The sequence below is a fragment of the Astyanax mexicanus genome, chromosome 7, assembly GCF_023375975.1.
Source record: "Astyanax mexicanus isolate ESR-SI-001 chromosome 7, AstMex3_surface, whole genome shotgun sequence".
Taxonomy (NCBI): domain Eukaryota; kingdom Metazoa; phylum Chordata; class Actinopteri; order Characiformes; family Acestrorhamphidae; genus Astyanax; species Astyanax mexicanus.
The window spans coordinates 32,201,867-32,267,666 of NC_064414.1; the positions used below are offsets into that span (position 1 = coordinate 32,201,867).

At 37.6% G+C, this 65,800-nt stretch overlaps 2 protein-coding genes across 2 annotated transcripts; both read left to right on the forward strand.

The window, feature by feature from the left end:
- Window positions 1-15,922: 15,922 nt before the first annotated feature.
- pyroxd2 (pyridine nucleotide-disulphide oxidoreductase domain 2) lies at window positions 15,923-31,834 on the forward strand. The gene is made up of 16 exons (XM_007240377.4): window positions 15,923-16,083; window positions 16,427-16,446; window positions 18,058-18,151; window positions 18,819-18,892; window positions 20,748-20,903; window positions 21,592-21,745; window positions 22,165-22,226; window positions 22,390-22,487; window positions 23,958-24,099; window positions 24,179-24,313; window positions 26,120-26,192; window positions 26,322-26,478; window positions 29,045-29,199; window positions 30,493-30,599; window positions 30,896-31,016; window positions 31,278-31,834. The coding sequence occupies exons 1-16, from the start codon at window positions 15,957-15,959 to the stop codon at window positions 31,346-31,348; spliced, it is 1,746 nt and encodes a 581-aa protein (XP_007240439.3). The 5' UTR covers window positions 15,923-15,956; the 3' UTR covers window positions 31,349-31,834.
- A 1,415-nt stretch (window positions 31,835-33,249) lies between these two features.
- On the forward strand, window positions 33,250-60,267 carry zgc:123010 (RRM_SF domain-containing protein). The gene is made up of 16 exons (XM_007240379.4): window positions 33,250-33,468; window positions 43,043-43,116; window positions 43,209-43,289; window positions 45,181-45,237; window positions 45,343-45,579; window positions 45,760-45,885; window positions 50,705-50,750; window positions 50,931-51,021; window positions 51,146-51,287; window positions 51,405-51,509; window positions 54,594-54,672; window positions 54,863-54,896; window positions 55,013-55,090; window positions 55,199-55,301; window positions 56,011-56,114; window positions 56,240-60,267. The coding sequence occupies exons 1-16, from the start codon at window positions 33,411-33,413 to the stop codon at window positions 56,373-56,375; spliced, it is 1,551 nt and encodes a 516-aa protein (XP_007240441.3). The 5' UTR covers window positions 33,250-33,410; the 3' UTR covers window positions 56,376-60,267.
- The last annotated feature ends 5,533 nt before the right edge of the window (window positions 60,268-65,800 follow it).

Below are 65,800 nucleotides of genomic sequence, written 5' to 3' on the forward strand. Positions count from 1 at the left end.
CTAACTTGGCTTAAAATAATTATTTTATTTTATTAATATATTTTTGAAACTCAGTTTACTAAACAATATGGCTGATCAAACAGAGCTTGTTACAACACTAAAGGGTTGGTGCCGTGGTGAAGGCTTAGATGAGGCTCACGCACTTTTAGTTATCGTCCCTGAAGACACAGACATATCAGAAGTAGAAGGCGCACTGCAGACTGTTAAATGTCTAGGACGTGTGCGTGTCAGAGGAAGAACTTTTAATGCAAAGCTGAGCAGCCTCCTGGTCTTATGTGAGTGTAGAGAATGCCTGACTGCAGCGCATGTGCCTGCCGAAGTTCAGTCTGCACGGGGTTGTGAGAGGTGGCCTATCATCACAATGAGTAAAACTCCAAGCAGTGCTACACCGTTCAACCAGAAGCTGTTAAATTTGCTGAAAGACGAAGATACAACAGTAGAAGACCTTCGCACAGTTTTCCCTCAACCTAACTGCCCTACCAGCCCCACAGAGTCTATCTTGCGTGCCGTTGCTGATCTGTTAGACAAGACAAGACCTCAACACGAGAGTAGTAGTTACCGCAGACTGCGACTCTTTTCAGGAGTGCTGCCTACTCCTGCAGGTGAAGAACAACTGGAGCACTGGCTAGAACAAGCAAGACTTATGATTGAGGAAAGTGACTGCTCTGCCAGAGAGAAAAGGCGTAGACTGATGGAAAGTCTTAAAGGACCAGCACTCGAAATAGTCAACACTGTTCGAGCTACTACTCCTAACATTAGTCCAGAGGAGTGCCTGGAAGCACTCGAAAGTGCATTTGGAACAGCTGAGTCAGGGGATGACTTGTATTTCGCCTTTCGCTTGATGCAGCAGCAACCAGGTGAAAAGATGTCTGATTTCCTCAGACGCTTGGAACATTCACTGGTGAAAGTGGTCCAGCGAGGTGGCCTTCCTGCTAGCTATGCTGATAAAGCCAGAGTAGAGCAGTTGTTACGAGGTGCTGTAGACTCTGACCTCATGCTGTTACACCTCCGTCTCAGAGAGAGAAAGACAGATCCACCGTCTTTCCTAGAGCTTTTGAAAGAGATCAGAATGGAAGAAGAATATGAAGCTTCCAAACAAAAACTTCATACTTCAGTACAAAGAGTGCAAGTAAAACAAGAAAATGATATGAAACAAACTGAAATTCAGAACCTGAAGAGTGAAATAAAAGAACTGAAGTCTATGGTGTCTGCAGTAGTGACGAAGCCTGCTCTGACCATGGAGAGGAGTGCTGCCAAAGCACTAGTAAACGGAACACATCACCATGAGAAACCCCATGACCCTGAGTTTGTGGCTTTGCAAAAACAAGTGAAACGACTACAACAGAAGCTTGGTAATAGAACAGTTGAGCCTGGTTCTTTAGCTTCAGTCTCAAGAGTAGAAGCCTCAAAACCAGCACCCTATTTTCCCCAAGAATCACCCAAAAGCACAGAGCAGTATTTCTGTTATCGTTGTGGTGAAGACGGCCATTTTGTAGCAAAATGTAAAAATTCAGAGAATCAGGCAAAAGTGATCAGAAAGCTTATTCAGGCTCTGAGGTTGGTCAAAGGCAAGCATTGTACCAATGAAGCTACAAGTGACGTTAACTGTGCTGTGAAAAAAAGTGCTGTTTCCAGAGACAAGTCTTCTATCATTCCTGAAGGTCTAGTCGGTCCACCTAGCATTATGCCCCTGAAGGTGAATGGACACCCCTGTAATGCGCTGCTTGACAGTGGTTCACAAGTAACCATCATCTTTGAGCCCTGGTACCAAAAGTTCTTACCAGATGTTCCTGTTCATTCTGTTTCTGGTCTAGCTCTCTGGGGTTTAAGCGAGTCCAACCTCAGTTATCCCTACCATGGTTATGTTGTGGTGGACCTGGAGTATCCAGTAGAGGTCTTGGGAAGTAAAAAGACTGTAACTGTCCTTGCTCTTATCTGCCCAAGCCCCAAAACGTCAGATCAGACCCCTGTCATTGTAGGGACCAATGCTAGCCATGTTCGACAACTTGTGAAGCAGTGCAGAGAAAATGGCATTGATATTGCCCACACACTTGGCATAGAGCTGTGTGACAAGGATGAGCAGAGAAGCTCTGATGATTCCACAGTTTCTGTAAAAGAGGAAGAGGATGTAGTCGGCTATGTAAAATGGCAAGGCCCAGGTCCTTTGATTCTTCCCCCTGAATGTGACTCTGTTGCTACGTGCAAAGTTGAGCTGAAGCACCAAGTGGATCAAGAAATTCTGATGGTGGATGACTCTCTTACAGCTCCGCTTCCAGCAGGTGTGTTGTTACAGCCCATGGTGGTCCCAAGTCGTGCTCTAGACCTGACCAGCTTCCGAGTCTCAGTCAAGAATGATTCTTTGAAAGAAACGGCCATACCAGTAGGTACAGTAATCGGACACGTGCACCTTACTGAATCAGTCGCAACCATTCCGTCTGATAAAATTGTTTCACCTGAATTTGATGCCAGTCTGATCAACTTTGGAAATTCGGCTGTTTCAGAGGAATGGAAGGATCGACTTCGTAGAAAACTGTCTGAACGAGCCAGTGTTTTCTCTCTACATGAGTGGGATGTTGGACTAGCCAAAGGAGTTGAACATAACATTCGGCTGTCAGATTCCCGTCCTTTTCGTGAACGATCCCGCCGTCTTGCTCCTGCAGACATAGAAGATGTAAGAAAACATCTCCAAAGTCTCCTGCAGGCTGGTATTATCAAAGAGTCCCGTAGCCCCTATGCCTCTCCAATTGTGGTCGTGAGGAAGAAAAATGGCACAGTCAGAATGTGTATTGATTACAGACTGCTTAACAGTAGAACTGTTCCCGACCAGTACACTACACCATGCATTGAAGATGCTCTGAATGCTTTGTCAGGGAGTAAGTGGTTCTCCGTACTTGACCTACGAAGTGGCTATTACCAGATAGTCATGGCAGAGGACGACAAGGAAAAAACAGCCTTTATCTGTCCGCTAGGATTCTACCAGATGGAAAGAATGCCGCAAGGGATCATGGGAGCCCCAGCTACCTTCCAAAGATTGATGGAGAAGGCTGTTGGAGACATGAACTTACTGGAAGTTCTTGTATACTTAGACGATTTGATTGTGTTTGGACGGTCTCTTGAAGAGCATGAAGAGAGGCTGCTAAAAGTCCTTGATCGACTACAAGAAGTTGGACTGAAGATCTCCCTTGACAAGTGTCAAATCTGTTTGCCAAAAGTAAAATACTTGGGGCATATTGTATCGGCTGATGGTGTCTCACCTGATCCAGCAAAAATTGAGGCAGTCACCAGTTGGCCCCAGCCCACTAACTTGAAGACTCTGCAATCTTTCCTAGGCTTCTGTGGCTATTACAGAAGATTTGTTGCTAATTATTCTGCTATCGTCAGGCCCTTGACGGAGCTCACAAAAGGTTATGCCCCTACCCAGAAAGGCAAAAAGAACAAAGACCGGGACAAAGTGTACTGGAAAGATTCGGAACCATTTGGTGATAGATGGGACCAGTCTTGCACTGATGCATTCCAGCAGATCATTGACTGTCTGACGCACGCACCTGTGTTGGCCTTTGCGGATCCCCAAAAGCCATACACCCTGCATGTGGATGCTAGTTTAAAGGGACTGGGTGCTGTGCTTTATCAAGAATACTCTGAAGGCTTGAGACCAGTTGCCTATGCCAGCAGAAAGTTGAAGCCATCTGAGAAAAACTATCCAATTCACCAGCTGGAGTTTCTGGCCTTGAAATGGGCTGTTGTCGATAAGCTACATGATTACCTGTATGGTGCAAAGTTCACAGTTCGCACCGACAATAACCCTCTGACCTACGTACTCACGACTGCTAAACTCAATGCTGTTGGGCACAGGTGGCTGGCTGCTTTATCAACGTACGACTTTGACATTCAGTACCGGCCAGGCAAACACAACATAGACGCTGACCTACTCTCAAGAAACCTGTCTCATGAAAGCCATGGGGATTGGGAAACCATAACACAGTCTGGTGTGAAATCTATTTGCCAGCGGGTGAGTGTTTCTGACATTGCTGAGCTTCCCACAAGATGTGTGGACCAGTTAACTGTGTCTCCTGACTGTGTGCCAGATATCTATGCTTTCCCGACTCAGTTGGAATTGACTTCACTGAGACAGATGTCAAGAGCAGAGATTAAAGAAGCTCAAGAAACTGATGCTGTAATAGGACCAGTTATGCGATCCATAAAATGTGGAAAATGGCCAGAAAGCATTGATTCCAGCTCAGAGCTTGCCCGCATGAAGCGAGAGATGGGAAAGTTGGTCATGAAAAATGGATTACTCCACCGAGTGAGACAACGACTTTCTGGGGAGGAAGTTGTTCAGCTCGTATTGCCACAGGAGTTCCGGGAGGAAGTGCTAAGAGCTATGCATGACAACATGGGACACCTTGGGCTGGACAGAACCATCGACTCACTTAGGAGCAGATTCTTCTGGCCAAAAATGTCAAAAGACGCAGAGGAATACATAAAGAACTGTGGACAGTGTGTCACACGAAAATCACCCTGTCAGAGAGCTTCTCCCCTACATCAGATTGTGAGTAGTGGGCCAATGGATCTCGTGTGCATTGATTTCCTGTCTATCGAACCAGACTCTAAAGGCATGAACAGCGTGTTAGTGATAACTGACCACTTCACACGCTATGCACAAGCATTTGCAACAAAAAGCCAGAAAGCTCAGGTAGTTGCCAGGACTCTAGTGGACAAGTATTTTGTGCACTACGGCCTGCCAGCTCGGATCCACTCGGATCAGGGAAGAGATTTTGAGAGCCGCTTGATCAAAGAACTCTTAAACCTGATGGGAATCCGTAAGTCGAGAACCAGTCCGTATCATCCACAAGGTGATCCTCAACCGGAGCGGTTCAACAGGACTTTACTGTCCATGCTGGGTACCCTAAGTCAAGAGCAGAAGCGACATTGGAGCCAGCATGTGGGACACCTGGTTCATGCCTATAACAGCACAAAGTGTGATGTCACTGGGTACTCCCCTTATTTTCTTATGTTCGGGCGAGAGGCAAGACTTCCAGTTGACTTGTGCTTCGGGACATCCCCAGATGGCATAGATGGTGACAGTCATTCCCGTTATGTCGCAAAGCTAAAGGAAGACTTACAACAAGCCTTCAAGCTTGCCTCTGATGCGTCAGATAAAAGACACAAAAGAAACAAGAAAAACTATGATCAGCAAGTAAGATTCCATCTACTGGAAGTTGGCGACAGAGTACTGCTAAAAAACTTGGGACTGAGAGGGAAACACAAGCTGGCGTGCAAGTGGAACCCAAACCCCTATGTTGTGGTCGATAAAATGCCAAATCTTCCAGTCTACAGGATCAAGTCTGAAAATGGTAAAGGTGGAGTGAAAACTATTCACAGGGATCATCTGCTACCCATCGGACAGAGTGTAAGAATCCCAAGAGTTGGCCAAGACAACCAACCAGTGGGTAAACCCAGAACCAGAGCTGAGACTTGCCATAAGGAAGAGGAAGACTCATCCAGAGTGCAAGAAACTTTAGAGTCAGAGCACACTACAGATTCAGAGTTGGATGCTGAATACTGTCCTGTTCCAAGACGTCATAGTCTTCCCAGGCTAAGCACAACTGTACCAGCAGACACTGTGCAACCTGAAAATGACACTTCTCCTAGTGTGGAAGCAAGTACTGTTGATGACTGCTCATCAGATGATGACAACTCTGAGCAAGAGTTTCAAAGAATGAGTGAGCTAGAGTCTGAACATGATGAAGATGTTCTTAATCCTAGTGATGTAACAGTCCAAGAGCCTGACCCAGAAGGAGAAGCTGACATGAACCTAGTTGAAGAAACAGACCAAGCTGACACTAGACCAAAGAGAGTGATCAAGCCTATTGTCAAACTTACATATGATCAGCCAGGTAGTTCCAAAGATCAGCCTCTTACTATTATACATAGAGGGGTGATAATTAAGATAATTTCATGTTTGTGAACTAGAATACATACACCCTTATATTTCATTGTTTTCTTTTATTTGTCTGATGAGGGCATCCAGACGTTTGAATGGGGGAGGGTGTAGCCTGGTATAAAAAACAGAATAAAACTTGTATATTGTTCTAATTTAATAGTAAAGTTAAAATAAAGTTTTAGAGTTTGTTAAAAAGGTTCCTGTTACTTTAAAAGCAGAGTTCCCCTGCAGAGCTAGGTTGAAATGTACTACGTTAGATCTCCTTTAAGCTCATTGGCTAAACAGCTGTTACTAGCCAATAGGGGCACAGTGAGGGTGGGACTTGCTGAGTGAGTGAGTGAGAGAGAGAGAGGGGAGAAGGAGAGTCGGAGCGAGACTGAAAGGGAGTGGCAGAGACACACGGAGAGAAAGAGAGTGTTGTGGAGAGTTCTATGTTGTATAAGTTACTGAAAATTAGAATAGTTTGTGTTCAGTGAACAACTGAACTAGTAAACTAGTTGAAGAGAGGAGAACACAGTGAACGAGCTTCGCTGTGTGTGTGTACGTGCAGAATCTGCTGCGTTTACTGGCTGTAGCTGATAGCTACACCAAGAGTGGAGGACTGCTCTCTTGTGCTTCGTGAAGGAGGACTGCTCTCTTGTGCTTCGTGAAGGAGGACATTTTCGGCTAGCTGCTGTTTCTGTCGTGAGTGTGGAAGACTGCTCTCGTGTTTCGTGGAGGAGGACATTCCAAGTAGTTGCTGTTTCTGTCGTGAGTAGAGGAGAACTGTTTCTGATTTGACCATTACCCCAGGAGGTAACTTTTCTTTTTTTTGCTCTAAGAGTGAAGAGGCCATTTTAAGTTAATCGGCCACAACGCACACAAGCAAGGAAACAGGCCTGCAACAAAGGGGTGTGTGAGTGAGCGCGCTTGTGTGAGTGTGTGGGCCCACGTTTCTTTACTTGAATTCATATTTTGGGTATATATATATATATATATTTACATATCTTTTTATATACATATCTAATTAATTCAGAACTGAACATTGCTCGTGGTTATAAAAAAGTGAACTGTTTAATTGAGGGTATTATTAATGTTTTATACTGCTATTCTTTTATATTAAATATAACTATATATTGGTTTATACATTTGTACTTTTATTTACATTTTGAGGTTTAAGGTTACGTTACGCTGCAACATTAAAATCCCAATACTCTATCATAACTGCTAATTATTTAGATTTAGATCTGGTTTGAAAGTATAATAAAGCAGCAACATTACTCTAGAGTTTTAAAAGAACCCATAGCCCCTTGTTTGAGTAGCTTTCTTTAAGAGTCATGGGGAAGGTAGGCAAGGGCGCTACAAATATAAAATTAAAAATTGTTAGCTGTTAAGAGCATGTGACAGATTTAGCATTTCCTCAGATTTAGCAGTTCCTCATCCAACCACTAGTCGGAGCTGCAGCAGCAGCAGCAGCACAAGCCCGGAGTCTATACTGAGTCAGAGCTACAGCCCAGCCACGGGCTACAGGGCTCAGCTGAGCCAGTCTGGAGCGTTTTTACAGTTTTTAAAGTTCTTTAAAGTCACTGCTGGGATTACATTATAAACAGGTCAGTTATCGCGCTGCTAACCTCAGGATGTTTACAACTACGGAGTTTAGTGGACACACCACGGCTGCAAGGTTAGACTGTTGAAGGTTCCTGAAGACAAATAAAGGCTATTGGAGGTTATTGAAAGGGTTATTGGGGGCAGAAATCAGTACTGGCTGGTTAGATAAGTGATTCACCTCCTCGTCCTTTGCTGCGGTGAAACTGTGACTAGCGCTGTCACAGTGTTGTTTATTAACCTCATTAAAACAGATTTTGTCAGGTATTGTCTTATAAATATTTACACATAACTTATATCTCTCCTAAAAAGCGTTTATTTTGGTCAGTAACACTCTTCGTAACACAAAAGGCATACCGGTCTCTCGCCTTGAAGCACAGCCGTCCGTTTGCATCAACTTTTCTTTTTCTGGACATTATGGGATAAACATTTGTATGTCTCAAGTCCACCCGCGAAGTTACGCCTTCCCTCCGGCAGGGTTTCCACATCAATGACTACACTGCCGTGTAGTGGCAGTAAGCCGTAACTTCGCGGGTAACACAATCGACAAGCATTGTGGGAAATGTAGTTTTTGGTCAAAGCACGCTTCTGACCCATTTATTATAGACACTAAGATCTTACAAGCTCTCGCGGGCCACATAAAAGGACGTGGCGGGCCACATTTGGCCCGCGGGCCTTGTGTTTGACACATGTGCCTTAAACGATCTCGAAATTCAGAGGATCCAGTGATATATAGGAGGTAAATGTACACAGAATAAAACGTACAGGGTTCTGAACATATTTATTTACCACAGAATGTGACAGAGGCCAGTTACTTGGACGGCTTAGACACGGAACCCCAAAGGAGCCCCAAATATGGGCATAAACAACATGGCACCGACTACAAAATGAGGACACGACTTCAGTGGTCTATTACTAGTGACGCCCCAACACTAGGAGGGTGAAAACTAGCGCATGCCTCCGCCAACACGTGATGTCAGTCACCACCTCTTTTCGGACTGCTGCTGATGCAGCACTGCCGAGTAGCATCACAGCACACTCGGAGAAAAGCGCAGCGACTCGGTTCTGATACACCAGCCCTCAGGCGCCCTGTGGACCCTCTGGAGTGATGTGGGGAAGAGAGCGCCATCTACCAACCCACAGAGAGCAAGGCCAATTGTGCTCTCTTAGGTCTCTGGTAGCTGATGGCAAGCAACGTGAACAGGATTCGAAATGGTGATCTTCTGATCATAGTGGCAGCTCCTAGCCTGCTAGACCACTCAGATCACCACAGCAGCTAGGGCTTTTTAATGGGCCAAAGTGTATTACTTTTTTTTTGGTACTAACCCATAAAATGAGCAATGTGTCATCAGATATTAAAGAAACATGCTAAAACAATGCATCTCTTGACAGCAGTGCTTCTTCATCCAGCGTATTCTTTATCATTAATTCTCAAATTCCACCCACTGCCCATTCTCCGGACCTAGACTATTTCCACCACCGGGTTGCCAGGTATGGAATACAATAACAGGCAAGTGCAGTATGATGCAGCCAAAGAAGAGATCAAGTCTACCAGGAAAGAAATAACAGCAGAAACCTCATTAACATAAAAGCATTACAATTCTCCAAAACACATAATGAGCAGAGACAGGATAAACTGAATATTGTTTCTCCTGAACAGGTAAGCTGACCATCACAACCATAAGTAGAAATGGGCATTTTAAGTCATTCCAACATGAGTGCTTACATAAAGTTCTCTTTCCATTCTTTCCACTCTCTTTCCATTGTTTTGAAATAAGGGGTTGCCATTTAACATGCTTGCTGTCATTTAATGCATTTTGTTCCTTTAAACCAAGTTTTGTTGAGATTGACTTTGACCAGCACTGCAGGTGTAATAAAAATCTGTAATTGGGCCATTCCACCAAATGGGTGCCATTTGCTTGTTTTACCCCTTCCAAATTAAACTTATTTTTTAAATCTTTTTTGTTTTTTTACTCTGACTCTAATAACGCATGTATTTAACTATTCAAAACATGTTCTGGTCCAACTCAGGCATCTTTACTTATTTTTTTTTTTACGAGGTTTCTAAACCGAAGATGGTAACAAAACTCATGTGCCATTTAAAAAGCATGTTTAAAGCAAGTCCACTAATTTCTTTGATTTTCTCTTAAGAAAGTGTTTATTTTAAAGAAATAGTTGACTGCATGTTCTCATAATTGATATTTATGATTAAAAAAATCCCTCTAGTTAATAGCACTCTTTCCTGTTAATGGAACTCACTCCTGGTACTGGAACTCATTCCTGTTACTTTTTATGTTTTGAGTAACAGGAATTAAAGTAACAGGAACAAGTTTTTAGCATTGATTTAGCAAAAGCATAAAAAAGGCAAAATGACGGCTATGGACACTGAGCACATCCTAGTGATTTTCTCGAAATTTTGTATTTTAAAAATAAACAAATAAGAAAATAATTTAGCTAACAGGAATGAGTGTTTGACCTCCTCAGTCATAGTTACAATAAGATCAAATATACAGAATAACAAATGAGGAAATTGATTTTGGACTTTTCATGGTCTTCAGAAGAACCAACTGATGTAACTTCCTGTTGTAGAATGTTCTAGATGTTTCAGATTGGGTAATGTTTGACATTAAAATTAGTCAAACCCAGGGACACAACTAAAATGTGTATTTTAACTTAAATATTATAGATTTATTAAATTTGGACTTACACAACAATGCAAAAAAAAAATACATCACAGGATTTTAGTATTTATATTTCATGGTAAAGTTTATAGTTGGAGAGTTGGAACAGGAAATAAATACTGTGTTTTCAGTGTTCTAAGTAGTTTTTATTAATTACATATGTTACCTTTGCGATTAGATCAATGTACAAGACACTATGCTTAATAAAATGTATTTTAAAGTTATGTTGTGTGCACATTTATGCATGTAAATTCCTGAGGACAGAAATGGCACTCATTCGGTGGAATGGCCCAATTAATAATTTAACCTTCACTAAAATATAGATAAATAAAAATTCATTAAACATCAATTATTAGGGTGTATCTGAAAAATACAAAGTCCAGTGTTATTATTATGTCACTGTCTATATAGTAAACGTTTATTGGCCTAGATATGAAGAGGCCAGAAGAATAAAGGGCCATATTTGGAGATTTTACAGCTGCCTTTCTGAAGAAAAATATCCAAAATAAGCCCAGAATTTGGCCACAATTACCAGGATTAAATGTCAATTTCTGAGCAGTATACTGAGCCATTGTTGCAAATGTTTACTTACTTGACAGCAGCAGCATCTTACTGCCCATCAGCAGACAGTCTGGCTGGCAACTCTTTACCAGATAATTCTGTTAAAATTCTCTACAGCTTTTTTGAGGTCGAGCCAGATCTGAGTAGTGTCAAACCTGAACAAGAAAGAAAGGGAGCACATTTTTGAATTGTATTTTGAACTATACATCAGTATGACCTCAGGTAATATACAGTGCTGTGAAAATGTATTTACCTTAGTAAATGTCTGAAACCAACATTTCCTGAAAATGTAAAAAAAGGCTTTCTTAGATTTTGAGAATTCTGGAGAAATTGAAACACATTCTTTTCTGCAGTTTTTCCTTTAATTCACATATCCTGGTAATCTTAGGCCTGACCACAGCCTTCCTGGTGGGTTCAATTCAGGACACTAGGCCACTCCAAATTATTACTCTGGTGCTTTAGTTTTATGAACTGATAAAATACATAAGAATTCTGTAATACCAAACAAAATTCGTAATTCCTTCAATAATATAAATTTGTTTACATCTTGGGTAAGAAAAAACACATGCACCACCATGATTTGATAATTGATATTATATTCCTGCCATACAATACGTGATTGCTTGTGACCAGGTATGAATGGATTTGTGTTATCCAAAATGTACACCTCAGACTTGTATGTTTATACAACATTATCCCAAAAGAGTCTTGATTAGACTCTTATTAGTTTGCCCATTTGCTTTGGCTGCTCTCCTGGAACTTATGGTACTGTCCTGGGTGATCTTCCGCTTCAAACAGAGTTTTTAATATTACTGCTCTCTCTCTCTGGTTGTCTAGTGAAGCTCTAGAAGAAATGGTTCTGTAATCCTGTTCACACTAATGCGATCTCATATCTTCTGAATTTTCTTTTGATCACAGTCGAATGTGCTTGTTAAAAAGGGTGTAATCAATATGGGTGGGTTTTACATTTAGTAAGACTCACTGCAATAAAAGTCTTGATTCAATCAACTAATTCTCACAATCAATTACATTAATTGTTGTTGTTTATTAAATAAAATAGCAATGAGTTTTTTGTATGGGTAAATCACATGTTGGATTAATAAATTAAATCATAATTTTAACAATTATATTTGTTGTAAATGTAGTACATTTTGTTTGAAGAAGTCAAATAAATCACTTTGATGTTTATGCAATAACACCACAGTATGGTACATTCTATTACAAGCAGGACTCGAGGTTGGGTTAAGTGATGTGCATGAACAGTCACTTGTTTTTTTGCCTGAAAAAATAATAATTAAAATTTGTATAATAATAAAAAATACAACAGGTTTATCTTCAGAATATGTGAAACATAATATTGTGTAAATGCATTCATATGTTTCTGCTAAAACAAACAAACAAACACATAAATCCCCCTCCTGTTAGTAAGATTTCCCTACAGAACATGCAGATAGTCCGCCTCATAATTACTCTCCCTGATATTTCAGATCACTTTTGTGTGGAAATGATCTGAGTTGCTCAATAATGAGCTGCGGTAATCTTGTTTCACACAGGGCCATTTTCAGATAATGTGAGTTTTGTTTTACCTTCGCTGCTACAGCTGGAGTGGTAGACTGTGGTGTTGAATTTCTGCCGACCAAGGGAATGAAGTGTTAATTTTTGCTTACAAGAACAAAATTTCCCAGACTTGATCAAATTAATGTTGATTGTGTGTCGTCCAGATGCGTTCCTTCAAGGAAAGTCAAGCTGGGACGTATACAGAGTAATCCCTCTGCCTCGTTCCTAATTCCTTTACTACGTACACTGATAGAGGTGTCGGGAAACCCTAGATGGCTAATTGAGGTCTACTTCATTTCTCTCCCCAGGAGCATCGGAATCAATACAAAATTTTGGAATTGTTTTTCACAGCATAAGCAAAACAAGTGGAAGTTAAAGGATATTGTATTCTGTTCCACAGCAGTTTTACATCATGCAGATTGAAGCCAATTTTAATTCGTTTAGTTGTCTCAACCCCCTCAGCCCACCCGCTGTGATTATTTTCTGTTACTTGAGAAAAATGTATCGAACCTCTATTCCTCAGCTCTGAACTGATGCTGGATTGTTCCTTTAAAGGTCATCCACTGTCCCATCAGTATGACATCAGGATGATGTATGACCTCTTATCTCATTTAATGCAAATGTAGAACCACTTATGAACTCTTAAGGTAGGCCCTTCAGTCAAGATGATTACCGTTGGCAGAGAGGACCATCTCGAAGCACTCCTCTCTATTGAAAATCATTACAGCAGTATTTCACCTGCTTCTAATGCTAAGAAACTTCTTCTCTATGATTAATTATGGACTCCTCCAAAAGAGAGAGAGAGAACACTCTGACATTTTAAAGCAAGGTTATAAGGTCATAATGATGTAAAGTAGTAAAGTGTCAGTCAGACCATAAATCACAGAGGTTTTATGAACAGTTATGGGAAAGAGGTGAAACTGGTGCAGCAGCTCCAGCAGACTGATGGAGATATTATGGATATTCATGGGCACAGAAATTTTAGTACATTGCCAGCGAGCCAATAATCAAGTTTCATATTGGATTAATTAGAGGACCCACATAAAACAAATCATTACTAGATTTTTTAGGACACTTAGCACTTACAGTTAGGGCTGTAATGGCAAGAACCTGACAGTACAATGCATGTTATTATACAATAATATTATATTGCTATATTGTAAGCAAGGCAATAAAATACCTTTTTCAAAACGTTTTTTTTTCAGTGGTTTTTCATTATTTTAAAATGTCCTTTATTGTAGATTAAGTCATCTAAACTATGAAGAAAATTAACTGGAATGGCTTTTAGTTAACAGCTATGCTGAACTTGTCAAGAGTAAATTACTTGTATTTCTTGTCTTCTAAATGTGTTTGAAAGCATTAATTGTAAAGACATTGTGAAGAATTGTGAAGAGGTAGAGTTTTTTGATATTAAATAATAAGTAGTATAGTTAATAGTCCTTTTTAAGTAATGTTCTATTCCATATTATGGAAGAACTACTTAACTAAGTAAATATAAACTACTTTAAGAATTAAAGGTCAGCCAATCTAAAAAGTTGTGAATGCGTGTGCAATTGTTGTAAGTATTGTGAATCCATAAAAATTGTTATTCACAAAAACAAATCTTTTTTTTCTTCAACAATCTTTTCATTGTAATTGTGTACTACAGTGTACAAAAATTAATTACCAGGTCTTAGGAGGATATGTGCAAATATGTTGTGATTGGCAGATTTTGCTGTATTGTTTCCCATTCAAAAAAAATCAAACACTCTTTATAACTTTAACGTTTTTTTTTTTTTTGCAGTTTAGTATTTATGTGTTGAATTGCAATGTGCATATAGATATATATCCATTTTTTTTTTTTTTACATCAGAATTTTACTGGACAAATACAATTAAATCCTAAACCCCACCAATACAGTTGCCCATAATAATATTGTTATATTCGTTTATTTTATAACATTTTTAAATGGACACTGTAATTGGTGACAGACTATTAATACACTGCAACTCTCTTTAATATTATGTTTTCATATATGTAGTTAAATCAGTGTCAGCAGACATTGAACCAAAAAACAAAATTCTTAAAAATAAAGTGAAATCTGGTGTTTTTGAAAATGCTTCCCTCAAATATTTAGAAAATTTAAATTCAGGTATGGTGTATTGGTGTAGGTGAATATTTTTTTTTACATTATTTACATGATTATTTACATGTTTTTTTTTCTTTAAAATGTTGGTACCTGAATTATTTTTAACCTGAATTAAGCTATTACTTTAAAACTGTTCTAAACCGAAATTTCAGATTTCACATACTTTTATTTTTTTAAGAATCATTTTCTTTGCTTTAGAGTCTGGTGACACTGATTTAACTCCATATTTCATACTTGGCATGAACCACTCACTGAAAAACTGTACTTTAACGCCACCTTGTGGACAGACAATAATAGAGTTCAGTTATAGGTTTTCGCTACGCTTCGTTCCTTACACTGCTCTGCCCTCTAGTGAAAGTGTCTGTAATATAATGCAACCAGTATAAAAGAAAAACTGTTCTTAGTGCAATAAATTGTTAAATTTGTTTAATATTAGAAAAAAACTGTGCAATCGCAGGTAACTGATTACATATTTATTTAAGTTTTTCAGACTAAAATAAGAGTAAATTGGACAGCCTTTCATAAAACACTATATATGTTCATAATTTAGTTTTGCTAATATATCCGCTTTTCTCACAAACATATTGCATCATGTAAATATTTTTTATCACAAAACTCTGACCCTCTCTGTAACAGAAAAAGTAGTTCTCGTCATTTCACTGGAAATAATTGTTAAACAGAGAACAGAGAACAAAATGTAGATGTTGCAATTTTTGTTATTTAACAGCTCTGCTGAAATAGACCACTAAATTTATTAGGATTAAAACCTCATGCTGCAGTCTTTGCAGTTTTCTTTTGGAAACTTTTAGATCTTCTTAGCTGATAATTTTTTTTTTCAGACAGGAATTAGACACAGAAACAGAACTTAGTATGCATAGTCTGGTATTAATTATTTCAATAATAAAATCATTATTTTGAGATGCTCGTTATTTTGACATACTAGTCATTCTTTTTTTTAGATACTAAGTCATTGTTTTGAGATGCTATCTCATTACTTTGAGAAAGTAAGTCATTATTTTGAGATAAAAAGTTGTTATTTTGAGATACTAAGTCATTCTTTTGAGATGCTATCTCATTTGTTCAAGATACTAAGTTGTTAGTATGAGATACCAATTCATTATTTTTGATCTCATTATTTTAAGATGTTATTTTAAGTGTTTATTTTGAGATATGTCAATATTTTGAGATACTTTCTTATTATTTTGGGATACTATATGGTTATTTTTTATATATTTTTTGCTGATTTAGTACCTTTAGATAATGAAATAGCTGTTTACTGGATTTGTTTATCTCTATTTTATTAGGTGGCGGGAAAGGGCTCTCCTGTGTGAAACACTGTATGAAGTTCTGAGTGAAAGGCTCTGATTCTTCTCCGGGGTGTGTGTGTAAGGGGGGTGTATAGGGGCGGGAGGCAGGCCCTGGTTGTGGGGGCGGGTCGTTGTGGGTGGGTGGGAGTTCTTTGTAAAAGTAAAGGATCCTCTGTGTGGAGATAGAGAGCGATATGGCTGCGCTGGCTCGGTCAGCCCGCTCTCGGTCAGGGAAAGCGCTGGTCCGGGTAGCGACGGGGTCAAGGGCCGGTCACAGCAGCGCGCCCAAAACCCAGTATGACGCTGTTATTATCGGAGGAGGTAGGCCCTGCACTCAGCTTTACACAGTTTGAACTTTCTGAAGTTTCTGGAATGTGCATTAGTCTACACATGGACCAGGCTCATTCCCTCCTGCTGAGCTCCTGTAGAAAATGTTACACTGTGAATATCTCTCTCTCTGTTTCTCACAGTATGGTTTGCATGGTGTGTTGATTTTAATATTACAAGTAAAGCCTGTTGCTTCATGTAATAGCCTGCAGTCTCAGCAAACTTTGCCCCTGTCTTTCATTTCTGCTGAGCAGTTGCAAAAGTAGATAATAAGTAATGGGATCTTAGGAATCCTAGGTAACAAACATAACTTTAATAACTTTTTTTTTCTATTTAGGGCACAATGGACTGGTTGCAGTAAGTACACCATGGAATAAATGCACATTTTTATACTTGCTAAGTATAAGTTTTGTTTTTTGCATTTTGTGTCTGCAGAATAGTTGTTTAAATTTCATATTAACACTGTGTAACAAGACATTTTTCAGTATTTTCATTATTACTGATAAAAAGGAATGTTAACTTTCATTGTAAATTACGTTTTGTACATTTTATACAGTTTTCTTTAATATGAAGGGTGGGCTGTTTGTCATGTCCTCAGCGCTGCCTGGTTAAGCTTAATCATTCTTTTAAATGGTAAAAGCTGCAGTCCTCCAGATTTTTTATTTCAAATTTAAAGCAATAGTATGCCTGGCTGGAAAAAGGGCAAACTGTTCAAATGAATGGCATCACTGTACCTCTGCAACCCTCTCTGCAACGGCAAATGTTCTAAAAGCTGGGTGTCTGGTAGGCTGGGCTTTTGCTGATTACCTGAGCAAGTTTTGTGCTCCTCATGACACTGATACAAGAGCTACTGCCAACATGGAGGTATTAAAACAACAAACTCAGTCTTCATCTGCTCATTAACATATTATTAAACCAAATGAACAGAGAATTAGAACTGAAGAGAGCTGGAAAGATGAAAGAGAGAGTCATTAATAAAATCACCAAATTCCCTGCAAGGCACATTTTAAAAATACTTTTTATTTTCCTTGGGGGCAATTACAGATTTTTATCAAAAACTTACTGACTGTCACTTTTCTTTCTTAAAGTTTTGAAGATATAAAAAAATAACTTAAACATTTTAATGATTCATTTAGCGATTTTCAAATATATGAAATATTGAGCTGTTTATATATGTCTGAGAATTTCCATAACACAGAAATATTGTGATATTAAAAATTCATACCGTGATAATAGAGATGTTCTGTCTTAAAACTAGTCTATTATTTACTGTGAAGCTTTAAGTGTATTTATTGTATAATTGCTTTAGTTTGCAGTTTATATGCATGCACTAAATATTCTGCAATATTTTTTGCTGCATTATATTATTTTATGCTATATTATTTATTTTGCCACATTATGCTGTTATACTCTGTCTGTTTTCCTATATCACCAAGTATATCGTTATCGCAAAAATACCCTGAAATATCGTGATATTATTTTAGAGCCATATCGCCCACCCCTACCACTGACACATTACAACCTTCGCACTATTCTTTTACAAGGGACTGTCAGTTGCTGCATAGAAAAAAAAAGAATATATAATATATAATTTCACCTAATATTTCTCATATTGTCTCTATACTGATCTGAGGTACAGCTTAAAATGTACACCCTGTTGTGGTAAAATATCAAGACCATTACAACACATTTCATCAAAAAGTATTCATTTGATATGTTCGTATCTCTTGGTCAACGTGTCTTCATAAAATGTCAGTTATCTCTAAAATACTCCATCCTGTTACTATCCAACTTGTCATGCAGCTTGCCATGACAGGACAATTAAAATAGTAAAAATGTAAAGTGATTAAGCTGGGAAAATGTGATTTCTTCATAGTTTGAAGTATTGTAAATATAAGATTGTTTTATTCTTTTGAATATTTAAGTCTTAAGTCTTCTGATAACACTTTGTTGATCTGATTTCTGCAGTCAGCCTATCTCCAGAAGGGGGGCCTGAAAACTGCAGTTCTAGAGCGCAGACATGTACTTGGTGGAGCTGCTGTATCTGAAGAGATTATTCCAGGTGGGTGCACATTCCACACATTTTAAAAGCCATAAGACACCTTGACTGAGCCACATGTAATATGAAGATAAGCTGGCCCTTGGGGTTTCTAAATGGTTGGACAAAGGGCTACTGTACCAGACAGAAGTTTGACAACACATCCAGTAAGGATGCACAGTATATTCAGCAACCAAAATTATTTGGCCAAAAATGTCCAAAACGCACTTTCACGTTATTTTACCAAATAAGGATAAATACTGAACATTGACAGTTCTGGTAATGTAATCAAATTGCAACCAGCTGGCATGTTAAAATTGTTCAGTGTTGAGTAAATATTTTAAACAGTAGTTTCACACATTTGCCAGACAAGCACAGACTGTGTAAAACAAGAAAAGTTGCATTGCAAATGTATGTAATCTTCTAGCTTTACACAGCACAGAAGTATCCCCAAGCTAGTATGAAAAGAGAGTAAAGTCAATCAGTGGTCATACTTAAAGGACAAAGATGCAGAATCGTGATTGATTCATATACACCGCTGAGCACAAATATGACATATACAAATAGGCCATTACATATGTTATGATTGTGTAATACAGACGAATGATACTGTGATTTAAGTCAAATAACTAATATATCTAATATGTTTGTAATCTTTCTCTTCTGCATGGTGTTGCTGATTAATTAACAGGTTTTCATTTTTCCCGGGCCTCCTATCTCCTGAGTTTACTACGTCCTCACATTTATCAGGATTTAGAGTTAAAGGTACTGTAATCATTGTTATTTTTGTGCTTTTATTAGTTTGTGTATTAAGATTTGTTCATACTAGTTAGTTTTAGTGTTTAATTAAGTTGTGGGGAATCCAACAAAACTTTCCTGCGGCACAAAAGCGCAAAGATGTTGCAGCTAGGCCTGAAGGTCCTGCCCACTCATAGCTTGCAGATGGTGGCAATCCTTCTTGTTCCATAAATGCTTGATTGGCAATAAATCTTAAGACCAGACAGGCCAAAGAAGTGTTGCAGTCTAGTGGAGACATTCCTGGGAAACCCTTGCTGTGTGTAGGTAAGCATTATTCTGCTAAAACATGCCAAATAGAAGACATGTTGTAAAAGGCAACAAGTGGCTGGAAGATGTCCTGCTCATATCGGTGAGATGTTGACGACTCTCAATGATAGTTCTTGGGTTGATCATCACACCACAGCAAAGGAAAACCTAGGCACTTACCCTACTGTAATCAACTGAACTTGGATTCATCACTAAAGATGAAGTCCACTGCAGTCCAGGATTCTTGTTCACCACATCACTAGAAACAAAGATGACAGCAGAGGGCCGATGACTTAAAATGCAGACAATTAGCTGAAATTACAATTTTCCTTCTCTCAGTTTAGTTATTTGGCAATTCACAAAGTCTTCCAACTGGGCTAAATGTCTTTGAATGCGTTATAAGCTCTATTCGGACGTCAGTAAAAAAATATTTCACACTTCTACTCTGTGATAAAAGTCTTGCATCCGGACTACAATTTGGCTTTCTCAGTCACATGACATTGTGTTCAGTAGCTTCTCCATTTTCACTCGCTGTTGTGTTTATGTGGATCTCTGTGAAAACACGCACCCAAAGGGCAATTATGGTGGGTGGTATTGCTGGGCGATATGGGAAAAATCATATATCATGATATGGGATTTTTTATATCACGATAACAATATATATCATGATATACCACATTTAAGTATGTTTTCAGTTATTCTTCGGAAAATATGACAAAAAAAAAAATCATTGCTTACTTTTTTCCAACTTTATTTCAAAGTGACATTAAACTCAACTTTCACAAATGTTAATTACTACCTTTTAGTGCAGCTATATATGTATCAAATGAAAACAGATGAGGTAGATACAGTAGCAATTTTTTTCAAAGAACAATGCGTCTCCATTGTTCAGATCTCATGAGTTTAATAATGTAAAGCATGTCGCAAACCGGCGTGTTTGCGAAATATTGTAAAGCAGCATCAAACCCCATTATGAAGCTTTTTTTGCAAAGATTACTTTATTATCACTTACATAAATCGAGTTTATGCAAAGTGACCACGCCAATGCATTTCATCGTAGCCTACTTTATATATTTGCGTGAATAATTGATGAAATTACTGTAGAAACGATATTGTCGCCACGATATTTATAGTCATATCAAACACAGCTAGCACTAGTGTTGTGCGTCCACAACAGAGTTGTGCGTCCAGACAGAACTAAAATTAGTAAAAAAAAAAAAAAACAGTAGGTAATTCAGCCTTCGGAGGACATCTGAGAAAAACGTATGGTCGTTCCAGGTGGGAATAAAATCAAAGACAACCCCCAGGACCCTGAGAAACTAATCCCGCTCAGATAGGGCTGTAGAGGCATGTCTAGCACTCAGTGATGTCTCACTAAGAGGAACACTACTCAAAATAGCCTCTGAGAGATTTTTTATGACAGAAAGGGAAGCAGATTTACTTGTGGCAAGAGTCTAAGCAAAACCACACCTGTAACCATTTACCTATCTGCCTAATACATAACTTCATGCTAAGTTTGCAGAAATCTGGGCTGCACTGTTTTTGTTTGTCAATGAATAACAATCTATCTTTGCAGAAACATGGCCTGAAGGTATACTTGAGGGATCCCCATGCCTTCACCCCCCTGCTAGAAGAGGGAGTTAAGGGGCAGCCCCCTCGTTCCCTTTTGCTTGGAAATGATCTGAAAAAGAATCAGCAAGAGATTGGAAAATTCTCAGAGAAAGATGCCAAGGTTTGTATTAAATCACAATTCATTCACTATACATACATGTACGGTATGTGTTCTATGGAGATTTTATCATAATTTATAAACAAACCACTGTACAGCTCTGGAAAAATTAAAAGACCACTTCAGTCTCCAAATCAGTATCTCTGATTTTGCTGTTTATAGGTCTATATTTGACTAAAATGAACATTGTTGTTTTATTATATAAACTACAGAAAACATTTCTCCCAAATTTCAAATAAAAATATTGTCATTTAGGGCATTTATTTAAAAATAAGAAATAGCTGAAATAACAAAAAAGATGCAGAGCTTAAAGACCTTAAAATGTATGCAAAGAAAACAAGTTAATATTCATAAAGTTTTAAGAGTTCAGAAATCAATATTTGGTGGAATAACCCTGGTTTTTAATCACAGTTTTCATGCATCTTGCCATGTTCTCCTCCACTAGTCTTTCACACTGCTTTTGGATAATTTATGCCTCTCCTGGTGCAAAAATTCAAGCAGTTCAGCTTGGTTTGATGGCTTGTGATTATCTATCTTCCTCTTGAATATATTCAAGAGGTTTTCAATTTGATAAAATAAAACAAAACTCATAATTTTTAAGTGGTCTCTTATTTTTTTCCAGAGCTATATTTTCAGCACGTGGATGAACTCCTGATATGATCGACTCTGAGCTTTCCTATTATTTTCAAAGATTTTTCCTGAGTATGTGGCCCATTTGGAGAAGCTGGCCTGTGCAATCCATCCGCTCCTGGATGCTCCCCCTGTTGACATCCCAGGAGTGACCCAGGGATCTCTAAGGAATAGAATAGCAGCATTAAAGAGTTTGAAACCTTTAGTGCAATCTGGTATTTACCTTGACCTTTTAAAATGAGTTATAAAAGAGCCCGTCCAATGAAAAAAATCATATGTTTTCTCATTTTTGGGAGAAATCAGTTATTATCTTTACACCTTGACTATTACATTTAATGTACATCCCTTAATGAATGAAGAAATAAAAGCCTATTAAATTACATTTTATTTTATTATGTAAAAAAAATTATTAAAAAAAGTAAAATACAAAATAAATACCTTAAGAAATGAACTGGTTGCTCCCAAAACTGAGAATTTGTTGGTATATGTTTTTTCCAATGAAAGAGCTCAATTAATAATATGTATATGCACTACAAACCATTCTAAACCACACACAAATCATGTTGCAGATTTGCTTCTGTTACAATACTAACAGTACAATTTCTGAATCTAACTCATCTGGTTTTACTTTTAGGGTTAAAATTGGGAAAAAATATACCAGAATTCTATGAGCTTATAACAGCTCCCATTATGAAAGTAAGTTTAATATTGAATATATTATTTAAAGAAATGTTAAATAATGTCAATAATAAAATGTTTGTTTTTTTAAACAAGTTCAGATAAAAATAAATACAATCAGTTTGAGATTAATAATTGTCTTATAATTTATTGTGTCTTTTGTGTTCCCAATAATCCACAGGTGTTGAACCGCTGGTTTGAGTCTGAGCCACTGAAAGCAACGTTAGCCACTGACTCTGTGATAGGAGCTAATACGAGTCCCAGTAACCCGGGTAGTGGGTAGGAAAATATTAATTCATTTCACAGCATGTTTTGTTTTCCTATTTTCTCATTAATCTATATGATGCTTCATGGCATTTGATATTCCTTAACCCACAGTTCTATCATGTAACACTGAGTAAACTGCTTGCCTTAATTATTATACACATGTCTCAAACCATGCAGAGTTGTTTAATAATTAGAAATAATTGTCTGTGTGGTTTTTATTACATGCCTGTGTGGATGAAATTGAGACTTAAATGTGACTGCTACACCAGCCACAGATACAGCAGTAGTATGGTAGCTAACAACACTGCCTACCTCTGGCAGTCTAGGGTTTAATTCCCTGGTTGGGCAAAGCACATCATGCTACACCAAGAGGAGGCAACATTACACACTACCTTTACCAAGTGAACATCCTTAAAATATAAGTTCTCCAAGTGTCAGCCATGTAAATATAAATGTAAACAGTAGCAGAAACCACAAAAGCAAAAATGCATTTGGCTGATTGACTGCATCTGAAGTACAGTGAAAGTTAAGTTGAGTTAAAGTTGTCAAAGTTAACACATTAACCTACTAGATTAATCTGATTAAATTTCACAAATTAAACTTTAACACATTTTTTAACACAATCTGTTCAACACAAATTAATCAAATTACCAGTTTTAGCAACAACACCCTCACAAAATTCACTCCTAAACCAATCTGGATGGATTAGTTTCTCAGGGGGACGTTTGTGAAAAATATTTCACACTTCACATACTCAGTGATAAAACTCTTGCATCTGGACTGGAATTGAAATAACAGGAGGACCAGTGAGTTTTTTTGGCTTTCTTGCTCACATGACATTGCGTTTAGTAGCTCCTCCATGTCCACTCACTGTTGTGTGTTTTTGTGGATCTTTGGAAACGGTGCATGGCAATGGACAAATAGCTTTTTTTATATTTTTATATTATATTAACTCAGAGATGTGCGTCCGGACAGGACTAAAATTTCCTTACAATCCCGGAGTTCAGCAAAAAACAGTAGGTAATTCTGCCTGTAATTTTCTCAGAGGAGGTCATTCCGGACGGGAATAAAATCCCCCCCCCCATAAAAGAGAATATTAGCCCAGGACCCCCTGAGAAACTGTGAAACTGTCCGCATAGGGCTTTAGTGAGCCTGGAAATATTATTTATTTTATTTTATTTTATTTTATATTATTTAGCAATGTAAAGACAGAGTTGCTACTGCTGAATTACTGCAAAAAGTAGTTTACATTTTATGTATGTTGAAATAAGGATTCCCTTTGTGTTGATTTTACATTGATTCTTTTATTTTATATTTAACTATCCATGATTTAAAGGTTTTATAAAGGTAAAATTCTATGATCACAGTTAATCACAGCAGATTGTTATGTTTACTGCTTCTTATCAGTGATTATTTTTCTCTGTACTTTAACTGTGTTTAATCGATTGAGACAGAGAAAGTGAAAGAACTTCTGTCATGTAGGTATGTCCTGCTGCACCATGTGATGGGTGAGTTAGAAAAGGAGAAGGGAGCCTGGGGGTATGTGGAGGGAGGTATGGGTGGAGTCTCCAAATCCATTGCAAGCTCTGCACGTGCTCTTGGTGCTGATATCTTTACTGAACAGGTGAGAATTAGAGGCTGTGGTAGATCATTTATCTGTCAGTTAGATGCCTGTTTAATTCTTCTGTTTTGTTTGTTTTTAGGAGGTTGGGCAAGTTCTGATTGGTGCAGATGGTACTGCTAAAGGTGTGGTTCTGAAAGATGGTACTGAAGTTCGTAGCAAGGTGGTTTTGTCCAATGCAACTCCTCATGTAACCTTCAGGAAACTCACTCCACAGGTAACACGATTAAGACATACATGTTTGAGATAAGATATAAGTATGTGTTTGTATAATAAGATATGACCAGACACTTTGGCCTCTTTTCAAGTGCACATGATAACTAAGACCGGACTGTATCTTTGCGTGCTAGTGCAAACCCGTTAACCCGGTTACAGTAGCTTTTTCCATTTGCTTTGTTACTTAATCAGGACCATGAGTCTCCATCCAGTCTCATTCCTGTATACTGTATATAATATATGTATTACAAAGAGAATGCTAACTATATGCTAAAAAAAGAGTTAGCAATAGCATGCTGGGTATGGGCCACCTTGTGCCACATTGCTACAGTGGTGTTAGCATGCTGGCACCACAGAAGATGCTCTCTTCTGTCTATTCGATTCGATTCACAAATCATGATCCATGATTCATGATTTGTGAAACTAATTTTAAATGACATTGGGGCAATATTTTAAATTCATGTGTTATTTCTTAAGATGTCTAAGCTAATCAGTATCATTATAATTCCTTACTTTACTTAATCAGGACCATGAGTCTCCATCCAGTCTCATTCCTGTATACTGTATATAATATATGTATTATAAAGAGAATGCTAACTATATGCTAAACAAAGAGTTAGCAATAGCATGCTGGGTTTGGGCCACCTTGTGCCACATTACTACAGTGGTGTAAGCATGCTGGCACCACAGAAGATGCTCTCTTCTGTCTATTCGATTCGATTTACGATTCATGATTCATGATTTGTGAAACTAATTTTAAATGACATTAGTTGAATATTTTAAATTCATGTGTTATTTCTTAAGATGTCTAAGCTAATCAGTATCATTATAATTCCTTACTTTACTTAAATTGCTTTTTCATGTATCTTTACTGAAATATTTCCACTATTGGTTACTTTTTACTTTTATTTGACTGTATTTCAAGTTCAAATCTTACTTTTTACTCAACTTCTTTATAAAAAAACTGCCAATGAGAGTCAGATCCAAACCAAGAGAGCCAACCCACGTTTCATTCTGCTTTGTGGTGGAGTTTAATGGCTGGTTGCCATTATGTACCCCAGACTTTTGGCATGGTGCACTGCACAGGCATTCCTTTACTAAATGCAGCTCTGCCCGGAAGGGGCGCTCGTCATCGCAACGCGAACCCCAGCTCCCCAGGGTTGGCCCCTGCTTGATTTCAGCTTGAGTTTTGGCCTGTATGTGGGCTGGTAACTCTATTACAGACATCAGAACCACAGTCAAACTCTCTACACCACCCTGTTAAAAATCTCTTTATCTCTTTAGTATGACGCAGCTAAAAATGATGGACAGCTAATTCTTGCTGCTGACTGGATTTTTAAAAAAAATGACCAATATTAAAAAGCGGTTGTGTGAATGGCTTCAGTCAAAATTATTCATGTATCCTATGTCCTGGTTCCACTGGTTCGTCCACTGTTTTTTTGGCAAGCACTAGTGGGGTTCCAGCCTCTGGTGTTCAAACAATACAACTGCCTGAGGTGGCATAATAAACAGAACATGAAATCATCTTGTTCCCTTAATGCACATTGCAATACACTGTGTCTTTCCTACAAACATCACTAACACAGCATAAGCCCTTTCTCTAAATGGTTCTGTGGCCTCAAGTAAGGTTACCTAATCACGCTGAGAAATAATGGGCCCAGCCCAGTTTTTAAGCACTTTGTGCATGGTTCAAACCATGTCCATGTGGAAAAGCCACTGGAACAATTAGCTCAGTGCCTGGGATCCGTACTGCCCTGCTCTGGAAAAGCGACCTTTGTTTTTAATACAAGTTCTTGTCTTTTTGCAGGATGCACTTCCCCAAGAGTTTATTACTGCAGTAAACCAGATTGACTACACCTCTCCAGTCACCAAGATTAATGGTATAGTTTTTCCAGTGCTCTCTTTCAGCATGCAGTCAGAATTTGCATACACATACACATTTTAATATACTTAAGATTTTACATACAAACTAGTTAACAATGTTACTTGTCTCTTTGGTATATTTACAGTGGCGGTTGACAGACTGCCAAATTTCTTGGCTGCCCCCAACACTGCTGATGGGAAGCCAGGTCCTCATCATCAGTGTTCCATTCACCTGAACTGTGAGAGTGTGGAGGTATTGGAGAAAGCTTACAAGGAGGGCCAGCAAGGACATCCATCATCAAGGTTAACAATGTCTAAATTAAATTACCGTGTTTTTTGCACTATAAGGACGCACTTAAAATCGTTTATTTTTCCAGAAATTGTCAGGGCACCTTACAATCCTGTGCGCCTTATGTATGAATTCTACCAGTCAGGTTTTAAGGAGCAGTAAAGCCACTCTGCTAAGGTGCAGTGTTATACAAGAGTTTCAGTTCAGTTCTCCAGCCCTGAGGCTGCAGCAGTATTAGCATTAGCCGCTAACCGCACTTAGCACTAACTCCTTCATCGCTCAGAGATATTATCAGCCTGTAGCCTGATGCTTACCCCAGCTAGCACTGCTGAAGCAGCATTAGCATGACCTCCTAACCGCGCTAAGCACTAGCTCCTTCGCCATTAATATTGCCCTGGGTTACACTCATAGTTCCTCAGTGTATCTGGAAAAATATGCTCATTTTAAATAAACGGAAGCGTTTTATTCACCCAAGTAAACAGTTTTCAGAAGAAAAATCTGTGTAGAATAACTTCCAGCACTCGTTTGACTTTAAAAGAAACATATTTTTTAAAGAATTACAGTTTTGTTTACTTAACTTATCTTAGCTTTACATGTCTCGAATTTAGAAGAAAAATATGACGACACCACTGTTCCTTAGTAGTGTCGCATAATATGCCTTATAATCTGGTGAGCCTTATCGTACTAAAATACGGTAACTGGAATTATTTTCAATCAACTCAAAAAGAGACTTTTTCCCATGGGTTCCATGTAGGCCCAAAATATGGATGCCAGTGCAATGCCCCATCAGGGTCAGTGAGGGTAGCAGGATGGGCCCCATCTGGGTTACACACTGCATCTGCCAAATGTAATGTAATGTAACTTGGGGGTTAGATGGGACCCATGTGAGATTAAGGTGGCTGTAATGATGGGGTCCATTTGGGAAGCCCAATTAAACAACACAATAATTATAATAAGTAAAAAAAAAAATATTAGTCTCATATTTTAACACTTAGTCTACATTCCTTACCAGGTATTACGTACATAACAATAAATAATATCTTCATACCATAATAAGACACATGCTACCACAAGCACATAGGCTCAACTAAGAGTGGGCTTAAAATAATATCACTATATTTCAAGGTATTTTTTTATTTTTTTTTTTTATAACAATATTTACAATAGCAAAATATATATACAATAGCAAATATATATATATATATATATATATATATATATATCTATATATATATATATATATATATATATATATATATATATATATATATATATATTGTAAACATTAATTTACCAAGACTGTAAACACAAACAAAAAATACATTAAAGCTTCTTAGTAAATAGCAAAACAAACTGCTTTCAAGACCAAATAGTACTATTATCACAATATGAATATTTTTATTGTTTGAAAAAATTATAACAACATTTTTGTTTATGATATGAAGTGCTTTCTTATTCAGTGTTAAATGCTGATGACTTATCAGCTCTGCATATTGACTTGAAGAACCTTTGGCCCATACTTCCTTAAAAAAACTTTTTTTAGTTCTGTTATCTTAATTGACTTTCTTGCATGAACTCCACACGAACTCCATGCTTCATGTCTGGATGCTTACTCTAGTGATTAGGGTTGGCTCATCTTCTGCTGAGCTTCAGTTCATAAGTTGATACCCTTACATGCTCATTATCTCGTATCAGCAGAACAGTCCAAAAGACTACAATACTGCCACCACAGTGTGTAAGGCACATGCATGCCAAAAACTAATTTTGTCTTATCTGTACACAGTCCAGTCTTCCAGTTGTTGTCTGGCTCATCCAATTGGACTTTAGCAAAGGACAGATGATTTTCCTGGAAAATAGAGGGTTGTTCCTTCTATTTTTTTTGTTTATTGGCCTCCTATACACAGAGGCCCACAGATCCCTTGCATCTTACTCCTAAAGCAATGTTTTATGATAAGTCCTAATAAGAGAACATGTTCTGTTAATAGTGTCCTTCTGACAGTCAGCTAGTAAATTCTCAAATTTTCAGATATTGTTCTGTAACATATTCCAACCAGATAAGTGTCAGCAATTCAGGTCCTCAGAAATATCATTTGACACGGGTCTTGTGTATTCATAGGTGTTTGTAGAAGTCATTATAAAACAAATATATCTTAAATATGTATCTTACAACTTCACTTACCAAATTTCCACTGGGTTAAAGGTTCAAAGACAAGCAATATAAACCACATGCATCCCTGATAACCATAAAAATTCAGTACTATTTCATACTTATTTTTCTCTCCACTATTGGGCTGCAGGAAACAACAGCTCATGTGAAGTTTATATAAATTGTGATAGACACATTTTTTTTCTCTCTCTCTGAAATTTTATACTCAGTCCACAATGCAATTAATTTAGGTCTGGGCCCAGTCTGAACTTTGCCTATTGAATCTTCCTGTTCTCTGATGTTTACTGTCTCAAATTATTCTCTTCTATTTTGAAATTAAACAATTTATATATTTGCTTGAACTATTTAAAAACCATTTAGTGTAGTTGTTCATATAAGTATATGTTATTTATTGTAGTTTCTTCTTTTCTCAGACCCATGCTGGAGTTGACCATACCCTCAGTACTTGACCCCACTCTAGCCCCCCCTGGCTGTCATGTAGTGTCTTTCTTTACACAGTTCACCCCTTACTGGCTGGAAGGGGGGCGTGTATGGACTGATGAGGACAGGGAGAAATTTGCAAACACAGGTGGGATGAAAATGAGGTAAATGTGGAATTAATCTTCCACATTTACATCAGAATGTGGAGTAATATGTATTGTTTATGGTAAATACAGTAATGTAAGCAGGGTTGATTTACTTTAAAAGCATAATGCACTTATGAAATATAAAATGTAATTGTAAAATAATTGAATAAAGGATTTTTATTCTAAAGTTTAAAGATTACTTTTAGTTAATTTTCGATGACTTGTCTTTTCTAAGCCACATATTTAAATAAATACAAAAGAAAAGTGTTATACATAAATCCCCTGTCGACTATATTAAATATATAATTATTATTAAAACAAGACCAAAATACCCAAACAGGGAACTACACAGAAAAAGAAACAAATCTTAAATTAATTTTAAAAGGCTGTAATGTAATCCATAGCAGTAATAAACTATTTTTAAATACCTTAATTTTTCCACTACAAGGCACAATTCAAATTCTTTCATTATCCCTCATAATCCCGTGCACCTTATGTATGAATTTTACCAGTCAGGGTGTAAGGAGCAGTAAAGCCACTCCGCTGCAGTACAGCGTTATAAAAAAGTTTCTGTTTAATACTCCAGCATCGAAGTTTGAGCAGCGTTAGCATAAACTGAGCTCTAGCTCTTTCGCTGTTCAGAGGCAAGTAAATCGGACTGTAGCCTGTGCATTTTCCGTGTTAAAACAAGCTGCATGGGATGAACTGCTAACTAATATCGCCCTGGTTTACTGGAACACTCAGGGTTCATCAGTGTTGTGCTGTTGGGCGGCTAGCGCTAGCAGTTAACCGCTAATGCTAATGCTGCTCTACCCAACCTTAGTGGAAATATGGAAATCTAAGCCTACTATAAAAAATGGAAGCGCTTTACTCACCCAAATAAACAGATTAACATCCAGGGCTCATTTGAAATGTTTTTTTTTTTTTTTTTTTTTAAGAATTATACATTTGTTTACTTAGTTACCCCACTAACACCACCCAGTGGCCAGAGCTACAATATTAGAAGGAAAACATGGCAACATCCCTGTTCCTTTTAGGTGTCTCATAATGCGCCTTATAACCTGGTGCACCTTAAGTATGTAAATAGAACAAAAAAATCATCATTGATAGTGCGCCTTATAATCGTAGTAGATAAAAGAATAACCTATTGTTTTTCACTGTAACTTCAACAGTTACTAATTATAATTCTGTCCTGATTACGTAATGCTGTTGAATGTAATCCGTTACTACCCAACCGTGCAAGTGAGGACAGTATTGATTTCAGCTGTTTAATCTTTTAATGTCTGTCTTTACAGTGTTTGACTGGGTTGATTGTTATGCACCTGGATTTAAAAACTCAATAGTGGGCAAGGATATCCTCACGCCTCCTGATCTGGAGAGGGAGTTTGGTCTCACTGGAGGGGTACTTCATTTTTACTCACATTTAATAGACATGATGAATGTTGTTCCTGCAATGAGGTCAGAAAGATGAATAGCCTATATGTACCTGCACGCTTTGCATGACACACCCTTTGACTTGAAGCCATGAAATCACATGTGTTAGTCATGAGCTGTTTTGTCATTTTTTCAAATATTGTAGCAGCTACAGTAGACACGTTCAACATATGTTGATTCATTCAAGAAATACGCTTCACAGCATGACTTATTTAGTAAGTATAACATATTTGGTTTTTTTTGTATGTTTGTTTTTTACCACAGAACATATTCCATGGTGCAATGTCACTGGATCAGCTCTACTTGGCTAGACCTTTGCCCTCCATTGCAAACTACCGTTCACCAATCAAAGGGCTCTACATGTGTGGCAGTGGTAGCCATCCAGGTCTGTAAATGAGTAAACACAAAGGCTTTAGTTGTTAATTTAGTTTTGAAGGATGCCATCAGTCAACCTGTTTATGGGATTCCTCTGAATGTCAATAGAAACTTGACTAAAAAAAGACGCCAAATTAAATTCCTCAAATCAGAAGAAATACAATATTTTTTATTTATTTCTATATATTTGCTATGATAAATTATCCTCACTACATATCTATCACACGATATCTGGTCTGTCCACCATGATGACACTGTGTGTCTTGTCCAGGTGGGGGTGTTATGGGATCTGCTGGATGGAATGCTGCCCTGGCTGTCCTGGCTGATCTTAAACGACGATAAAGTGGAACCTGCCAAGCCAAAAAAATCCCAGAAAACCAAACCAGAGTTTTTGATGCTTTCTTACATCTCCAATGTGATTTTTTTGTACTAATAATAATATTTTAATGATATTTTAACTTTTTATATCTTAACAGTGTTAAGAATTTTATAGAAAGGACTATTTAGTAGTAAATGAAGGAATTTTAATTCACTTGTAATTATGGTAGTGGTTTTAACATTAACTGAAAAAGCCTTAAAAATCCCTGAATGCACCGTTTTTTCCTCAACCTGCTGTTTTCATTCTCTGCTGTGTCCTTGGCATACTGCAGAATCTTACTGAAGTAGACGGGGTTGACTTTAAGCTTTGAAACAACTGCTATGGAAAATGCTAAACAGGAAAAGATGCCTCTGTGATCTGGCACGGTAATAAATATTTAATAAACAGATAGAATAAGTAGATAAGTAACACATTTTTAATAAAATAAAAGTTTAACAACATCTTTTAAAGCTTCACATGATTTTTACAACATAAGTATTTCATAAATCCGCCTTACCGGGTTGACAGAAACCTTGTTTTTGTATTGTCATCTATCAGCTTTTTCTCACCACATTACCCAGTTTGATACAAGCACTGGTGATCCCCCACAGTGATAAAGAAATCCTGACTGCTAACATAGCCACAGATGTATGTTTAAATAAATAAAAAGTAGGTGAAAAAAACTACAACATCTTTTCTTCAAGTCTCAAAAGAGTTCATAGAAGTTTCTTCCACCTTCCAAGATGCAACATCATAAGGATATTTTCTAGAAAGTTTCTTTAAAAAAAACTCGTAAAATGTTGGTAATTGCTAAATTTATTAGAACTAGATGTCTCAAGCAAATTAAAGACAAGGTAATTTTACTGCGAAATCTTTATATGTAAGGAGAATAGTTGAATACAATATGCAAACAAACTGAATTACATAAACACAAAACCCAGTAGTGCATTTGGTAAAATCATGCATATAAGGATATGCCATCTAAGTCACTTCACGTAATATTCATTTTGATGACCAACACATCAAACCTTGAGGTGAATGGGCTTCATATCTCTCATCCAAGAACAGAAAGCTAAAGCTGCAATGAGCAAAGACTAGAGTTGCACCACTGAAGAGGGGTCTGATATATCTATTTTTCTGCTGATGCACAATGTGACAGTATGGTCAGAATTTGGCACAGACAGCTTGAATCCATGAAGACCATATCAAGAAAATAGATATTGTATAACTAAACATGTCCCAATCACCCAATTGATTTAAATAAGTATTAAGACAAAGGAATATAAAAAAAAAAAAAAGTATGTGCATTATGTACACTGTTATGTGCATTATGTACACATTATGTATACATTGTGGTTGGTGTGGTGCTGTGGATAACACCACTGCGTGCCAGTGAGCTACCATGTTGGAAGCCTGGGGTTCAATATGTAATATACACATATACACACCCCTACTATATATATATATATATATATATATATATATATATATATATATATATTCAGATCTCAAATAATGCAAGGAAAAGTTTCATAAAGTTTTCATAAAGTTTTAAGAGTTCAGAAATCAATATTTGGTGGAATAACCCTGGTTTTTAATCACAGTTTTCATGCATCTTGGTGTGTTGTCCTCCACCAGTCTTACACCCTGCTTTTGGATAACTTTATGCCACTCCTGGTGCAAAAAATCTAGCAGTTCAGCTTGGTTTGATGGCTTGTGAGGTTTTAAATTTGGTAAAATCAAAGAAAGTGCTTATTTTAATTTTCCAGAGATGTATATATATATAAAAACACTTTTACTGTATAAAGTGTGTATTTGTTTTTTTCTGCACTGGCTTTGCTGTGCGGCTCCTTTAAGAGACGGTGGGGGGGAGGAGCCTGTGCTCGGGCCAAGTGAGGCGACGATCGATGCTCAGGAAGCGGAGCAGCAACTACCACATTTAAAACTACAGGCTTAAACATGTCGCCGAGCAGCGCGCTTTAAACCGTGTTTACGTTAGAGTATGTATTTATTTCTTATGTAGGTATTGTAGGTAAATAATGCTGGATGGTTGCACTGATGCGGTTTACCAGGGATATATGCCGGTTACTGGGGCTGGGGAGTGGTGAGTCTCACGCCTTCACAACTTTTAGCTTCACTTCGTAAAAGTTCTCCACGTCGCCCGCTGGGCTCGCCTGGCCTCAGGCGGCCGGGCAGGCGGGTTCATTTCACTTTTAGACAGTTACAGCTTCAGTTACCCGCCGTGCTGCCTGAGAAAACAGCGGGGAAATGCTTGATACTCACAGAGGTAAAGCAGCGAAGTTGCCCGAAGTCCAAGCAGGCGACAGGCGGGCGGGCTGTGCCTCGCTGTGGAGCTGCAGTGAGCTGTGCGGTGTAACGTTAACGCTGTAGATCAACAACAGCCCCCGAGCTGCTTTACCGAGTGTGGGGTTAGATAGACAGGCCTGTCACTATTAACTAACCATAAACTTTTACTGTACGATTAACTTACCTAAGAAATAAAAATGCGATAAACGTTATTATTGTCATTTTAAGTACATTTAATACCACTGATCTAGACTGTTAGCTAATAGCATAACAGTGGCCTCTTTGAAAGGAGCACAGAACTCTATTTAATAATTAAATATATTAACAGTATATTGAAATTGAAATATTAAATATGTTTAAATGTCCTTCATTCTGCTACTTATTCAGTTTTATGGCATCATTGCTAAGACTAGGCCTGTCACAATAATCTTCGTTAATAACTTCGATAAATGATATTGTTGTCATTTTATGGTCATTGAATACTAGTTCTAGAAAAAAATTGAGACCACTTCAGTTTCTGAATCAGTTTCTCTGATTTTGCTATTTACATGTATACGTTTGAGTAAAATGAATATTGTTGTTTTATTCTATCAAATTATCAAAATAAAAATATTGTCATTTAGAGCATTTGTTTGCAGAAAATAACAAATGGCTGAAATAACAAAAGATGCAGAGCTTTCAGACCTCAAAAATGCAAAGAGCAACAGGTTCATATTCTTAAAGTTTTTTTTAAGAGTTCAGAAATCAATATTTTATGGAATAACCCTGGTTTTTAATCACAGTTTTCATGCATTCTGGCATGTTCTCCTCCAACAGTCTTACACACTGCTTTTGGGTATTTTTATGCAACTCCTGGTGCAACAATCTAAGCAGTTCAACTTGGTTTGATTATCCTTGTGATCATCCATCTTCCTCCCGATTATATTCTAGTGGTTTTAAATTTTGTAAAATCAAAGAAGAAACTCTTACTTAGTTATTTGTTTATTTTTTTCCAGAGCTGTAGCTAATGATGATATAGCATAACAGTGCAGTCCTCTCTTAAAAAAGAGCACAGCTAAAAAAAGAAAAGAAATGTCAGCTTATATCTAAATTGTATCAAGTAAATTCTCTTTAATCCTTAATAAATGTGTTTTATACTTCATCTACCATGAAGTAAACAGCTATAAGATCTTTTGCACTATTTGTGGCTTTGACACACTCTTAAATGTAATTGATATAATTTTGACTTCTATATTTTAAGAGACAAGTGAACATTTTGTTTAGCATCACAGCTAGCTAACATGGTTGGTTTGTACATGTGTTGTAACTGGGACACAGTTTGGTTTTTTAAATAAGCTTCTTCATTAAAGCCCACCTTAATCTCACATGTGTGATGCGTCCCATCTATGTCTAATGTGCAGCCCATGGTGGGCTTCCATATGTGGGGCCAACATGGAACCCGTGGACATGATGGTTCCCAGTTGGGCTACCCATACAGGCTCCACTTGAGCATGCTATCTGGGATCCTGCAGGGCTATTTATTCAACATTGCAGTTAGCCTGCCTGCTTTCTGTCCAGAGAAACCATGTGGTCAAGCCAGAGACTGACCTCAGAACCAGACTGACCTCAGAGTCAGTAGGCTACTAAGTTTAGATGTGAAGCGGACAAGCTAAGTCTGTGTTGTACAGCGGAGGTTGATTTTTAAATGCTGGACTACATCTGAGGACCAGGCTATTCAGTCAGATTTAATCTCTGGTCATTTTGCATGTGAAATTTGAATTTATTGCTTAGCTTCATAAAACCTCAGCTTTAAATCTTGTAAAATGTTTAACTTCTATCCACATATAGCTGGCCTGGAGAGTTGGAAGGGATTTTAATCTGCTAGTTTGAAATTTTAAAGAATACCACAAATCTGACCTGACCCATGGCGGCCAGAACACTGATAATGTTGGACCAAAGGTACGTGGTGTTCTAACTGAGTTTTGGGAATGCACCACAGTGCGCTCACCCTTGCAAATCACAGTGAAAAAGGATGAATGCACAGACAGTGTGTATTTGTGTGAGGAGATAATATTGATTAGAATCTATTCGAGGAAAGCCTTTGTAGTGATTGTGCACATTTTACAGGTATATGTTCTGATTCTTCTGAATACACAGTATTTCATGTTAAAAGTGATTAGGTTTAGGCCTGTTACAACAGTCATGTTATTGACTTATTGTACAATATATGGATGCGGCCGCAATTTGACTTATATATTGCCATTACATACAGCAAAGAGTGGCAATTTATTCCACTTTGTTTACAAAACAGAATTTTCTTTTTGTTTAGAATAATTAAAAAATGTTTGTTGGGTATAGCATTTGAAAAGTAGTTTTTAAGTATCACTACTGTGTCACTGCTGTTGGATTTTGCCTGCAATCACATGTTTCACAACAAATATTGTGTGGCATAAATGGTCCTAGAACAACAATATAAATATTAATCACCATAATTTCTGTGGCCAAATGGGGGGATTAGAAAAAAACATTGTAAACTAAACAGTTTTGCAAGTTGATACCCAGAGTGATCACAGTGATTTTATAGTATCTGTCACAGAAGTAAATGCCATTGCATGGAAGGGTACTGGTATCTCACTGAATGCAAATATATATGTAATAGTCAGAGGCTGGTATTTTGCTTTCAGCTGTTTCCCTTTCCTTTAGGGTGGAGTAATTCCATAACAATGACTCAGGGTTTGATTAGTTAGTTGGTGTGTTTTGGTTGACTTGGTATAGAAAGAAGTGATGGATTAGTGCCTTGATCTTATTGTGTATGATGGTATATACTAATTGAGTTAGAATGACTATAGGGTTTACTGTGGTCTTGATGCAAGTTACTATAAAACTACCTGGTTCTAGAATAATGCCATTGTTGAATCAAGCTTGTCAGTTTGTCTGTGTGTAAAGGAAGAAAAAGGATACATTCCTGTTTTATTTTAACATCTGTCTCCTCTACACAGCCCGCAGTAGATTCTCATTCAGCTGGTCTAGGTTATTCTTTATCTACTGGTATGAATATTGATTATTTAATATAAGCAGTTTGAGGGTATAAACTGTGGGAAATTAGTTGCATACTGTGGATAATCAGTTGCATACTGGGGATCTAAGAAAAGGAATACAGGCTTTTAGTTGAGCCAGTGAGATTTACCTGGGCTTGCTGATTTGTTTACATTTCTGTATATGGGAAAGACCACCTGCATCTATGATGGATATCTCTTCCCATGTACACAGTCACATGCAAAATTTGAGCGCCCCTGGTCAAAGTGTTTTTGCAAAGCATACAGAAAGTGAGTAGAAGATATGACAGTCTACAAAAGGCATAAAGTTAAGAATAAAACATTGAAGAGCAGGTTTACAAAGCAGCAATAGTGTGCTATTTTTGATTTGTACGGTGTTAGATTTGTCCAAAAATTGTCCACTGTAGGAGGTTTAAACTTTCAGAGTTCAAGGTCTATGGTTTGTTCACAATCACAAACAGTGGTTAGGGGAAGGCCAGAAGATAAAAAAAAAAAATCTTCAAAGCATTATACATATTCAGACGTCTCCTCTAAGCAGCTGCCTAGCACTCTGTAGTCTCGTTCTTTCTGTTTGCTCAGTTTATAACATAATAAAGAAAGTACAGTTAACAAGAATGGTGGGGGTCAATCTGAATTGAATATCAAGACACATTTTAGAGATGTCTCTTTGCTGGATTGTTTAAAGGCCAATCACAATAAATGTTTAACTGCAGATTACCTTCAAGAAGACTTAACAGACTCTGTAGTGGTGGTTCACTCTTTTACTGTGCAGGGACACATGCACACATATGACCTTTTATATAAGAACAGTCAGAATAAATCTTCCCTGTATTATCTCCACAAGTTTCAAATCCGGGTTTCGTCAACTTGCGTTTAATAAAATAGCTATTTGTCCACTACTATGTACCGTAATTACACTTTGGATGCTTTTCCACGGAGATCCACGTAAACACAACAGTGAGTGGAAATGGAGAAGCTACTGAACACAATGTCACGTGCCCAAGAAAGCATGACACCCCCCTGAAAAACTAATCCCATCCGGATAGGGCTATAGACATCTTTCAACAGAACATGAAACAAGCCCAATGTACTTTGGAAACTAAGATAATCCTTTATTAGTCCCACAGTGGGAAAATTATTGCATTTTTAAATTTTGTAGGATACCTGTGACTGAAATGATCAAAAATGTATGTTTGTTTAGAGAAAAACTGTTAAACACAGGATCGATCAGTCATTCTGTGGGAATGTGTTGTAGTCAGTTACAAGCATGTGCACATGTCTCCCCTAGGGTGCAAAATTGCGTTCCTTCAGGACCATGGTGCAACATGGAAAAAAACTGTACTGCTCAGACTACGTAAAGCGCATTCAAGAAAATGCAAGAAAATGTGCAAAAAACAAAAGCGGAACAATACAATAATCACAACAGATATGAAAGACATGATGATAACAGATAGAATGGTCCAGTATCAACACAGCACTCTGAGCACTGTAAGTGATGTGAGGATAAGGTGCAAACATATGTGTAACGACAGGTAACTGTTATGACAAGTAATGCATAGTCAACTTGTAACATGTTAATACATGGGGATACTGAGCTAAAAGAATACAGTGCTTCTGTAGAATGCAGAAGCACTGTATTTTATAGCATTTCTAGTAAAATGTTTTTTTATTGTTAGAGGATGGAATGTCTTTACTTAGATACCAGCTAATCCTGAAGATAAAAAAAAACATCTCACAGTCTGTAAAGCTGAAGATGAAACGAAGATGACTCAGCAGGAAAATATACAACAGAAAAGCATATGCTACTTAGCTCCTAAATTACAGGACTTTTATGGAATCTTTCATTTTCTGAATGTTCCATAAAGCCCATTTAGAGTATCTTCCACAGTTTCAAATTAAATAACCTTAAAAAGTTTCTTAGGATGTGTTAACAGAAGGTTTGCTAAGGCCTTCACATTCCCTAGTCTCTAAACATCATCAAGTTTCACAGAACTAGAAGCCTTTTGTTAAAATTCTCTAAGCAAGACTTGAAGGACAATTCACTGGCAACAAAGTATGTTTTCAAGCAGTGATGCTAAAAGCACACCCTAGTGCAGGGTGCCCACAATTTTGCTCTAGCCATTTTCTGATTCTGTTATGTTGAAACTTTAAAAGATGGAAACAGAAGGTAGGCTTGAAATAAAAAAAAAAACATATATATATTTAACATTATACCTTTTGAAAATATAGATAATCTTTTACGAGCTTAGCTATTCACAGTAACAGATATTTAGATTTTGTGGGTCCATATTTTATAATCTCTAATTATGTCCTGGTTTTTTTTTTTTTTATTATTCATGTTCATACAGTTACTTGATTTGTTAAAAGAACTGTGTGAAAAAGATAAATGTTCTTCCAGAAAAGCATCTCCAATAGGCATGCATATATGTAAACATGTATTCATAAACACTTTTGCTTTTACATGTATGACATTAAGCAGATGCTCTTATACAGAATGTGTTTTATATATAAGCTTTGTGTAGTTAAACCTGAAGGAATAAAGGAAAGGCAAATGAACTTGTAGATGGTTTTACGAAAACTGCTGCCAAGAGTCGTTAGTGCAGAACAGTGAGCACTCCGCAGTTTAAATCCTCCAGTATAAATACTTAAAATATTTTAGTTTTTTCTTTAAAAATACATAACCGTAATTGAAGTACAAACATTTTTGGACAATGTATTTTGTATACTCGGATTGCTTAAACTCTACTTTTCTACCCCAAAGAGGAAATATGCAGCTAAAATCAGTATATTTTCAATTGTGTTTATATAATAAGGACATTAATGTGAATCTGGCAGTATGTGTACTTATTTGGTTTTATTTTATTTATTATACTTCTTTATTTAAGATATTTAAACATATTTTATTGGTGTCCAATTGCGATGTCTAAATATTCTTAAAAGTTTATTTCTCTATAAAAGAGTATACTTGCATTTTTGAGCTATTATCATTTTGTCAGGCCTTAAAATGACTTAATGTTTATTGTTTATTGCAACAATTTGGATATATTGTCCAATAAACAAACTAGATATGTAATGGGGCCAAGTCATCATTACAAGTCCTAGCTGAGCTAAATCAGGTGCATTAGAGCATTGGTGGCCTCCAGGACTGCAGTTGTGAAACACTCTTCAGGCTCATGTTGGGTAATCTACAGTCATCTGAAGGTTTGTGTCTTTCCCACTTAAGCGACTGCAGACATGACTGTGTTTCCTGTTAAACACTCTGGTTTGTATGAAAATCTCTGGAATTTGAAGAATGTCATTCTGAGTAGCTCTGGAGCGTGTAGCTGTATCTTCTACCACATCAAAGTGATTTAAAGGAAGTGTAGAAAGAGGTTTAATATACGGTATCTAAATATAACTCATGACCTTTGAGCGTTTGGTATATAGCAGGGCAATAACAAAAGATCAGGGGTGTCCTTAAAGTGACGGGGTGGCTTAGAGAGAGAGAGAGAGAGAGAGAGAGAGAGAGAGAGAGAGAGCGAAAGCACTCAGAGCTCAGGTTGAAGTCTGTACTCTGCATTCCTGATTGGTGAGCTCATGGCAATTGACTGTCATACCAGGCGGTTTATCCTATTATGAAGTTGCTTAGTGATTGTTTTAATATGCTGGGCAGTTTTGTGGCTACGTTGCGATTAGTGCAACATAGAAATAGGAAGAAGGCATTTTCCAGCACACCTCTGCACTGTCATTTGAGAAGCTGTTCGACAGCTGTACCTTACCCCTTTTGCTTAGACTTCATGTTTATAACAGGCCATAACAGACTCTCAAATTACACAGTTTGTCACTTGTCTACTCTTGTAGCTTGTTTAAGATCAAGCGTGTTTCTGTTCTCTTGATGTGGTTGGGGAAAAAAACTGACTGTGATATTTTTTTATTCTACAATTATATATACACCATATTTTTCGCGTTATAAGGCACACTTAAATTTTTATTTTCCCAAAAAATCGTGAGTAAGCCTTAAAATCCGGTGCACCTTATGAATAAATTTTACCAGTCAGGTTGTAGGGAGCAGTAAAGCCACTCTGCTGAAGTACAGCGTTATACAGGAGTTTCAGTTCAGTTTCTCCAGCACAGAGACTAGAGCAGTATAAGCATTAACCAATAAGAACTAGTTCTTTCACTGTTCATGGATGAGTATTATCAGCCTGTAGTCTGCTGCTAACCCCGGCTAGCACTGGTGGAACAGCATTACCATTTCTACCATTACTTTGCTAAGCGCTAGCTTTTTTACTGTTCAGAGGCGAGTATATTGACGAGTTTGCTGTGTTAAAAAAGCTACGTGGAACGAACCGCTGGCTAATATCGCTGGCTAATACTCAGGGTTCCTCAGTGTAGCGCTGTCGAGCGGCATTTACTAGCACTAACTGTGTCCGCTAATGCTAATGCTGCTGCACCCAGCCTTAGTGAAAATCTGAAAATCTAAGCTTACTGTAAATAACGGAAGCGCCTTACTCACCCAAATAAACATTTTTCAGGAGAGAAATCTGTGTAGATTAACACCAGCACTTGTTTGACTTGAAAATGTTTTTTTCAATTTTAAGAAATACAGTTTTGTTTATTGAACTTAGGTTAGCATTACAGGTCTCGCCACCCAGTGGTTAGAATTAAAAGGAAAACATGGCGACACCCCTGTTTCTTACTAGTATCATATAATGCATTTTATAATCCGGTGCGCCTTATGTATGAAAATAGACCAGAAAATAGACATTTGTTGATTGTGTGCCTTATAGTGCGAGAAATATGGTAAATAAAAAAATACAGGATAATTAGAATCATTTTCAGGCCTACACTCCTCCCCTGCCCCCCAACAACTGCTGTTTACACAGGAGCAAGGAGAGTAATGTTATCTGAGGCAGCTAGCTAGCTAGCATTTGTTTGTTTACCAAAACACTGGCTAACATTCTCTGTGAGAATTTCACTCACTTGTGATTTGAGGAGCCCTACTAAGGTCAATTTGAGGATAATTACACTGCTTAAGTACATTTATGATTTTACAATAGCACTACTAACATAAAATTATGACTAGAATTGCAATGCTTATGTAGTTAAGTTAGATACACTAGCTAGCTAAACGTGTGTAGCCCTTCTGAATAAATTCATGTAGGGCCTTAAGAATTCCCTAATGTGGACAATGCGAACAGAGTCACAGATATAAACACGTAATGCACATGACAATACACAGAATTAGAAAAAAAACATGTTTCATAGGGCTTTCTATGTATGATATGAAGAAAATGCTCATTTAGGATTATTGAATGGTAAAAAAAATGAAATCCTGTGGAAAACAGTGTTCAATAGACACTGTTTGACTTTGATCATGTTTTTCACTTTATTTTATTTCAGCTAAAATGTTCATTTTGAGTCACAGTGGATATGTAACGTAAAATAATAACAGTACAGGTTTTCCGTTTGTAAACTTTCTGTAAAACATATTGTCACATATTGTGATAATTATGCTGAAATGGTATATTGTACAGCCCTAGTGGGAGAGCAATTGCCATGAAAGAGAAAAGCTTAGGTCTTTAGATAATTATTATGTAATTCAATGTCACGAGACTGTGTGCTTTAAAACAACAGGACTTTGTAGGACCTTGTTGGCTCAGAGCAAATATGTTTGATGGCTTACACCCTTTACCCATGGGCAGGGGAAGAAATCTGTTTGTTTCTGATGTCCATATTTATACAGTGGTCACATTGTTTCATCTTGTATAATCATTAGGCTTTGTGCATTGTAAAATCAGCAGCGTGTATGTGTGTGCAGTTGTTCAGGGCTTGGAAAAATTGAAAAAAAAAAACTGATTTAGAAGGTATAGGTCTTTCGTTTGAGTTTTCACAAATCAGGGTGCTTTCAGAAAGTCTTAGGCGGAGCGGCCCAGCCTATATCAGATAGAACAACACAACATGGTGAATGTAGTCTTAATTGCAGATTAGCCTGATTAGTTTTGATTATTAGTTGTAATTGAATTCTAGCCTTCCTGTGGAAATTTTACTGTGAGTCAGTGTTTTTCACCCAGTGGAACATATAATCCAATGGAGCTGAAATTTTAAAGATACAGGAACCCACTTTGTTTTATTATATTCTACTAGGGACAGCAAAAAACAGAGCATCCTATAAACTGCAAAAAGTGATTCACAACTTGGATCTCGCTTCTGCTTTCGTGAAAGTGGAGTTTCCCCTCTTCTCACATGACCTCTTATTTAACATGTTACAGCTCAGCATTCCTTTTAACAGTCTTTTCTTACTTTTCCTACTTGTGGTCTCCTAATGTCTCAGACTTCCTCTGTATTACTCAACAGGCTCCAGTAATGAAAGCCCAGAGGAGATGGAGACTGGTGCCACCTCTGACTGCAATCAGGACATGCTCTCACAGGTACAGAAAGTATCCTTCAAAGTTTGTTGCACTTAGTAAGAATACGTAATGAAGAAACTAAGCAAAAGTGTGTTGTTTTTTTTGTGGTTCAGGATGGATTGAATGGAGAGGAGGGTCTCAGTGAAGAGAAGAAGGCGAGGAAAAGAGCAAAGAGACGAAGAGCTAAGAAGAAGGTTTGTTGGTCGGGGGGACACACACACATGATTAAATAAGATGTTGAGAATGTAATTTATTAGTGATAATAATGTCAGATCAACTGTTTAAACCTGTCTTTGTGCACTGTAGACTATGTAGGATATTCCATGAACAGCACATTGCATTTTAATAACTTGCTAAATTACTATGGAATTCTACAGGGCCCCTGAGGAAATGTTTTTTTTTAGGTAAACAAACATGCTAAGTGGTTAGCACCAGATAATGGTAGCTAGCATGCTATAGTTTAAACTGACAGACAACTTAAGACGACTTACAGTAACCTGCCTTGCTAAGTAGATGTTCCACAATGAAATTAAGTTGTTAGCTAGCTAGCTAGGTTAGCTAATGTGAACTATTTATTTCAGTGTGGAATGTTTTAGCTAGGTTAGCTAACGTTAACTACTTTATTTCAGTGTGGAATGATTTAGCTTGCTAGGTTAGCTAACATTTAACTACTTTATTTCAGTGTGAAATATTTTAGGTAGGTTAGCTAATGTTAACTACTTTATTTCAGTGTGAAATATTTTAGCTAGCTAGGTTAGCTAGCGTTAACTAATTTATTTTAGTGTGGAATGTTTAAGCTAGCTAGGTTAGCTAACGTTAATTAATTTATTTCAGTGTGAAATGTTAGCCCAGAACTAATGATAGCCAGCTAACTCTTATTAGAAGTGCGTAAGGCAGGAGGTATAAATTTGTAGAAAAAGCTTTTGGACACAGACACACACAAAGAGGTTACTTTCACCCAAGCCCACCATATATTGTACAGAGAGCAATGCAAGCCTTCTAAGCTAAACAAATTTAGCTAGCGTTAGGTTATCTAGCTGGATCTTTGCAAAAGCAGCCTATATTAGTTCCCAAATGGCAGATAAATGAATATGATTTTGATAACTGGATGGAAGATTGCAAAGCATGTGTACAGCACAATGTAGCAGTCTGTAAAGTCCTGTACAGATCAGTGAATATACTCGTGCCCACCACTTAGTATCTGGTGCCCACCACTTTGTATCTGGGGCTCACAATTTTTCTTTACGTTAAAAAAAACAAACAAAACATCATGTCCCTTTAGGGGTGCCGTAGAATTCAGTATGTGTATAATTATATAAAAATAACTTGCATCAATCAGCCATTATAACCATTAAACCATCTCCTTTTTTTCTACACTTACTGTTCAATTCATCAGCTCCACTGGCCGTATAGGAGGACTTCATAGTTCTGTAATTACAGACTGTAGTCCTCTCTTTCTGCAAACTGCATACTTTATCATCCTCATTTCACCCTGCTCTTCATTTGTCAGGACCCCACAGGACCACCACATAGCAGCTATTATTTGGATGGCATGGTGGTTTTAGTGTGTGTTATGCTGGTATGAGTGGATCAGACACAGCAGTGCTGATGGAGTTTTTAAACACTATCTTCTCTGTTACAAGACTCTCTTACCTAGCTGCTCAACCTCATAAAGACTGAAGCTGATCTGTTGCTGCACACTGTCATATTTGGGTTTGTCATCTTCTAGCCATTCCTCAGTGCCAGCTGGATATTTTTGGTTGGTGGACTATTCTCAGTTTCACATTGACACTTTAAAAACTCCCAACAGCACTGCTGTGTCTGATCCACTCGCACATGCACAACACGCACTAACACCTCACCACTATGTCAGTGTTACTGCAGTGCTGAGAATCACCCACCACCCAACTAATACATGCTAATAACAATTGAGTAATGGACTAAAGGTGTACAAATTAACATCTAGTCTGATATGTAAACAACTATTTATAAACCATTGTAATGTTATATTTTAAACAAAAGTGTGTTTCTCCAATCAGAAGTGCTAAAATAAAAGATTTGCATTTTATTTTCAATCCTTTTTAGCGCCAGCGAGAACGGAAGAAACTTGAGAGCGTCAAAAAAGATGAGTGCACAGCACAGGTATGTGGCTGTTTAAATGTCTCTCTTATTACAGTAAGCTAGCTCAAAAAGCTTAAAATGCATAAATAATGTTCTTTTTCTCTTTCTCTGAACTCTTCTCCCCAGGGGGAAGATGATGAGGATGATGATGATGATGAGGAGGAGGAGGAAGAGTGTGGTGGGGGCAGTGTGGTTGACTCTGATTTGGAGGACAGTGATTCTGAGGTAGAGGAGGAGCAGGTGGAGGTAGAGGTAAAGGAAAAGTTGGAGGAGAAACCAAAAGCTGCTCCGTGCAATGCCACACCACCACTGGCCTCAGGAAACAAAGGCAACAGGCAGTACTCAGCCCGGCCCTGTGAAGAGGTACTACACACTAATCTTAAACTCCGTGTTTGGGATTCACTGTGACTCATGAGTATCAAGGCCGTATCAGGCTGTCAAGGCCAGACGGTTGGAAGCACAAGGGTGAGGTGGATTCACTTCATTCAGCTGCTTCATGACACCTTTACTAAACTTGACACGCTTTCATTTTCTCTTCCACAGGAGCCGGAATGGGATGTAAGCAGTGCCTTTGTTGTAAATGCTGTTAGTCACATAAGACCTAAAGCCAAGTGCAAAGCAGGTTGTAAATCCAAAGAGAACAAAGAAAATGAGGCCAGAACCAGGAAGGTGAGTGTGCTTCTGATAAACAATAAACTTATACAGTATACAGTGGCAGTCTATTTTTATAATGATTCTGTATATATTCCTCTACAAAAGAATTTATCAATTTGATCTTGACCCAAATAAGTCTTTCTGATATGTCACAGGCCCTTTAAATGTCGAAAGTTCATTACATCACTCTAGTACCGGTTAATTCGAATTACAGTTTTAATTTTTTTTTTTAATTGAGTAATCAGATTTTACATACAGATATTTAATCTTTTGAATCTAAAATATCCCTGCCACAGACACAAGTGCACACATTTTCTAAACATTGTGCTCTGTCCACTAGGGGTGTGACGATTATCTAAATCCTCGATTCGATATTATTTCCGATTTTAGGGTCACGATTCGATTCGATTCTCAATTTTCTTTTTTGTTTTTTACAGCAGAGAGGCCTATGCCAGTTTTAGATTAGTCTATGGTCAGTCATTGGTTTGATTCATCAAATTTACAATATCTTATTTCAAAAGATGGGCTTAATATAAGTGATGCAAAGTGATACAAGTGATCTGTATTACACCACATTAGGCACTAGTGGTCTAATGACCATTCTCTTGAGAAAAGGCTGCTCTTTGTCCACGCTGCGCCATTTGCGTAGCGTGCTGCGCCATTTGCGGGAGGGATCGTTGATCCTCTTTTTGACTTCGAGGCTCGAGACCATGACATCATTTCGATCGATTTCGATAAAAAAACGAAATCGTGACACCCCTACTGTCCACTGATTGAGCTTGCACCAAAAAAGTTCCAGCACTGTTCCAGCACTTTCGACGCAAACAACCGGAGAAATAAAGCATATATTTAGCTAGAAATAAAGCCTACCGCTTTCAAAAAACTACTGCGTCATCCCTTTCTGGTGAGGATCATTGTGGAAAACAATAATAATCTCTCCTTCAAAGTTTCCTTCATTTATTATTTATTCTGTTATTTCTCAATTTCGGTCACAAATTTGCAGTCTGTAGTATAATCCAGCGTCTTTCAGTGTGCGAGTTTCTCCGCATGATATGAACGCATGGGCTTGTAAACAATGTTTTAAATCATTAATTCACTCAATGAGTCGACTTAACACAGAACGTCTGAATACCAAACACCAATTTATTTATTTATTTATTTTATTATTAATATTTTTACAGGTAGTAGATTTTTTGTTGGGGGGAAAAATAATTGATTATAATCGAAAATCTGATTTTTTTGTAAATAAAATCTAAGATTATATTTTTAAGGCCATAATCCCCACCACTACATCCCCCTGTCCTTCACTTTAACACCCATGTTCCTAAGTGACATACTGCACATCCTGAGTGCATCACATTGAATGTGTGTTTGTTTATATGACCTTATTCATAGAAGGTAGGTATGCTGGATTAGTGCTTAATATAAAACTAGCTCCTGTAATACCAGAAACTGCACTGTGTAACGTTGATGAATCAGGCAGTGTAACACTGGCGGTAACTGCATAATGTTGCATCATGTTTGTGTGTAATACTGTAATGTTACTGTACCATCTCATTTCACACGCTTCTTTCACTTTTAGTGTCAGTTTTCTGCCTCTCTCGGCTTATTTGGAACTGCTTGTAAGCATGTTCACCTTTAGGGGTGGTGCACACTTTTATAGTGGTTTCTATTTCTAGCCTTATGCCAAGACAAATACAATGATTGAGATTTTACTGATTAGAATGAGTGAAAGTGCTATTAGTAAAATTTGCATTTAGCAGAACAAAGACCTTATGCTATGCTTATGTCAATGCTAAATGTGGAAGTGGATACTGACTGTATCTTTTGTGCGTGATCTGAACTCATTTTGTCTATTTGTTTAATTTTCTAATAATATAGAGATATGGATGGAAAGGAGCAGTACCATTGGGACATGTGGAGGCAATGTAATAAATAGTTAAACTAAAACTGCAATAATTTATAGCACAGTTTACACTGCCTCTTTCATCAAGAACCTAGCAATATGCATATAAAGATACTGAGTATATGATTCAGTATATTGCAATATTATTAATATTTATAAGGGTGGTATATATATTGAACTTTTTTTGTATACAATTTAATGGAAACTGTAATGCAAAAGACACATCAAAAGAAAATAAGATTTTTTGCAGCACAACTCTAGCACAACACTGTCTAGCAGTCAGTTTTTACAAAGAACGAAAATTAAGCACTTCATTAAGCAATCGATAACATATGCAAAACATATGACATATTGACACATTGAGATAAAAACACACACATATATATACAAATGAAATCAAAAGGCTTTATTTGTTGTTTTGACTGTTCATGTACCCAGTGGAACAAAATAACGTTCCTTCAGGAGCATGGTGCAACATTGAGCAACACAACACTATGCAAGACAAATATCTATTCAAAAAAATGTTCTAACAAAAACAGCACAATAAATATGATGATTACTAAAGATAGCACACACAGTAAACAGATAGAGATCAATGAAGCTGTTGCTACCTTCTTTCAGACTGCTTCAGTAAAAAGTTCTGTTTAAGAAATGTATGGAGTTCTCAACAATCGTGTTAGCTTTGTGGATTGTTTGAATTATTGTATTGATGGTGGAGAAAGAGTCTCTATTGATCTTCACATCAGTCTTCATTATTTGCTGTAGGGTCTTGTCGTCAAAGACATTGCAATTTGCAGGATAAAAAACTCCAGCAGCACTGCTGTATCTGATACGTTCGTACCAGCGCAAAGCACGTTACTAGCAAACATGCCACAACAAGAAATTGTTAAGACTGACACTAAGAGTGTAGAAACAAATAGGTTTTCATTATATTGTGACTTAACTATGTATGTGCCAGCTACCCTTTATCTCTACATGCTTTCAGTGGACTTTAAAAATGGCCTTTAATGGTCGTTGTAGATAAAATGTGATTATGTGGCTATAGACCCACATTTGACTTAAATCAAAGTGCAAAGTTTATTTATCACATACATAGTAAAACATGGTACAGCTACGAGAAAAAAATGCTATGATGACTCTCTGATCACATAAAACATTAAGATTAACATTCAAATATGAATAAAAAAATGTCCCCTACATTTAAACAGTTGAAATAAGAATATAACAGCATGAAACACAGGGATGTAACTCAGAATAATTAAAAACAAAAAAGCTAAATAATAGACATGGGATTACTTTTTGTTTAATTGCCCAGATGTTTCTCAGTTCTGGTCCTCGTACCCCAGCACTGCACTATTTAGAGGTTTTGCTGCATTAACACACCCACTGCAACTCTCTCAGAGGACCTGTTAATGAGCTGATTAGGTGAATCAGGTGTGTTGGGAGCAGGGAACACACTAGCAGTCTTTCTCAACCCACTTCTTCCTCACTGACACTCCACTACAGTGTGACACTGCTTATGGAGTCACATTCTGTGCTGAGAAGGGAACTGCCAGTTAAGGGTGAGGGGATAAATTCAAAAATGATTTCAGGTGGAAAACAAGGAAAAAACTGCTATTTCCATGAATACAGACAAAAACATTTAGGGTAAATGATTTTGTTGTTTATAAAATATAGTTTGCCAATCGCACATTTTATTACTTTTCTTTTTCTTTTTTACTGAAAATGTCATATTAGAGAGTTTTATAGCCCACTTCCCCCTTTCATCATTTTATGGGAACTCTCACAAACCCAGGTGTAGTGGATAGGCGGAATTAGCAGGTAGCAGAGGGGGTTAATGTACAGGGCAAGGTTGTGCCAGGTTCAGGATTAAAAAAAAAACTGACCTAGACCTACATATAAAAGATTTAAACACAATGACTTCATTCATATCTCAATTTATATCTCAGATTTAAGAGCCAGCCAGTACAATAACTTAAATACTATTGTTTAATGGAGCTGCTAAATTTACAACCACCAACTTTTTTTTTTTTACCCCTATTTTCTGCCCAATTTACACAACAAATTACCCAACCCACTCATAAGAACTCCCCCTATCAGTATGCCCCAACACCAGCATCTCTTTTCAAACTGCTGCTAGCATCACAGCACACTCTGAGGAATGCACAGCAACTCTGTTCCGATACATCAGCTCACAGATGCCTTGTGCTGTGGATATCACCCTTTGGGGTGAAGTGTGGGGGCATCAGCCACCCACTCAGAGAGAGCAAGGCCAATTGCGCTCCCTCTGGGCTTTGGTAGCCAACAGGAGCCTGCTGGACCCCTCAAAGCCCCCCAACCAAAAACTGTTAAATTTTATTGCAGTACAGGATGAACTGATGCATTTAAACACAAAGCATGATTACAACTTTTTGTAAACCCATTTGTATAAAATGTGTGTCTTTAATATGAGGGTTGCATGCTTATAATTAAAAAAAAATTCTATGTAGTTCTGGTGTGACAAATAAGAATTATGGTATGCTGTACTCAGTCCTGAAAAGCTGAAACATGTTAATTTATTCAAGATTTTACGTTTCTTCTGTTTAAGAAATGTGACCTTTTGAGACTTCTCCTGACTGTCTCAAATTAATGTTTAGTTAAAAATACTGCAGTGTGATTCCCCACCACATTAAAATGTGATCAGCTTATCATTCTTGGTTCAGTTATTGGTCAGGTTTACCATCATTAAGAAACTGAAAGAAACTGGTCTAAAATTGGTCTTGTTCTCACTTATGACTGGACAGCTGACCATGACCTGCTGCTTACAAACGCAGTGTAACAGCTGTGCTTTATCAAGCAGCTCCCTCAGATCATGTTTGTTCCATGTTTGCTCACGTACAGTCTTCCACTGATGCCTTCTGACGCAGTGTCTGTTGATTTTCCACACAGGTCAGTGGATCTAGTAACTCTGTGACTAGAAGTGCCTCACTGACAGGTGTGTACCCCCCCCACTCTCACACACACACATACACACAGTTGAGTGGTTTTAGCTGATTTTCTTACAGCAAAATCATTTTCAGTCTTCAAAATGTTCAGAATCAGTTTTAAAATCCCTTAAAATCCTAATTATTGTTTGTCTAAAAGAACCTTGGGATTTTCTTTCTCTTCACTACAGAAAAAGGGATCAGACTGGTGCAGGAAGGGCAGTACACTCAGGCTGTTAGTATGTTTACAGAAGCTATCAAATATGACCCAAAGGACTACAGGTACTGCCAACCACAGATTTCCACACATGCAGCTGCTTGTTTAGTTTTGACTGGTCTGCCATATAATTATATATTATGTCTTTTTTCTATTTAAAGTCACTTTTGCTGTTGTGTGAAATTGCAGGTTTTTTGGGAATCGCTCATACTGTTACTACTGTCTGGATCAGTATCCTCTGGCACTTACTGATGCTGAGAAATCTATTCAGATGGCCCCAGAATGGCCTAAAGGCTATTACCGGAAGGGCAGTGCCTTGATGGGTCTTAAGGTGGGTTGAGGCCTTTTGAAAAATTTTGTTTTGTGGTAAATGTGTTTATTAGGACATACAAACACAGTAAATCCAAACAGCACTGAAACAAGAAGTGTGTGTGTGTGTGTTTACTAGAGGTACAGCGAGGCTGAGAAAGCAATGGAGCAGGTGCTGAAGTTGGATAAAGACTGTGAAGAGGCGGTCAATGACCTCTTTTACTGCAAAGTGCTACAACTTATGGTAAGTCGTGTATTTATTTATTAATTTATTTAAGTGTATTGGGAAGTACTGTTGTGTTTTGTTAGTAAAATGAAAGGTGGGTTAACCCCCACCTCTCGTCCGGGGTACAACTCCCCTACGTGTTCGTTTGATAGAGAGTCGTAGACAGGTGGAGTGAAGTTGAAAGCAAACCAAGTATTTATTACTGAATTCAGGAGAACCAATACATACAAGACAGTTAACAGCCGTCCCAGTAGAAGTTCTGACCCCCCTCTGATCCGACTCCATGTTTATACCCCAAATGACGTGAAGCCTGCTGATGAGGCTTTGCTAAAATCATCTCATGTTAGTATGCATATTCTCACGTGTTAGTGTTCCAAGTTTCACAGGTCTGACCGGACCACTAGTGTTTGGCCTTGATTGTGTCCAGCCGGACAGTGTGGTATTGTTTTAAGAATTGACTGGGTCCAGTCAGACAGTGTGATATTGTTCCAGTAATTAGACAGTGCCGCCCTCCCTATGTGCGCGCGTCCTCCCGCTTTGGTAGGTGAAGGACTTTGCACGCACAGAGAGAAAGGCCGCACTGTTCGTCCCGAAGCCTCCTTTGTATCAATTTAGTTCATCCAGAGTGCACTAGCTGATGATTGATGGTCGTTAGTCAGAGACATGCAGTAAACGAAATGCTTCAAGCATGAGCTACACAAGTCTCACAATAGATCTCATGTGTTATATGATAATGTGTTAGTGGCGCGTGGTTAGACCGCCATACAATAGACCCTATGTGTTAGTAAACGCCTTATGTATCGTGTGGGTTAATTTGTCATAATAAAGTCTGTGTTAGTCACATGCCTGATCAAACAATGTTTTACTATATATGTAAAGGATATATTGCGATTATTGGTTAATCTTCTATATAAATGCGTGTAAAATACACTGTGAGTAAAAATGATCAAATGTAAGGTGAGTATTGGTTAATGCATATAAAATACAAGGTTTCACACAATGATTTTGTAATTATAGATACTAAGATAAGTAATCATAACTGAAAGATATTTGTCAATACACCCAAAGTGTAATAAACAGTTACTCTTCAATTGCCACATCATGCCAGTCATGGACACGGTTGCTTACCTGGATATGAACACAACACTGTAGAAATAAGAGTCTTTGGCCTAGACTCTGCCTACTCATCTATGTGAAAAGAGAGTGATTGGGAGAGCTATGTTTAAAAAGATATATATTGATATTTGACCCCATGTATTGATATGGAAATGAAAATTATACAGTATAAATGCATAAGAACTGCATATAATCACTGTCACAGTAAAACTACACTAAAATCTCCCAAACTCTCAATGGTAGTCACAGTAAAATAAAATATAAAAATAAAATCTAACTTATTTGTATAGTACTGTTTACAACTGATGTCACAAAGCAGCTTCACAGAATCGGGGTAATAAGACAACAGATCAGAAAAAAAAAAAAAATCCATGACTGCGTAGACTAACAACTCCCTCGAAGACTTACCAATGAGGACCTCAGTAGGGCTGCAGCTATCGATTATTTTAGTAATCGAATACTCTTCTGAAAAATCGATTCGATTAATCGTGTAATCTGATAAAACATATTTTTAAGTTTGCTTAAAGAGTAATTAAAAATACACAAGAGAAAACAAGACATTTCACTTAATAATGAATGAGCAATTGATTTCTTTTTTAGATAACTTATATTTATAAATTTCCAAACTGCAAACACAAATAGAAATAAGTAAAGGAATAATAATAGTTTAATAATTAGTACTTTAATAAATTAAGTTAAATTATTTTTAACAAGGATTTCTTATAAGTATCAAAACTATAGGGAATTAATCAATAAAAAAAGGCATATAAACATTTGCATTATGTTGTGCATCTTAGCTTCTGAACAGAAGAGATGTTTCCAGTTCGTCTCACCAAGCCGGTGACATGTATTTGTTTATATGTGTATGTGTTCACTTAAATAAAGCCTGTATTAAGTCCGGAATTGTCTGTTTTTATAAACTAACCACACACATTAGACAGTATTACTAATAACCAGTACTCCACTGTGCTGTCGTTATGTTATTTAGGTACATAAATGTTAATCTCATTGATTTGTTATGAGTTATATTAACCTTCTCTCAGCTCCACCGCTAACGTGTCCTCGGCTGAGACGGTGCAGCATTAAAGCGTGCTGTTTTGGGAGTTAAGAGCGAATACACGCTGTCCAGCCTAAAATGCTGCATTATTATTGCTCTTTTTCCTCGTAAGTTGTCGCTCTTTTCCCTCGCTGCTTCAAAATACCCTCTTCTGAACGAAAACCTCTGCCGCCTCCTCCTTCTTCCTGTGCGCGGGTGACACAACGCTGAGCGCGTTGTCACAGTAAAAGCGCAAATTACCGCGCGCTGAGTTTTTTTTTTTTTTTTTTTTTTTTAATTAAATAAACGATTACTCGAGGCACAGAAAATTACTTGATTTTTAAAATCGAGTAACTCAAATTACTTGAGTAATCGTTTCACCCCTAGACCTCAGTAATTAGAAAATTTACCGTATTTATATTATACCATCAAATGAGTCTGTTGTTATATACAGGTGCACTGATATTATAATAATAGTGGTAGTAAGAATAAGTATGTACTGACAAAGTACTGATAATTGTTAATAGTAGTAATAATAATACTTCTAATACTACTACTTCTTCTAGTAATAATAATAATCATTATAATAATAATAATAATAATAATAATAATAATAATAGCAGCAGCAGATATACATTTAATAGAGTTAATGTAAGCTTTAATATAATCTGTAGTGGTGAATGGCCTAGATACATTATGAATTTTGTCAAAAATAAAGAACAACAAAAATGGAGATACACTGTTTTTGTCTAACAGCAAGGATGGAGTCCTGCACATACCTGAATTAACTTAGCATTCCAGCATTTTCATTACTTTTATAGAGATTTTTTTTCTCCTGTTTATGTCGCCAGTGTACAAAGAATGAATTATATCTTCTAGCTGCTTAAATTAATGTAATGAAGTTTGGGTAAGATAAAAGGCCTGTCTCTGTGCTTGCCCTTGTTCACCAGGATCTTGGTTATGAAGAGGAGCAAAGCGTGTATCTGCTGGAGAAATACAGCACAGTACAGGCTGTTCTAGCAGCAAGAGGTAGGCTGGTGGTAAATGAGAATGAATGACTGGAGTGAAGTGTAATAGTTTTTTCAGCCACTTGAGGGCGATATTGTAGTAGTAATAAAGGACCATAGCAGATCACATGGAGTTAAATGCAAGAATAATTAACATTTTTATTTTTATTTACTTGTTTGATAACAATTATTTTATTCTTTTGTTTTTACAGCAGCAAACCATGACTGTACCCTCCTTCAGCCAGGGTAAGTCAAAACAGATGCCTGCAATCTTTCTCATAGTTTGCCTTATTGCATGCATATTGCATGTGTCTCTCAGGGGTTTGCTCATTATCTCTCTCTCCTCATTCTCTCCATCTCAGAAGCCCTTGCCCTTCTCTCTGGGTGGGTAATGTAACCACAGAACTGACAGAGAAGCACCTGCGGGATCTTTTCAAAAAGTGAGCCTGCCCCCATCAATTCTCATTGGGCTCTTTTGTATTACGCTCACTGTTTATTTTTCCATCTTCATGTTTGGGTGCTGACTCACTTCTCTCCTTTTGTTCCAGCTATGGAGAGATCGAAAGCATCAGAGTGCTGCATGAGAGGTTTTGCGCCTTTGTAAATTTTAAGAATGCTCTAATGGCAACACGTGCAATGGAGAAGCTGAACGTAAGTTCTCTAAAGAAGCCATTATATGTTACTTTATCACCTAGACATCCTCAAATTGATTTGCTGTTTCTTATAGTATATACTACGTAGCAAATTATTTGGGTGGCTAAATGGAAAGGCCATTACCTCAATATTTGATTTTATAACTGACCTAAAACATCACAGGGATGCACTGAATTTTATTTCATGGCAACTGAAAAATATTTAACAAAAAAAAAAAATGGCAAAACGTTTTGGTGTTTCGTCATATAGTTGAAAAGACCTAGAAAAGAGAATAATGCAGCTGTGGCATGCCCACACTCTAAACTGTAGCTAAAGTAGCTAGCTAGCTACATGTGACTTAAGTAATTTTTGATAAAATTATACTGCTTAGGTAATTAGCTTGCTAAATATATGACTATATTGGCTTTATTAAGCTAAATCTATGACTAATCATAAATTTACCTTATTACTGCAATTTTTTACGAGAAAACTGGGAACTAGAAAAGCACTGCTAAAATAGATTCATGATTAAAATTGTACTTAAGGCAAATGTATTGCATTATTTCTGCTGGGCTATTACATTGTGGAGTGCTCAATATAGACATAATAAATCAATTACTTTTTTTTAAGTAAGACCAAAACATATTTAAGCTGTTTAATTTATTTAATTAGAAACAAAATAATAATTTTGTTGCATCTCTAATGTAACATACTTTGTTTAAAACAGGGCTATGGAATAGAGAACACACGGCTAGTGGTTCGATATCCAGACCGACGCATCCAGAGACCTTTTCCTGTTCCTGCTGCACCTCAGGCTGCAGGCGCTTCTGGGTAATGGACTCTGCATTCATTTGTCTTAAGAACTGCAGTTTTTGCATTAGGAGCTTTGCAGGTGTGCAGTATGTTTCTGTGGTCGTTTAACACACTGTCTGTGTATCGCTGTGTCTCTCCTCTAGGCTGAGGCGCAAAGGCCCTGTCAATGGAGATGAGTGTTATTTCTGGAGGACCACTGGCTGTCACTTTGGGGACAAGTGTCGCTATAAACACATTCCTGAACAAAGAGGCAAAGACAGGAAGCCCTGGCAGCCCTGATTCTGAACTCCGTCTCCTTCACTCTCTCTTGCACTCATTGTTATGCTCTTTCTCCCATGGGTGCTTTTGTACTTGCTCTTAATTTCTGTCTCTTTTGCCTATACACTCTTGTGCATTTTCCTCTTGTTTTCTCTCTCTCTTTCTATTCACTTTTGCTCTCTCTTTTGAATGATCTCTCACACTGTTTTGCTCTTACGAAGTCTCACTTTCTTACTTTCACTCTTTTTCTCTTGCTTTTGCTCTCTCTTGCTTTGTGCTGTCTTACACTGCACTTTTGCTTTTACTCTGGCTCTGGTCTTGCTTGCTTTCATCCTCTTTCTCTCACTCTCCTCTTGCTTGCTTTCTATCTCTTGTTCTTTTCCCTGCTTTTTGTTGCTCTCGCTCCCTCTCTCTTGCTATTTTTTCATTATCTTTCTCTCTCTAAGCCGAGTGGAGAGAGTTGTCTGGGACAGTGCGAGTTCAGAGACTAGTCTTTGGTTTTTGGTTGTGCATCGGTTCTTTCAGTGGGAACAGGACCTCCATTGTCTTACTATGATGTCTTTGGTTCAGATCAGAGATGACCTCAGTGCCTTTGGCCTTCTCCAGCATCTCATGCCTCTCCGAGCAGGAGAGTGAAGAGGAGAGCACTCCTGGGAAAAGTGTGCAGCCTCTAATGAGGCGAGGTTTGGGTGGTGCGCACAGCGTTGGGCGTTTGACCGAGCCGCAGTCCCTATCGGCTGAGGTTCGCGGTCAGGCCTGGTCTATCCCATCATCTTATCTCTTTCTCTTTTCCTGTGCCAACACCACCAAACCAAAGGAGAGCTGCAGACCAGCTCTGACATTTCAGCTCATCTCAAGCAAATTCCTTTTCATACTGATGAGGTGTGACGAGGCCATAGCTCCACTACCAGCACAGCCTTAACAAGAGGAATCTTCCACAAAATAAAACAAAAAGCACACTATGCTGCGGTTAAGACCTCCCACTTTAAAGGTGCGCAGGTTTTAGAGTGGTAACCTGTTTTCTGTGGTGTTCAGATCAAGATAAAGATATTTTTATGTGGAGGGGACAGGCTGTTTTATATTTATGCATGAATATTTTTTAAAAGATTAAGTTTAAGTATGCAAACACTCCAGGTGTAGTGGACAGTGTATTTGTGACCACACTTTATTTGATTTAAGACTAACATCAGTGAGATATCAGGCTTAACGGGAGTAAGCCAACTAAGTTATGTTCTTTTCTCGAAAATCCCTTGACATATTCATTATTGAAGGGACACTAATATAAGATGGGTTAAAGCCAGCATTTGCCAAAGATATTTGGACAGTTGGATCAACTTTCTTTTTTTTTTTTTTTCCCTTTTTGGTTTTATGTATTATTGCACTTTATACATCAGTACACACTGCTATTTGAAATGTCAAGTATTTCAAGTATTGGTAGACAATATTTTTTTTAAATAGAGTTTTGGTTTCTCATAGTAAGCAGTGGTATTTCCCTGTAGCTGTTGACTACATTTCCAGTTCATTATAAGAATTTTCATGATGTTAAGCCTTCTTTTCATGATATCAAGCCCTCTATTTTTGCATTGGACATCATAGCCATCATCCTTGTGTAAAAATTTATGAAAGCTTTTGTTATTCATTAATTCTTCCATGGTTATATTGGTTCTCTCAACTAGTATATAAGATCTTCTCTGTCTAAAATGTCATGTAGTCTGTACTGTCATAAATCACAGAGTGAATTATGTGGAAGACCTGCTATTAGATCAGTTTTCTAGGTTTGGGGAAGTTGATATTTAGGTCACTAACTACTGTTTCATGCTACAGTTTGATTTTTTTTTGTTAAATGTTGTTTTAAAGAGGCTCATCTAAAAAAGTACTAATGCCAACACTTCAGTAAACAGTAAGAAAAGTTCTAGTCCTGGACACCTGGAGCCCTGCGAGTTTAGTGAGTTTCCTGATCAAAGACCCCAGTTACACCTGGTCACTTCATGTGTTTTCAGTTTAAGGATTATATCTGTATTCGGCCAAGCCATATACAAATGGAGTGTAAAGACACCGTAGTTGCATTAAAATTGAATAAAATTATTTTTGTTCCTTACACCAGTTCAGGAGATGGTCTGCGACAAATTTTAACTACATCCATCTCTCCAAAACCCATGATACAACTATTAGTTGCAGGGCTCTCTGCTTGCTGTGGGTACGGCTCCAATTTCTAGTTTTTACTATTAGTAAAAAAAAAAAAAACAACAAAAAAAAAAAAACGATATAAACAGCTACATGTGAGTTTTAAATGTCCAGAACATTGTCATTTGAATGTGGAAGGTGCTGATATTTAGTAAAATGTAAAATCTGTTGTGATTGGGCACTTTTTGAGACGCAGGCAGTGTTTTTATCCCCAGTAGTTTGTGTAGTGCTACTAATTGATGATTAGCCGACAACGAACGTTTGGAGTTGACACATTTTTATAATCTACATTGTCGATTATATCGACAAAACGTTGCACAATCTGTTGCATCTATATACTGCTGTGTGATGCACACTTACATCAAGGGGAGTTGAATTTCAGCACAACACTAGTTCTTTTTCTTTTTCTATTGTTAAATAGAGGATGGAAACCTGCCTCAACTTCCTGTAATTCAACCAAAAGTCAGAACCATCTGGAAAAGTGCTTTTACACTGCAGACAAACTGGACCATGGTTCAACTGCTCTAGACCGAGAACGTTTTAGGCCTTTGATCCAGACCATGGTTCATTGCATCTTTCATAGCTGCTATTGTGGTTCAGACCAAACTGAAAAGAAAAAGAAAAACAGGCATAAAAGCACCCCAAGTCTGACTAACCAGAGACGCATTTTACTACCAAAGTGTAGTTAAAACTTTGGTTACCAGGAAACAAGATACTAGTCAGATGAGGTGAGCAGGTGTAAAAAGGGTCAAAGCCTTGTGAGACATTAAGGATGAAGGCAGGAAACCTCTAAACTGTAGTTTTGTGGCCCTCAGGGCTAGAGTCTTGGACCCCTATAGTAGCATAGTGCTACAACAGACCTTATAACCACTACAGGCCACACTACCCAGAGCAGTAAAATGTTCTGTAAAGGCTGTGATGGAGTCTCATTTTCATTATTCAAATGCATTAATTAATGTGATGAATCACGTTGTGTCTTAATGTAATCTGACATTATACTATTGGGATCAAAGCTATTTTGCATTTATTTCAAACCTGTGAAGTGAATCACTGAGAACATGTATTTGTTTTATCATTACTGGTTAATTTTGGCTTCTTTGTCTTGATTGTCTGCATGAAGGGATTTTTTTGTTGTAGAGAAAAGAACTGAAATGGTGAGCACTTAAGGCATTTTGTGCCAGTGAATAGTATTGCTGAAAAAATCTGACATTTTATTTAGACATTAAGGCTAAGACTAAATCTCCTCCCTGTTCTCTCTTTTATTATAAAATAATACCCCTTTCTGCCACACTAGTTTTTCCCCCCATGTGGTCAACTTTTACACACCTAAACTTAGTTTCCCTTTTTTATTTCAGAAAAATAAATAGAATAAATATAAACCTAATAAGTAGTACCCTTATTTTTAAAGTGATATCACAGAAGCTTTGAGAAAAAACTGTTTAATTTTCAAAAAGGTTTGTAATAGCGGCCACAGAGATTGTAGCCAAAAAGAGTGCACATCTCTGCATTAAAATAGCAGCTTCTCTATTTATTTACTATATTTTGTTGTTCGTCTCCCCTGTGTTTCTCATTTTCTTCTTGGATTTTTAGTGTTTGTTTTTTTTCTTTGGCCAATGTCATTTTGAAACCATTACAAACATTTTCTCATTATGTCCCATTCTCAAGTGTTACGATATATTGCACTGTATTGCCAAAGAGCTCATTGTAATAAATGTATAAATGTACTGACCATTGGATTTGTGTTTATTTCTGTCAGTAAGGAAAGTTAAAGGTACAAATTAACACTAATATGTTATGTCACGGGTACTAGAGGTTAGATCTGGCCCAAAAAATCCGACCTGACCCAGCCCGAGCCCGTTCTGCCCGAGCCCGACCCAACCCGAACCATAAACCGTCATTATGAGCCCGAGCCCCGCCCCAAACCTGGCTGTTTTCGGGCTGTTTGAATGAGCGAAATATGATCAGAATTATGTTTATTAACACTGTAACATAGAAGCATAGTACTATTATTTAATTAAAATGATTTTTAAGAACAGCTACACACAGTGCTGCAAGTCAAACGCGGAGGAGTTCACGTGTGAGAGAGAGAGAGATTTGCGTGTTCTGGTGTATGAGCTACTCACAGGTAAAGGTTCTCACATACTGTACCTCCTGTTTTTCTTTTATCTCCTCGTGCTCATATTCTAGTCCCATACATAATTCTGCAGCTCCCTCAGTGTTTTCTGTCGTATTTTGCGGCTAGCACGAGCGCTTACAACTAACACCGCGGGCCGCGAGGTGCCACCCCGCTGCCGCTGTTGTGCCGAATCCGACTCCCTGCTGAATCCGACTCCCGCTTCGCGGTCAGAATCGGCACAACACCGCCCGCTGTACAATTGCGGGAGTGAGAACACAGCGCTTATAAATATATGTTTTTTTTTTCACTTTCAGTTTTCGTTATTTGGTTCGTTTTCCTTAACAATAATAATTGGTTATTTAGCAACATTGTGATTATCACACAGAGCTTTATTTTAAAATATATATATAATTAAAAAAACAGATGCCTACGTCTCAGACTATTTTCTAGAGCCCGACCCAGCCCAAGGAATGTGGTGGGAAATCTCGACCCAGGTCGGGTTCGGGCATACAATCTAAGCTCTAATGGGTACACACAACACTGTGGATAAATGGCCACGCAAATTCAGAAATGGAATGTCCTATTCATCTGGTGCCCACTCTCAGACCATGCTCCAGTACTAAAACCAGCAATAATTAATGTGGCCTTGTCATGAGCATGCTGCCCATTGTTTAGTCTCATATGCAAGATAACACTTAATAATTTATACAGGTGTGGGAGATCCCCCTGCGGTAAAAAGTCATTATCAATTTACAGTGCCAGTGCTACGTCCTACAATGTATCCCATGACTTTTGGCATGTCAGTATGTATCTAATATACTGTATACTGTATTCTGCATAGTTTTTTTTTCTTCCCTTGCTGTTTAAACTCAACACCTCTAATTTATTAGCACCTCTTTATGGCAGTAATGATCTGGTGAAATACATTTCTTGCATTTATAGGGGTCTAGGGGCATGTAGTTGGAAAATGTGAGGCATTTGCTGCCCCTGCTGGATCATTGCCAATAACATTTTATCTTTTTACTAGCTATGCTTTTGCAAATTAATGTGCTACAACCATTTTGAAGAACAGGGAACCATGTTTGAAAAAGAGATTAGTGTAAACTTCAGTGTGTATACAACGTTTATAGGCATTTCTTTAAACCATTTAAAATTTTATTTCCACATATTACTTTTATAAACGTGGTTCTTCTATGAGATCTTAAATAACCGTTTGAAGCAGCTTTATTTTAAACATGTGCTAGAAAAAGGTTCTCAACCAACTATTGCATAAAATCTGATTCAGTGTCTAATTGGAAAATACGTAAACTACATAAGCAATTTTCTCCTAGGATCATTAGTTATAGTTGGACAATTACCTGCACAGGCACAAGTGCCCAGTTTATGCAAACTCTCATTCTTAAAATGCACTTGTCTTCAAAAAATATAAATAGTTGCCCCCAGAAGGAATTAACACACAGGAATGAAACTTTGTGAATAGTCACAAAGTGACTCAGAATGGCAGCAGGTGATCTTTACGGACTAATTCATTCACTACAGGCACTTTGACAGCTCAACGATACAGTAATGAGGTCCTGCAAAGCAAATAGTGGATAGTAAGAGCCCCCTTGGTTGCACTATTCCAACAGAACCGACTGAAAATGTGTGCAATGCTATTGGAAGTGCTAACAACACTCCACTTCTACTGCAAAATCTGCAATAAGTGTGTCAGAATATTCCAGCTGCATGGTATGGGTTATCGCAGGACACCATTAGGAACTTCTACAACTCCATGCTTTTGTAGAGTAGTTTAATAAATATGACCAAGAGTTGCCCACATCAGTCACCCACTTTATCACCCTTCCAAATAGCATTGCAATTGAAAACTCCCTTCTGTGTCCAACTCTTTTGCAACTATTTCTTAGACGATGAATGCATATTTGGGGGCAAAGTGGCATGCACAAAGGCTTTTTAAAGTTTACCAAGTGATACAACTTCACTCACAATGCTACGAAAAAATCTTAACTTGTTCATAATGCACTCTGATACTCTCTAATAGCTTGGTTTTCCCAAAAGTTAAGGGGGTTTTGCTCTGCAATCTTGTTTTGGTTGAATGCCAGAAGTCATTTCGGTGGGTAGAGAAGGCATCATTGATGTGGCTTCCCCTTTAATTTGGTCTCTTCAGGCACAGAATCCACAATTACACATTAGTCATGTGTCATTCACAGTTCTGCACTGAGTTTTTACACTTGCCATCTGAGAACAGCTCGTACTACTACTCTTCATTTCATAGTGAAATAGAGAAATAATTCTATAATATGAACTCAGTTAATACTATTGCCTATTTTTTTCTGTACTTTATGGCTGATAGAATCTGGTTCACAGTTGTTTGTACCTCTTGTATCACAAGAGGAAGTTGTTGCTTTGGTTGAAGTTCAAAATCTCTTTCAGTGAGGGTTGTTGTATTGTTGTATTGCGCAAATGTTGAATTAAATGCTGCATTAATATAAATTCTGTTTCTAGAAGTCACTGTAATTTAGGCCTGAGTGAATTTCTGCCGCTCAGTCTGTGAGGCTAATTGTAGATGCTCATGCTCAAATGGGGAAGATCCTTCTCTGTCATCACCGACACATAAAAGGATGCTGCGGTAAGCTTGCAGCTGGAATGTATAACGAGGAACAGGGGCTACTCTCCAGCAAATGTGTTAGTGAAAGCTGTATCTGTGGGAAAACTGGCATGAATGAAAGCCTCTGCTCTCTCGGAGGAAATGGCTGAAGCCACCTACCGTACTTGTACGTGTATATGTGCATGACCACCAGACTGCTATTATGGCTTGGAGCCAGTGGTTTGTGGCCGTGACATATTGTTTAAAAAGAGTCTATTGATAACAAGTGGAAGATGTGATGTAGGGTTGGTCCAGAATAAAACTCCACTGAAGCTGCTGCAGCTGAAATGTGGGAGGTCTCTCAGTCGAGAAAGAAGAAACATGAATCACTGTTTCTCATCTATAAATAAAAAAAGCTGAACAATGAGAAAAGTAACGCACCAAAAAGTAGTTGTTAAAATTTAATGAATCGCCATATGTGTAAATGTAATGATATAGAAATGATTACATTATTAGAGTAAAAGCATATGTTTATTGGGGAAACGCGTACAATTGAAAGATGCTACAGTATCCTGTTGGGCCGTCTCTAGCCTGGATACACATTCCTATGTTGGGAAACAGGTGCCATAAATGCTAATGGATAAATTTGGCAACCAGGCAAGCCAAAGAAGTGTTGTAATGTGGTGGAGACATTTCTGGAATACACTTGCTGTGCATTGGTGAGCATTATCCTGCTGAAAATCTAAATAAATAAATAACCATCCCACAAGAGGTTCATTACGAGGCTTCAATACTCAAACTTGAGCATTGTTGAATCCTAAACTAAACCTAGATTTGTAACTAAAGACAGTAGGGTTCCAGTCTGTAAAAATTCAGATTTTACATTCATAACACTAGTGCAAAAAAAGGCCTGTGTCCATTCAGGGGAAGTGTGGCAGTCTGGATGAGATCTGTAAGACCACAAACATTCTTTGGGAACCCCTCCTTTAATTATATTGAGTACAATCTAGATATTCCAAAAAATGTATTTGGGCTTGCAGTCAGAACATGACCCTGGAAAATCAAATGTTTTGTGAATGTAAAACAAGTGTTTCAAGAAAATAAATAAATAAAAAGGAAATGAATTTCATGAAAGAACATCTTGTGCTTGTCCATTTATCCACCTTTCCCTTTTTGAGTCCATCAGAGACATATAGTTCACACACACCTATTTTTGCCACAGTTTCAATAATTTATATGGTTTTATTATTTCATGTATTTTTTTTCTTTCATTTTATTTTGCATTATATATGAAATCTTGCTCCTAAACATCATCTACACTGAAGAACTCCAAAGTGCCAATCTGAAACCAACATACCTGATTTAGCTACTTAAACCTCTATGGCATTTTTGGATTATTACATTGTCCTTTTAGTTTTTGTACTATTATTGTGTGTTTTATTTGTATTATTTGTGGCTATTTTGTTTTCATTTAGTTATTAAAACAGTGATTTTTAATTTGTTGCCTCAGGGAAACAAAGTTAGACTACAAGTCAGTTATGCTGAAGCAGTGGTTCTCAAATGCTTTGATTGGTCAACAGACATTCACAGTCTCCAAAATAATAGGCTAAAATATTTTTTCTCAACAAATATAAATAGAATACTATAGAGGTCTCCTTCTGCTAAAATCCACTTTTTCTTGTTCTTTGTGAAATACTATAGGTCTCTCTGAGCTTAGAAAAGAAATTATTCAGAAAAAAGTCGATCAGGAAAAGCACTGTGTCTATGTCAGCATGTTAGTTCATGGCCTCGCCCATCTTGGCAACCGCCACCTCGGGACAGCCCACAGAGCTGAAGCTGGGCTGCAGCAGAGCCCGGCTAAAGAGCTTACAGCTCAGTTTACACCAGCTAGTTAATGTTAGCTATGTTGTGTAAGTACCTATACGTTTAAATCGGATCTCCGGTTGATTCCGCATTCAGCGAGACCTTAAATATACACAAGTGAAGCACAATTTGACAAGGTAGCAAGCGGGCTCCATTGGCGTCGGATTTTATAAAAAAGAGCGGACTTTGGGGCTTTAACGTGGTAACACTGCCCAAGCAGCCTACGCTCGCCCCTCTGCAATTGTAACATTTCTTTCAGCCTCGGGGCCACTGGCCTCGCGGCCAAGCGACGCTGAAAATCTGACGTTAAGTAAAGTTTTAGGGTTAACTTTACCTAGCACTCAGTGCAATCTTTATAACTAAGGCTGTATCTCTGAAAACATTTTGTCCTTTGAGTTTTAGAGCTGCAAAATTTACTGTAGGGTCGAAAGCAAGTCATGTTCTCTGCTGCAGTGCTGTTAGCCAATCATAGGTGATATGTTTGCACGTCTGAATGTTCATGAGTAAGAGCCGAAATCCTGTCTTTCTTCAGAGACCTCTATTTAGTGATCTAAAGCAGGGCTAAATAGAAACACCTGAGCACTTTTTTTCAGAAAAAACAGGTCACATGGCATTTATTCATACTAGAGACCACAACTAGACATTTTAAAATGAATGAAAAAACGATGGATTGAGAACTTTTTAGTCCACTCAAGGCTA

What these genes read in the sequence shown, in the direction of transcription:
- pyroxd2 (XM_007240377.4), top strand. Translation starts at nt 15,957, where the DNA reads ATGGCTGCGCTGGCTCGGTCAGCCCGCTCTCGGTCAGGGAAAGCGCTG. An exon ending in GAAACCTTTAGTGCAATCTG is followed by an intron (nt 21,746 to 22,164) that starts GTATTTACCTTG and finishes TTTTACTTTTAG; the next exon opens with GGTTAAAATTGGGAAAAAAT. An exon ending in AGTTTGGTCTCACTGGAGGG is followed by an intron (nt 30,600 to 30,895) that starts GTACTTCATTTT and finishes TTTTTACCACAG; the next exon opens with AACATATTCCATGGTGCAAT.
- zgc:123010 (XM_007240379.4), top strand. Translation starts at nt 33,411, where the DNA reads ATGGTTGCACTGATGCGGTTTACCAGGGATATATGCCGGTTACTGGGG. An exon ending in TAGAAGTGCCTCACTGACAG is followed by an intron (nt 50,751 to 50,930) that starts GTGTGTACCCCC and finishes TCTTCACTACAG; the next exon opens with AAAAAGGGATCAGACTGGTG. An exon ending in GTGCCTTGATGGGTCTTAAG is followed by an intron (nt 51,288 to 51,404) that starts GTGGGTTGAGGC and finishes TGTGTTTACTAG; the next exon opens with AGGTACAGCGAGGCTGAGAA.